General features: G+C 32.6%; 2 protein-coding genes across 3 annotated transcripts; both read right to left on the bottom strand.

The window, feature by feature from the left end:
- Positions 1-22,468: 22,468 nt before the first annotated feature.
- On the bottom strand, positions 22,469-38,113 carry LOC139524242 (uncharacterized). Of its 2 annotated transcripts, XM_071318912.1 has the most exons (7): positions 37,822-38,113; positions 31,205-31,367; positions 30,108-30,328; positions 26,579-26,605; positions 24,847-24,878; positions 23,639-24,576; positions 22,469-22,928 (listed from the first exon to the last, which is right to left on the bottom strand). In XM_071318912.1, the coding sequence occupies exons 1-6, from the start codon at positions 37,889-37,891 to the stop codon at positions 24,139-24,141; spliced, it is 951 nt and encodes a 316-aa protein (XP_071175013.1). In that variant the 5' UTR covers positions 37,892-38,113; the 3' UTR covers positions 22,469-22,928; positions 23,639-24,138. The 2 variants fall into 2 exon arrangements, with proteins under 2 accessions (XP_071175013.1, XP_071175015.1); XM_071318914.1 differs by lacking the exons at positions 22,469-22,928; positions 26,579-26,605 and having other exon boundaries at positions 24,016-24,576; positions 37,822-38,009.
- A 13,228-nt stretch (positions 38,114-51,341) lies between these two features.
- On the bottom strand, positions 51,342-58,148 carry LOC139524243 (uncharacterized). Its single transcript, XM_071318915.1, has 7 exons — positions 58,025-58,148; positions 56,307-56,414; positions 55,164-55,387; positions 54,170-54,295; positions 52,793-52,972; positions 52,040-52,082; positions 51,342-51,774 (listed from the first exon to the last, which is right to left on the bottom strand). Exons 1-7 carry the CDS (start codon positions 58,074-58,076, stop codon positions 51,563-51,565), a joined length of 945 nt encoding a protein of 314 aa, XP_071175016.1. The 5' UTR covers positions 58,077-58,148; the 3' UTR covers positions 51,342-51,562.
- Between the last annotated feature and the right edge of the window lie 1,983 nt (positions 58,149-60,131).

Consider the following 60,131-nt stretch of genomic DNA (forward strand, 5'->3'; position numbering starts at 1 on the left):
TATTCAATTGCACAGTATTGTCCCGTTTTCAAATTGGTCTACATTAAGATCCAAAGGGACAAATATTGAACTTTGTTTCATTTCAACAAAAATTGAATATATGGGGTTCTTCAATATACCGAATCTAACTGTGTATTTAGATTTTTAATATTTGGGCCCGGTTATCAAATTGGTCCACATGGAGGTCTAAAGGGTCTAAAATTAAACATTATTTGATTTCATCAAAAATTGAAATCTTCGGGTTCTATGATATTCTGAATTTAACCATGTATTTAGATTTTGGATATTGGACCAACATAGGTAAATGTCCAATTTAAAATTTTTAAGTTGAAGTTCTTTAATAGACCACATTCAATCTGTGTCAGAAACCTATGTTGTGTCAACTATTTAACCACAATCCAAATTCAGAGCTGTATCCAGCTTGAATGTTGTGTCCATACTAGCCCCAACCGTTCAGGTTTCCACTTCTGCAGTCGTATAAAGCTGTGGAGTATCTGTCCCATTCATTTGTTATTTCTTAATTTGTGTGAATTAACATTGTTACAGAAAATGTTAATAACTACACTTGCATACCACAACAAATACTGTATTGGTACATGTATCACTTATATTTGTATCCATATAACAAAACAAAAAATGAAAAGGAATAATTTTGCAATACCTTTTGAGTACTAAATAGCTTTTTAGGTATTTAGACATATTAAGACTTATTAAGTAGATGTTGATGATATCTGCTTGACATGCTTCAAATTCGATCAGATTACTTTTGGAGCAGTTATGAGTCTTTGAAGCATGCTCACAAAGGTTCTTTTGGTGAAATCATTTTTATATTGGTCAAAATTTGTCTTTGCTTCAACCAGCTTTGGAGGAGATATAAAGAATTGATATAAATCAGCACAGAGGTTTACTTCCTATCTTATTTAGCCCCAATAATCATGTCAGACATAAGCCATTGTCATTACTTAAAACCAATAAATGTATTCTAATCTGAGGAAGAAATTCGACATTTTAACAAAAAAAATTACTAATGATACTGACGATCCACCACAAAGTAATGTAAATAGAACCATACCAATAGTAAGCAAATACATATAAAAAAAGATGAGGTATGATTGCCAATGAGACAATTCTCCACAAGAGACCAAATCGACACAGAAATTAACAATTGCTCTCCCAGCTACAAAATGTATCCAAAACCAAAGATGTAGAACATGTTCTATCATAATCATTTGGTAACTAATGTAATTACTGCCTCCCCATGTCTGTATTGAACATAAAAAAATATCAAATAAATAACACTCCTAATGCTCAGATCGGTTGTCACCGTGCAACACAGTTATTAACACCATAACACCATATAGGAAAAACATAGAGCTTTATTGTCATTAGACACTGTCAAACATCCAAACATACTATCCACACTCATCTGTGTCCACACTTGTGCTATATACAAATATATTCATATTTATTTTACTACTGGTCCAAGACCCCAATTGTCCTACTTATGCAAAACAGTAAAACAAACAAATGATGCATAACTGTAAAGACAATAACAAAATATTATGATAGTTTATAACGTTAAAAGAATTAGGCTAATCACTTTGTCGTATCGTAAATAATTTATAACTATATATGTTTGATCTTGAATTAAGGTTTATTTCGTTTCTTTATTTACGTCAAAATGGTAACAAAAGATTTACTGATATCCACTCTCTCGTGTTTATGTGACTGTCACGTGAACCAATGTCAGTACCTTGTCAATAATTGCATTGAATTATATCTTAGATGTATTTGGTATGTTTATTCACAGTTTTTTCTAATGAACCTGGTCGATATGATATTTTGTAAAGACAATTTAAAAAAAGAAGATGTGGTATGATTGCCAATGAGACAACTATCCACAAAACACCAAAATGACACAGACATTAACAACTATAGGTCACCGTACGGCCTTCAACAATGAGCAAAGCCCATACCGCATAGTCAGCTATATATAATTGTTTACTATCGAAGACTGTTTGTTACACAAAAGAAGTATTTTATTGTTATTTTTGTGTTTTGCAGGTTTGCTGTCTAATTGATATCTGTATATTCCATATAGACTTTCATTCGGATCGATGTTTATATGTTTAATAAGAAGTACTTTAATGTGAAAATGTGAATAGTAAATAAAAATACTCTTAACTTCAAGGTGTAAAAAAAGTTATTCAAAAATTGACTGCCCCTACTCCTAGCTCCCCAGATAAAAAATATCGGACACTTTTTATGTAAAGTGATTGATAAGATAACAGTAACAAATTTAAGCGCTCAAAGAAAAATGAAAGTTAGAAATAGGTTTCAAATTTCAATACCACTGCTTCCTCAACTTAATCTCGATTGTTTAAGCCCTCGCACGGTCGGTGCGACCAATGAAAATTGTGCCGCCATTTATATAGCTAATTGGACAAAAAGTGACGTTAAGCACCAAAAACTTATCAATCAAACTACAGTCTTTTTATTGATGTATGAATACAAGAAGATGTGGACAGTAACACAAGCACAAAAATACAAGACGTGTAGAAAGTTATATACAGTCCTTGACAATATAGAAAAGTGAACCGTCTTGTGATCTCGTGGTAGGATGTTCGCCTCGAATGCTGGAGGTAATGGGTTCGAACTCTAACCCAGTCAAATCAAATAATACTTTAATACTTTTACAAACTTTTTATGTGTTTGATATGGTCTAGATAAACAAAGGTGGCTGATTCATGCGAATTTCATCATTACGTGCATGCTTTTACCATCAATTGCTTTTTTCTTTTCTTTTAGTCTTTAGAAAATAGGGAGATGTAGTGTGGTTGTCAATGAGACAACTACCCACCATAAATCAAATAACGTAGATTTTAGCAACTATAGGTCACCTTATTACTTCAACAATAAGCAAAGCTAATACTGCATTCGAATATCAAGCTTTAATAGGTTCCCGTCATATCAGTAGTTTTTCTCCTCTTTATGAATTTTGATTTATCCTTAACGTCATTAGGACCGAGTTAGGACAAACGAATCTCAAAATGAGACTAGATTTTGTGTATACATACATTTTATATTTGAGAAAAGATATCTATAGTTATTCTGTATATATCCTTGATAATTATGTTTCGGTGTTCCGCATGTTCTTGCCTTTTGAGAATAAATTTCTCTTTTTGTTTTGTTTTCAATTTAATTTAGTTTTTTTCCATTTGGGATTTTGATGTTGATTGCAGATATTGGGTCTGTATTTAATGTATTCACAACTTACATAAAGCGAACCAATTGTCGATTGCCATATAATAGAGATAATTATTTATCTCTGAAGGCCATATACATTAACGTCCAGAAATTATATTGGTGTATTTTGTTCTTATTGTTTTTTCTGACATTTATATATATTCCTTGATCTTGCAAATACAATATATGATCCGATGGCACATATAATACACGGATAAGAAGATATATAGCGGTGGCGTTGGATTGGAATAAAAAGTGTGTAGTGTGGGGAAATCCTTCTGTAAGTGACAAGCAGAACAAAAGCCTTTTCTTTTTTTCAAAAATATTATTTCTTTAACAATTTTTGGCCAAAAAGTGTGTGTATGTGTGTGTGTGTGATGGAATAAATTGCAGCATCGGCTCCTACGCCCCAGTTTGAAATATCTTTGTAAAATTATATTGGGTGCTTTAGCGACTTCTTATTTGCTGACTACCATATATATATGAGTAACCCTTCAAGTGAACATTTTGTACGTATATTATTGTTTATTCAAAATTATATTTCTCGGGCAATTTGTCAAATGACATGGCTTGACTTTTCTTCGTTTGATAAATTTACAACTTGGTCTTGTCTTGACATAATTTTTTATATTGTTTTGACCTCGAAATGTCGTTTTTTTTTGTTGCTTTTCTGTTGATGATAATGACTGACTTTTCAATTAATGTATAATACTTGTTTTTGTGGTCTCGTTGTAGCGTTCTCGGCTCAAGAACTGGATGTTGTTGGTTCGAGTTCCAGTATGGTTAAAGAAAGGACTTTAGAATTAATATTTTTTGTTTCCAACTACTAGTAATCACACGTTACATAACGTCGCTGGGCTTCCAAAATGTTGTAAATTACAAATTTTTCAAGAAAAAAAATATCTCACAAACAGGCTTTGAAAATTTTTACAAAATACATGCTTCCAAAATGTTGTATGTGAACTTGAACATTTTTGTAAATAGCAGTGAAATAAAAACTTTGACATTTCTTGATTATATAAGAACTTTAATTATTTTCACAGAAATAAGGAAATGTATGATTACTTTATTCCCAAAGCCATTATACAACGATTTTCAAGTTTTCATACAACATTTTGGAAGTAAACTTTACAAATAACTGACATTGGCAATTTTATAATATGTCTTATTTCAAACGTTTTGATTGGTCTAACTGTATGCTATTTTGTAATACCAAAGATTTCCTCCCGCCCAGACCATTGGTGTCAAAAAGTATGTTTAGCCAATAAAGTCATATATATGTTCCAGACCGTATGAGTATTTGGACCGTACGCGTACGGTCTGGACCGTATGCGTACTTTTTCGAAATACTCATACGGTCGGACCGTACGCGTACGGTCTGACTAATATCAAGGAGTTGGTCAATTGTACTAGATACAAATACATATAACAGATCAACATAACTTAACACTATTCTCAAATAAATAGAAAAAAAATCAATTGTAATTGAAATAAAAACTTTACATTTACTCATACTGGACCATACGCGTATACTCATACGGTCCGACCGTACGCGTATGGTCGGACCGTACGAGTATACGTATACGGTCTGGACCGTACGCGTACGGTCCAAATACTCATACGGTCTGGAACATATATACGACATTTTGAGAGCCCAGCGACGATAAAGTAACAAGACGGTTTGTATGGCGTACTGCCGGAATGATATCGGGGCGACAGGTCGTCTCTTATGGGGTTTGGACACCACTTACACTAATTTGTACTCGAGTTAAACCTTATTTTTTTAAATATGAAAGTTTATGTACAATAACGTTGATTTGAAGACAGTTGAAGAAAAATATATAGCCTTCTAAGTGGGTTCATATGAACATATATATTGTTATAATCACGTTTTATAAGCCATTTTCTGCATGTTTGACAGTCCGTAGTTTCATTTCTGTACCGCCCATAGGTCCAGAAAATATTGTAGTGTTTTTCAACGAAGATTTGACCCTCGATCGTTTCAACTCAATTTAACGGGAAAACGAACAGAAATGAATATGACTGTTTTACCTCCTGATAGATACATGTCTATGGTGTCAGGATATTATCACTCCAATGAATTGAAATCTCCGTTGGATCATTTTTTTTTTTTTTAGACTTTCGTGACATTTTCACCCCCTTTTTTGCAATATTTTGTATCAGATACTTACAGATTGTTGCCATGGTTACACTAAAAAAGAGATTACATTTTACCATTATGAATATTGGAAATCAAATCTATGGAAGATGGGTTTTTTTTATAAATATACACATGCATTACACAAATATTAAGCCTTATTTGTTAGGAGGGAAGGGAAAGATAGTGCATGGTGTCAATTTTAAGTTTTTTCCTAAATGTATATTGCTATGTATGTTAGATCCCAGCCATGGCAGTCCATCATTTCCGCCTTTCAACAATAGCTAAAAGTTAAAGCAATTTGGATTAGAAATAATTTGCAAGGTGGTACATTGTACGCTTACGACAGACTTTTACATTGACTGTCGGTCTAGTGGAAAAGCAAACTATACGCAGATGAAAATTAAGGATGCTACCATTTAAAATATAAATTTAATATTTGAAACAGACACTTGCTAATGCATGGATTCTAAAAACTCATTAGTTAACCAAAATGTAAAGTATGCGCCTCGGCGTATATACCGACAGCGGAGAAAAAATTTAAAGTTGAGTGAAAGATCACGAGTAAAGCGTAGATTTACAGTTACATACTGACCTGTAAAAAGATAGTATAGCTAGCGTAAGTACGATGTGGTATGATTGCAACTATCCATCAAAGTTGTTTGACGAATATATAACCAATAATAAGTTACCGTATGAGAATGAGAAAACCCCATTAAGGAATACGGTAGTTACTGAAAGCTATTTTATTAAATAAACTATGTTTTCTGGAATAAAATATTAATCGGTACACATCCAACGGATTTAGTGTGAAGGCGTCAAAAACTATCTGATAAAAAACCGACCCTGTACAATGCCAACATATAAGTAAACATCAGTTCATTTAAAACAGATAGATACTAGTAAATAAACAGTTAAAAAGATCCAGAAAGCTAATTTTAACATTTGTCACCATTTTTCATGTTGACCTATAGTCTTCGAACAAACTTTTACAAGGAGCCTATTGCACGTATAGCTACCATATGTATGTTATTGTCAACTGGAATCGTCCATACTAATACTAGAAAGCTGCATGTGTGTATGGTGTTGGCTTTATTTTAAATGAACCTCTATTTTTTTTCAGAGGTGATATTATGTATCCTTAAAATGACAGGCAGGTTGGGTCTCCTTTACTATACATATTGTTTTCTCATTTCTTTTTGCATTTTAGTTTTACTTATTTTTTCTTAGATTTTCCTTTATATTTAAGCTTAATATATCCCTTATTTTATATGTTCTTGTTCTTATCCATACATGTACGATTTAAAAATAACAGTTATTTATACATATGATGTCCCTCTATTTTTTTAATTTAACAGAAGAAAGAAAGACAGAAATTTTAAAAATCAACATGTAAATTTTCCAATCGCATGTGCTCAAAATACCCCATTGATTTATATTAATTCTTAAATTTTGTGTAGCATGCCCCCTATTGTAGTTTATATAAAACATTTGTGTATCGATATTATTTAATATTAATATGCTGATTTTTTTATATGTTTCTATGAACTGAAAGCTGACGTATAAATTACTTTAAGCCTTCAAACGGTATTGCTTTTGGGGAAAACCCGTATTATTTATAGTAACAGCTTGGTATCTGGCGATGGATTTAGACGATGCGGTACAAATAAAAGTTAGGAGACGAACATCATGTGTTGTGATCTTTCAAGTTTAATGTATGGACTTATAGATCAATATTGTAACAGATGACAGGAGACTAAATGTTCATGTACATACAATGTGTTGCATCGCTATTGATTCGCTTTATACTATGATTTTACAGATTGTAATTTTTGTCTTTGTCCGAATATTGCCTTTTTTTAAATTTTGAAAAATATTTTGTTGAGCTGTCACCAAATTATAGTTACTTTCTGTCGTTGTGTTTATTACTTGTTAAACGATTTTTAGCTCTTAACTGTATTTTTTTTTCTTTGTTAGAATTTTTTTTTAAATTTGAAAAATATTTTGTTGAGCTGTCACCAAATTATAGTTACTTTCTGTCGTTGTGTTTATTACTTTTTAAACGATGTTTAGTTCTTAACTGTATTTTTTCTTTGTTAGAACTTTTTTTTAAATTTGAAAAATATTTTGTTGAGCTGTCACCAAATTATAGTTGCGTTCTGTCTTTGTGTTTATTGCTTTTTAAACGATGTTTAGATATTAACGAAGAAAATATTCAAAATTAAGAGCAAGTTCGAACAAAATTTGAAATGGTCATTTGAAAATAGATCAAAGATGACACACTATAAAGAAAAAAATTGCTTTGTGTGTTGATTTCTTTGTTTAACTGTTATCTTTAAAAACATAAAAGTTCTAAATATTTAAATTGCTATGAGTAAAAGTAATAGAATTTTTAAAGAAATTTCTGTATTGTAATGTAGTACTTTAAATAAACAGGTTTTTTTTTTAAATTAATTAACACTGTTTGTCAATAAATACATATTTCATGCTTGATACTTTGTCATGAAAAGCGGTTGAACGTATAAAATGCACTTTTCTATTTAAAAGAAGTTGAAATTTCTTAATTCTTTTAAGTTCATAAAAGCTAAGGCATCAAGAGAAGCAACCCTATGTTTTAATCATTATCATTCTTATTCTAGAAATTTAGAGTATGCTCCCTTTTCCTTATTTTTCTTTTTCTTTTAAGGATGAAATTTAAGACTCGATTTTTGATCTTCTCAGTTTCCAAATGTGGCTGAACCTGATGCGTTTGAAGGCGTATGGCAATTTGATGTCAGAAGAAGGCTCACAAGGAGCATAATATAATATCATTATAATATTATTCTTTTACAAATATAATAAACAATACAGTATAGTTACAAACACATATAAGAAACAACAGTTTTCATGTATTATAATATATACTGGAGTATAGATAAAACCTTCGTCTCAGGCACACCTCTAGAAAGTAACAAAAAAGAATACTGTGAGTAGGCTAAATATATCTAGCTGAACTGCAGGAGGCACAAAGGGACGGTGCTATATGGCATGATGGCTGCTTATTAAAATGTGTATCGGGACATTAATGATATGGTAAGATATTATAAGAAGTTGCACATAACTGGTATGTCATCCTCGTGCCTGGTGCAGAGGAGTCAGTACTATTTAAAGTGACACAACTACAAGAGGCACCAAGGGACAATGCTAATTGACATGCCAAAGTGCACATATTACGAAAAAGATCAAATATTACCAGTTTAATAAAAAATATCACAAACAGAAAGGTAATAGAACTTATGCGATGTGTCCTGTACACCACCATGCCAACCTCGTGCCTAGTGCAGAACGCCTGATATTATTAGTTACATAGTGTGTTAGTGACCTAATACGGTATATATGGGGTCAGTAAATTCCATATGGGGTGAGAGCGAGGTAAGATAAAAATAGTTATCTTTCAAGTTATATTTTGTCTTCATCAACTAACTCACAGACAGATATCAAGATATCAAGATTCTCTACATTAAGAAGTTATATCAGTTTTTTGCTAGGAATCAAATGCGTAAAGTTTGGGCATAGTGAGTTAATAGCGTAATTTAAACAATTTCTCTTATCTTGAGATGATGTACACGAGAATAAAAAAAATGTTTTTCATCATCAACTTCATTTGAGGTGCACCTGAGACATATTCTGTCTTGTCGGAGAGTACCCTGATAGCGACCTTGTTCAATTCTTAGTCTGTGAGAAGAAATACGCAATCGAGTGAAATTTCTCCTCTGCTTAGGTGATTGTAATAATATGATATCTTTCAAGAACAAAATGAGTATTAAAAGTGCTATAGCTACAAAGCTTCCCATCAGCACAATTGTGCATTCGGTTTCTCCACTGTATTTTATAGTGCTGATACAAAAACCTTTTAATCAAAATTTTGAATCTAAAGTTGCTTGCAAAGGCTAGACTGCCAACCCTATTAATTTTTGTTTTGCAAATAGTTTAAAGATCCATACCAAGAGGGAATTTTTTATTCAAATGCTTTGACTCTAAATATGCATCTTTGAGTGTCTGGGAAATGATTAACCCAAATTTTCAAGCCGGTGCCAGTATCTGATCATAGATTTGGTGATATAAAAAAAAAGTTCTGAAAGAGTGGCAAGGTTTGTTGCTCTTTTCCCCACACCTAGTAATAATTTACAAATTTCATATGTAAACTTTCTGAAGGAAGTTTAGGATAGGCTTGATCAACTGTAGAAGTCTGAGAATTTAATTTGTTTTTTGAAGGGATTAAAAAAGCCCCAAATTTCCGAACTACACAAAAGAATGAGTTGAATTGTATGATCAAATACGTGGAGGCTGTTTTTAATATTTGGATTTAGCCTGACAAGAAGTCCTTTCGTAGCTTGTGGTATGCTTTCAATGCCTTATTGTACAATTCCTTCTAACCAAAGGAAAAAGATCCTGATGCACTAAATGTTTATATACCTAAATATTTACAATGTTGAACACAATCTATCAACATGTCATTAAAATAAAAAATTATGTTTTATATGCCTGCCTGCTTTGTTGAATACCATCACCTTAGTTTTTTTAGATTTATTTTCATACACTAATCTTTACAATAATTATTTAATTGATCAAGTTTACACTGAAGCCCTTTTTCCGAGGAAGAAAAAATGACAATATCGTCAGCATATAATAAACAATGAACTGGCTTTTGAGTTAACCAAGAATGGATCGGGTGACTTTTCTAGATAATCAGGGAGATCATTTATGAAAATTTTAAACAAATTTGGACTCAACTTATCTCCCTGTTTCACTCCCACCTTAGTTGGAAAAAGGTCTGTAACTCTATTCTTTAATCGAATACACGATTTATTCTGGGCATACATACTCTTAATTATATTATAAAAATGTGTACCCAGCCCAATGTTTAATAACTTGAGTTTTATACCTTGGTGAATGACAGTGTTAAAGGCCTTCTTGGAAATCAACAAAGCAGGCAAACACTCTATCGTCTTTAGTATGACAGTACTTATCAATAATGGTCTTAAGTATGAACATATGGTCAGATGTATGACAGTACTTATCAATAATGGTCTTAAGTATGAACATATGGTCAGATGTATGACAGTACTTATCAATAATGGTCTTAAGTATGAACATATGGTCAGATGGTCATGCTTTTCTTGTGAAACCAATTTGGCTATCTTAAATGATCTGATATTTATCTAAAAATTTGCAAAGACGGGTGTCAAGAATTTTATTAAAAAGCTTCCCTAAATCATCAGTAATAGTTATTCGTCTATAATCATTAGGATCAGATGCATCATTCCCTTTATGAATTGGGAATATGTAATCAGTAGTCCAGGGTTCTGGGTATTTTCCATAAGAGAGGCAATTATCAAAGCTTTTAGTAAACAAGGTAACAAAGAGGTTTGATCATATTTTAGCATACTGTTAGAGATGTTATCCAACCCTGCTGCTTTATTAATTTTTAGGTGTAAAACCACCATTGATTTTCCCCTATTAGTCTTTGTAAAATTTGCACTTTTCAAAATATTGTGCAAAATTTATCTTTGTTTCAAATAAAGAATTACTTGGCATGAGAAAAATTTTAGCCTGTCCAGTTCTATAGAAAAATGTTCACATAACATTTCATTCATATAAGAAAATGACCATCATTGGAAGTTAACCAATCAAATTTCTCCCCTTATTCTATGTGTTCAAGGTTTAGTCACCATGTAACCTCAAGATTACCAAATTTTCTATAGAAATCACAAATAAAAAATAATGGTGTTTTGAAATACCCAAGACATATGTTTATGACACAGAAATAGTTTTACTGCAATAAAATGTAGGATTAATTACCTGCAACGGTCAAATTCAAGGGAATATTTTTTTCGACCTACAACCGGATGTGACGTACCATGATTTGGTGGTATTACACCTGAACCAAAAGATGAGTTTAAAGAACGACTGCAATTTTTAGAGGAAAAGTTAAACATTCTTGAAAAAAGAAAGTGCTTTAATGAACTTGATAGTAGGATCTTTGAAACCGAAATATCTACTGCTTTGTCATCTTTAAAAGGTGTAATACCACCAATTCATGGTACGTCACATCCGTTTTGGCTTTACGCCTTTTAAGAGAAATATTGGCAGCAGTTATGATAATGTCTGTTAATTCTAGAGATGCGCTAGTATAAGTTTCATAACGAGTTAGAATGAACTCCAGTATACAAATTGGCGAGTTTATTATTATTATTGATGTCAGTATCTTGAGCGATTTCTAAATTATCATTGGTTGCTAAAACAATTTCTATTATGGTATAACATGTCTTTGTCCTGGTGAACAAATATCGATTTCACAAGCTTCACTCCAAAAATAAGTCCGCTTTCAGACCCTTTAGAGATTTTTTTTTTTTTTGTATTTTAGAAGGGAATCATATTTGACAAAAAAATGTTGAGACATGTGAATGGCTTTTGTATATTATTAAGATGTCTTAAATCTCCGTTTCCATGGTTTCCAAGGGGGATAAACAGTCCGTTGGGATGTATGAAAGTCGCCATTGTTCCAAAGGAAATGTTGCAATTTCGTCCCATATTGCAAGATACGCCATCCAAATCAACACATTATTAGCTCACCTGGCCTAAAAGGCCATGTGAGCTTTTCTCATCACTTGGCGTCCGTCGTCGTCGTCGTCGTTAACAATTTTTCAAACATCTTCTCCTCTGAAACTACTGAATGGATTTGAATGAAACTTAAAATGATTGTTCCTTAGAATATCCTGCACAAAGTGTGTGCTTCGATTTTTGATCCGTCAAAAAACATGGCGGTCGTTACTTAAAATAGAACATAGGGGTCAAATGCAGTTTTTTCTTATATCTCAAAAACGGAAGCATTTAGAGCAAATCTGACATGGGGTAAAAATGTTCATTAGGTCAAGATCTATCAGCCCAGAAATTTGCAGATGAATCAAACAAACCATTGTTGGGTTGCTGCCACTTAATTGGTAATTTTAAGGAAATTTTGCAGTTTTTGGTCATTATCTTGAATATTATTATAGATGAAGATTAACTGTAAACAGCAAAAATGATCAGCAAAGTAAGATCTACAAATAGATTAATATGACCAAAATTGTCAATTGACCCCGGGGTTATTGTCCTTTAATGACAATTTTTCACAATTTGTTCATCATATTTGCCAACTTTAAAAAATCTTCTCCTCTAAAACTACTCAACCAAATTCAACCAAACTTCATTTGATTGATCAGTAGGGTGTATAACATAAAGTTTGTGTTTTATTTTCTATTTCGTCAAAAAACATGGCCGAAGGCATTGTTTACCAGGTGAGCGATTCAGGCTCTTGAGAGCCTCTTGTTAATATCACCACACTTAAAAAAAGTTTGTTCAATGTGCGACGAGAAATATCTTTTCTTGCGGGAAATATATAACAGAAAACAACCGTAAGAGAACTCCAATTTCACTCGTTTGACCCGTTTACTCCTATATAGGTTTTCATCTTGATTTGGGTTGATAAATTGACTGCTTGTTTGGTTGTTTAACTTCCAGTGGCAAGTATTGCATGCATATTCAAGACGAGAATTTGTATTTAACTAAAGACAAATGGTAGATTTTGTAAACGAGGTGGCCCGAATTATTTAGACTGATACGGTTAATGATGGTATACTTGGATAGGAACAGAATGCTAGCCTTGCAAAAGGTCACCTTCGAAACCCTCAAAGAGTTGTTCCAAGGGTTCTTAACGCGCAAAGAATTTGGTACTCTCTTTACAAAAAGCATCGAATTTACCGACCCAATTTTTACCGGACTTTACTGCAGTTTTGTACACTGCACACAGTCTAACGGACGCCTTACTTTGACGAGTGATTTCCAGTCGGTCGGAGGTGACCATACTTCTATTCACTAGTCACCCTGGGAGGGGGGCGTTGATGGTTGCAGTTTTCTGTTTTTGACAAATTGTATGTCAAGATTAATTTGATAGTCTTAATTTTTTTAATTTTTTTTTTTAGATAATTTAAAAGAAAACAAAAAAATGGAAGCAATTAATTGATTTAATTACTATTTCTTTTAATCCTAGAAAAACCGTAAAAATAATGTTAAAAGGGAACTCCGATTGACATAACTGTACGTGATTTATATCTGTAAAATGAAACGTTATTTAACATTTTGATTTCTTTATTCTCACTTACGGGATTTTGTTAAGACTGTTGAACGTGATGAAATATATAATAAAACATGCTAGATGTAAAATAATTTTTCGTTATTGCAAATCATTAGAAAAAAAACTCAATTGAAACCCATCAAACAGGATATTCATGCCATGTGCATAGAAATATTTCCATGTTTTCAACTATTAGAAGGACGCCTCCGGGTGCGGGAATTTCTCGCTACATTGAAGACCTGTTGGTGACCTTCTGCTGTTGTTTTTTTCTATGGTCGGGTTGTTGTCTCTTTGGCACATTCCCCATTTTCATTCTCAATTTTATTCTTTATTATAATACTGGTGCTAACATGAAAACGTTTGACTTTGAAAAAATAGAATATATTATATGGAAATAAGAAGATGTGGTATGAGTGCCAATGAGACAACAGTTTTTCTATCCAAGTCAAAATGTGTAAAAAGTAAACCATTATAGGTCAAAGCACGGCCTTCAACACGGAGTCTCGGCTGAATCAGCACGGCCTTCAACACGGAGCCTCGGCTTAATCGAACAGCAAGCTATAAAGGGCAATAAAAATGACTAGCGTAAAGCAATTAAAATAGGAAAACTATAAATCTATAAAAACCACAGAAACGAGAAATACTGATGCACCACATCAACAAACGACAATCACTGAACAGATTCCCGAGCAAAATAAAACTTATATGACGTGTCATTTGCAATTATGATAAGCAGACATTTGAAGAACTTTATTTGCATATTTATGTTGAAATATGATACTATCTGCATAACATACGTACATATCAATTTTGGATGGTGATTAAAGCTAGCATGTTAATAGCTTAATTATGAAAATTAAGCGTGAAATACACAATGAGCTAATGATTGTCATTTACTTAAAAAATGAAAGCAATATTTTTAAAAATATTTAGTTGAGTCACCGAATGAATACACTTTCTTTGTACTCTTGACCTAATGAGGATAAATGCCATATGACTGACAAAAAGTTCACAAATTAAATATTTACTTTTGTATTTTTTTTTTGAATATTATAAAGACTCGTTTCAATAAATAAATAGCCGAATGACTAATTCAGTCAATTTTATATTTCAATGAGGATCAATTCAGAAAAAAGAGATCAATCATTTAAAGTGGCATATTTACATATTGCCTACGAATAAGACAAAATGATAGATTATTATTTTCAAAATTGAAAAGGGAAATGGGGAATGTGTCAAGGAGACAATATCCCGACCAAGGAGCAGAACACAGCCAAAGGTCAGAAATGATCTTTCAATAATTTGTTTGTTTCAAATATCTTCAAAAGCGGAATTTGAAATGATATTTCTCTAGAAGCAGTTAGTTCGCGGTTGTATCTCTACGCGAGAGATTGGAGAAAAGACAGTCACAAACCAGATTGGCAAACCACTATCGAGACTATTGAGTCGCATTGCCTTCACAAGGTACTATTGACATTTGAGTCAAATGAACTACACCACACTCTCGAAACTATTGAGTCTAATAAACTACACCACACTCTCTCGAAATATTGAGTCAAATAACTTTCACCAGAGACGCTATCAAAACTGAATCAAAACTTCTAGTATGCGGTCAAATTACCTACAGGAGACATAATCGAGACTATTGACTATAGCGACAAATAACCTTTTCCAGACGCTATTGAAACTATTGCGTCAAATAGCCTTAATTGCCAGACACTAGCAAAACTGTTGAGTTGCATTGCCTTCAACAGATACTATCAATAATTTTGAGTCAAATAAAATACACCACACCCTCTCGAAATTATCGACTCAAATAAACTTCGCCAAACGCTTTCACATCCATACAGGAGACGTTATCAAGACTATTGAGACAAACAACCATCCACAAACACTAGCGAAACTATAGCACAAAATAACTTTTTCCAGACGCTATTGAAACTATGGTGTCAAATAATCTTCGCCATTCACTATCGAAAGTATTGAGTTGCATTGCCTTCACCATATACTTTTGAGACTTTTGAGTAAAAAAACTACACTTGTGAAACTATCTTCACCAGATATTAGTGGGACTATTGTGTCAAATAATTTTCGCCAGACACTAGCGAAACTATTGAGTCGCATTGCCTGCGTCAGATAATAGCGAGACTATCGTGAAACATACACAATTCAAACGAGAAAAAGATGAACGGCATAGTGTATATACAAAAAAAAATTCTGTTTGTTTTCTTCACATGCACATCGTTGTCAATATAAGGGAATTTGATGTCACACAAGTGAGAGGTTAAGCTAGCTATAACACCAGGTTTAATCCATTTTCAGAATAAGAAAATGCCTTTACCAGGTAAGGAATATGACAGTTGTTATCCATTCATTTCATGTGTTTGAGCATTTAATTTTGCCATTTGATTAGGGACTTTCGGTTTTGAATTTTTACTCGGAGTTCAGTATTTTTGTGATTTTACTTTTTTTCATTAACATTTAGAAAAGTGCCAATATACATGTATATGTGTGTGTCTTTTTTTACTGAAAATGTTTCCAGATTTTTATAAGATTTCGTCGCTTGGATATTTACTGCATAGGAATTCTTGTATAAGTTGTTTTCAAATTGAGAAAACAAACTGAACATTTTGAACAAAACAAAAGTAACCAAACCATTTCAAAATTGCAAATTGTAAAACAAATATATTAGGATGTATAAAACACAGCAAACTAGTCAACGTAACTATATTGATCTTAAAAGATATGTTCCTATATAAAGTATGTTTAGATCAAGGAGACTTGTTATACATCAAAATCAGACTCATTGTTCTTTGAAATGGGACCAATTGTTCTTCAAACTTAAAAACAGAAATATATACTGTAAAAAGAGAGACAACTCGATTTGCCTTAGAATATATACAAATTATATATCCTTATATCTGCGATTAATTTCTTAATATGTAGAATTTAAAGGCTTTTGTCGAGTTTAAAGAAATACAAAATATTCATGTGATTAATAGAGCTTGTAAATATAAAACATGAAAAAACTATCAAAGTTCAAAGTATATTAAGAAAAGAAAAGTTGTCTTATGACCTCGATTGTGACCAGCTTCAATCTGTATTATTAAGAGAACTTTGCGACAAAAAAACATAATTTCATGTATGTCAGTCACCCAGCACTGGACGGCGTGCACAAAGTTGACGGCAACTGTAAAATGCGCTTTTTAAATAGTTTTATACAACCGTGATTAAAATACTTTTGAATAAGAATAAGAATAAGAATTTTTTAATGATAAAATGATGAATGCATGACATTAAAATCCACATTACTAGTAAGGTGAATTAAAATTTAATCTATAAAGCATGAAACGGACATATAGAAAACGGCAAAAATACGGTGTAACTTGTTACATTTAATAAGCATAAATTAGAGTTTTTGACCTAAAACTTATACAAATTCAACATATATTCAGTACTGCATTTTCGTATCATAGAATTGTTCGAATTGACATCACACGAAATTCATCGCAAAAAAAAATCAAAAACGATCATGGTAGATAAGTTTGGAATGATCTTTGTTATGTGTAAGAAGTAGTAATTTGGAAGGACTCATAATCGAAATGGAAGAATTGGCAAGAACAAATATGCAATTGCAATCTTCTTATTCAAAATAACTTGGTATTCCAAATGTGCATAACCAGAGGTTTAAAATAATCTGCAAAATATGAATGATTCGATAGTTCAGACTGAACACATGAATTTTTTTAATGTCCAGCTATTGTGTTACAATCTAAAGAAATGACGTTTTAATGCTATTTTCTGAAAAGGGTCCACGACATAGTTGCTAATCATTTTCATTTCACTGCTCTTAGCATATATTTATTTATATTTCCAGCATGTGCATTTGCTGAACTTTTTTGTTCGAAAGAAAAAAGAAATATGTTGAACATTTAAAGTTATGTGATAAACTAAGTGTCCAGTGTTTTTGTTACGCGCTTGTCTTCTGCATGGGGGAAAACGTAATACAGTATTGCGAACACAAGCTTATTTTTGAAGTGCAAAGCTGCACGACAATTATACCGCCGTTGCTCAGTTTATTTAACATGTAAAGAATGAATAATAAACATACACGTCTAGATCTATACATTAAGAAAAGACAGGAGACAATAACTTCACATTAATTCACTACATTTAAAGTGTGAAACTATAAATAAACACACTCTTCTATCTTGAACTGGTCTCTATGACTACGGGTATAAAAAATAGTCCTGTTTTCAGTCTGAGTGGTTCCAAGTTTTGCTATAGGTCCGCTCTTTTGGGTGTGTGGGGATGTATTTACAAATGGACACGTCTGACCAGGATGAGAAATCAAAATCCAATGCCTTGTGTAGGGAAAATTTCGCGCTCTATTCCCGCTTAAGAACTCTACAACAAGACTTGGGGTTTGTAGATTCATGTTCTGTTGCAAGGGGAAAAAAATACTAAGTGTATTACCATCAGTCCTAACTTTCCATTGACCGGACAAATTTCCTGCTCTTCATTTGTTTGCAGAGCCTACCTATTTTGGCTAATGTGTTATCGTCTTGAATAGGCATTAATTATTTTTTTACTAGACTTTAAACAAACAAAAATTAATGTGACAAAATAGGAATAAAACAGAGATTTCGCTATTGTACTATTGGTTCATTGTGATTAATTATTTTCCATTTCCTGTAGAGACTTAAAACTTCAATATTTTTTTAATTAATATTTAAGTAGGAAGTATATGTCCTTTCTCCATTCATGATCTGAATCTTAAATCCATTTTTTTAATTACTTTTTTATAATGTAGGTTCAAAAAGTGTTATTTATTGATATTACAAAAACATGTAGATTAATATAATATCGAATACTTTTAATTGCTTTCAATGTAAAATAAAATCTTGGATTTAATCATTTAATCTGAACCTTAAAAATCAATAATGAATTAATAAATAGTAACTTGGTTTTTTTTTTTAAATAAGGCAGCTTCACTTTATATCACACGATAAACATTGGGTTAACTAGAGACATAGAGACTCTTTTATTACCCCTCAGATAATTTATAAATATATTTAAGGAATGACTGTAATATTTTTTTCTGTCTATGAAGAAATAACATAAAAAAAATGTGGTGCACACGTCTGAATAACCCGTGTAGCGGGTTATTTAAAGTGTGCATCACATTTTTTGTTATTTCGAATAGGCAGAAAAAATATTACAGTCATTTCTTAAAATTTAATTCTTAATTCCATTTTAATCCTTAGTAAATCATGAAAAAACGTTGATGACGTCACGGTCACATGTCAACATTATCTCTATGAGTAGTCCAAATATTTATGACGTCTGGCAAGGCTATTTTTTTTTCTGGGACGCCTTCCTGCGACACTGGGATAAAAAAAATCTAAATCTAATAATACCCACAGCAGACGGCATGATTATCTGGACTAGTCTATGAGCTGACAAACAAAACGACGTCAGCCAATCAGAAGACATGTTACATCCAAAATTAAATTATAGAGGTAAATCAACGTTCTCATGTTCTTTTCCTTCGTTTTGAGGTAACATAAGACTGAGTTTATACTGTTGTGTTAAGCTTTTTATTGTTGCCACTGCTTTTATACTTATTTGACTTCAAAATTGTAACCATTATGATTTTCTTGTAGAATCATTTGGTCACAAATGACCAAGGACACATGCCACGTGTCAAAAGTCACAATGTTTTATCGCCACCCCCTTTTATTCTCGTATACGACATCACCGAGTGAGACTTATTACCATAGTGGTTTTTGCTATGATCAGCGTGATGTGCCCCCAAGGCCGTAACTACATCGAGGCAAATGCCTCATGCTAGAAATTTATATAAAAAAACTGAAACAAAAGATTGTCTTCATATACAATTGTTTTCACGGAAAGTGTCTTTCAAGAAGCAAGTTCTCTTCACTCTCTGGTGTCGCCCCTGCAGGTTTTTCGTGATCCATGTTTCTATTTTACTTTTAGTTTTCAGAGTTGATGGTCTATTGTTTGTACTTCTGTGTCCGGGTTTGTCTTTTGTTCATTTATTGTCCTACTTTATGACTATAGTCTGAGTGTTGATTTTCATTTGTAAACGTGTGGTTTTGCAATGTTGCATGTCCCCCGATGTACAGACATTTTGCGAGAAAATATTTTAAGAATATACGATGGTACTGGACACAGAAAAAATGGTCGTTTCTGCATGGAGAATTGAACTTGATATCAAAGAATACAAAACTCGCATTTTTGTAGAAAAAAACTAGATAGCTGACATGGTTTAAATTAAAGTGAGGTCACCAATTTCCCGGTATCAAATAATTTGAAGAAAAAAACAATGTATAATCGCCAAATGACCTTTTACATTGAAGGGTTAAACTTGCATTAACTGATTAAGTCGTGTTCAGACCCTTTAACAGAAAATAAAGGAATATGGAGTAAACTTGCACGGGACCTAATCGCACACAAAGTCAATGCATAGAAAAAAATACAAATGATCAATGGTCAAAGTTTTTATTCCTGTTCTTTACTTGATAGTTGCTGGAGGGTCTTCAACAATAAAAGAATCATTTATACTGTAAAACAAGGCCTAGGTCAAGATGGTCCCTAGTGTCGACTTAAGAAGTTCTAGTACTTAAAGTATAACACTGCACTATCACTATATTAAATTCTAGTCATAAAAAAATTACCATAGTCTAAGCACAATGCAAGACAAGAACAGACAGAGAGATCCGGTATTAATGATTATGAGAATTACAATTTTTGCTTTATCCTACATATTGATCTTTTAATGTTGTCTCTGAAACTTAAATGTCTATAGTTACAAACAATCTATGTTTTTGCTTTGAGACCAGAATATTGTTAAAAAAAATAGCTAAAAATTAATTGCTTTCAATGTAAGAAAGAGTCCGGGAAACGCTCAGAATGCACGATTTTGCGTTATTTTTCTCAGAGCTTCTGGGGGCCTTGAACGGCCTCCAGACCCCTCTCAAAGATGTTTTGCCTCACTTTTAAAAGAGGCTAGTTACGGCCCTGGCCCCTATAGTGGACAAGAAATTGTTTACCAGTTGCTCCCCCTCCCTCGAGTTATTTGTAGAGCTCATGTTGCTGAGTATTTAGTTTTCCAATATATATTGTGTTGTTAAATATTCCTCTGCGCACTTTTTTGGTTTCTTTTAACAATTGTATGTCTTTGGTTATGATTCCGACCTTGATATTTTCTCCCTTTTTGTTTAACTTTTCTTGGAATATTTATAACTTACTTTTAAATGCAGTAGAAGATGAGGCCGAAATCTATTTATGATCTAACCTTTGCTAAGAACACCTCATAAACTTGGTTTTATTAAACACAGACACAGATCACTTAGTGCCATATATAAACGTCAACAACACTAAATGAATGTATGAAATGTTCGATTAGAACAATACTGATCCATTTATTTTATGTTTATTTTGTTCCACCAAACCACTAAAACACAATTAAAGTAAAATATTTTAAATGCGATTTAATTGAAAATAAAGATTTACATGATTGTCCTTGCAAAATAAAATCCGGAATTAAAAGTAACATAATGGAAAAACGTGTCCGAATAAAGATAAATATGTTTATGAATAGGAATAATAAATCACATGTTCTCTTTATTAACATAGAAAATAACGGAGAGTAACACAAGATATGGACAATTTATGTAGTTGTTGAAGTTGTACTAAACCCCACTTGCATCGACCTTGGCTATATCATGACGGTCATATACTATTAGTGGAGGTAGCTGGAGTGTCAGGAGAGAGTTGTCAACCTACATGTATTTTTGTCAATTCAATTCGAAGTCGATCATATCTCGAGCAAGGTTCGAACTCATATCCTCTAAGTTCGTATAGCAGTGATAACTTCAGAAGATGTGGTACGATTGCCAATGATACAATTCAACTCCTCACAAAAGACCAAATGAGACATTAATTTAATTTATAAGACCAAACAAAAAGTATGTGTGTTTACTGTCACATGCCTAAAAAAACAGGGTAGGTAGGTAGGGATTTTTTTTTACATTGAGTCTATGGAGCAACATTGTGAGTTTAACAGTGCTTAATCAAAAATGGCCAAAAAAACTTTAGGGTAAGTAGGGGTACAGCAAACACACATACTTTTTTATGGTATAACTCAATATAAGACAATACCACATAGTCAGCGTTAAATAAATCGGTCACTAGTGCACCAAATGATAGTCAAATGATGGATAAAAAAGGGAGAGGAGTGTGGTATTAAAAGCTCATTTGACCCTACGACAAACGCATGTGCCTGTCCCAAGTAAGGAAAGTGATCGGTGGTCATAATTATGATGTTTATATTTCTTTATTGAAAAGCACGTTACGTCCATATGGGCCAAGGGTTTAAAACATTATACATGATACATATAAACAATGAAAATAAACAATGCAGACAGAGGATCTTCATATTAATATGTTTTGATATAATTCTCAATGTTTTTGTTTTGCTATTTTGATAATTTTGGCTTCTGTTTAACCATGGGTACATATTTTGTATTCTTAACTTTTCTTCTTTTATCAGTGTTCTGTTGTATTGTGTCTTACAAGTGGATCTAATCGTGACATTAGCATATGCAATGCAAACCATAAAAAAACCTCCTATTACATGAAAGGTAAGACAATTGCCCATGACTATATTTTTTACAACAGATACAAAATAAAGATTTAAGCATCTAGGATGTCTGAATTATTACATGATTGTTGAGAGAATGTTGGTTGTTGAGCGTCCAGTAATCAATATCTCAAAAATATTCTTAAAATAGTTAATAAATAAATCATATTTGTAACCGTTATGCACTAGTCATTTTAATGTTGCTGACAAAAGCGTTTTCAAGAAAAGTGACAAGCTGATAAATACAGACTTTTTTATTACAAAAATGGATTATATTCGACAATTTACAATATTTTTCAAAAGACAAATGCATGACATCCTTTGGATCGCAATTAATTGTTTTCTGACCCTCCATTAGAAATCAAATTTAAAATTACAAATTTTAAAGCTAAATGTTTTGGAGTCTAGTGTGACGTCCATTTCCATTGAATTAGTACACGTTTGTAAGGGCCAGCGGAAGTCCGTATCCAGGTGCGGGATTATTTTTTTTTAGCTGTGTTGAAGTCCCATTGGTCTGATTTCTGCCCTTTTGTCGGGTTGATGTCTCTTTGGCACATTCGCTATTTCCATTCTCAATTTAAATACAAAATGTATATAGTAGCATTATCTGCTACTAGTTTCATTTACGGATCAAAATATACAATATGGGCGATCATCTATATTGACTAAAAATGCCATAGGTAAGCGAATTAAATTTCATTCTACAAATTTGGCACAGGCACTTGTTTCTGTCAATGTGGGGTGTACTATCCATACCAGTACAAAAAAAACACAAGGTAGCCATATCCAACTATCTCCGTCATCACGTGACTTTTACACTTAAGTTGTATATCATTAATGGCCGATTGATTATCAACGAAAGTGAACGGGGGTACATAGATAAAACGGTCATAACTTTTTTGTTATAATGTATATTTTCCCTCCCAACCCCGCGTTTTACAGTTAATAAATAACGGAAATTTTGAATGTGTAAGGACTTAACTTCCGGTAAACTTAGGAAGTTAATAAAACTGTGCAATCCCATTGGTTTAATTCATCTGGTTACCTGTTTATTTATACTAGTTACAAGTAACCAGAAAAATGTGACCAATGGGATTACACAGTTATATTAACTTCCTAAGTTAACCGGAAGTTAAGTCCTTACAAATTCAATGGTCTGGAAAAAGGTCAATAATTCTCATCTCAAGTGTGTTATTCTGTTTGAGGGGTATTCTCAAGGTACGTGAAAGTTGTTTCATTGTAAAGATAAATCAATTACCGACAGACTGGTGTACTTTTATTTGTGAAAAAATCAAGGGAAATTAAAAAAAATATTGGTTGAAGCGAACACATTGAAAATTTCCGTTAGCTACCTTGTGGTTTTTTTTGTACTGGTATGGATAGTACACCCCACATTGACAGAAACAAGTGCCTGTGAAATTTGGTGTGACATTTAAATTTAGCTTAAACAAATTATAAAAACAAAATCCTATAATGCATGAACTCAAATGTAACATGAGTTCGAAGAAATGAACTCCATGCGTCATGCTATTAATAGGAACAGAGCCGATGTTTCCGGTTGAAACAAACTGACGTTGCCGACTATACCACAGTAATGAACAATTAGTATGCATAGCCTTGCGTGGTAATTTTGAAAATATGCTTTTGAGTTGAAAAGAGCATTAATACTATTTTAAAAACGGTTTACCTTATTTGTAACGTGACATGCTTAGTCAAATTCATTAGCAACTGTTCAATAAAACTATGCATAAAGTGAGCGGGTTCAGTAAAATATTAATATTCTTAGACTAGATTCGAAAATGTTCACAAGAACCCTGGCTCACGAAAATGTAATGTACATCATTCCTAGTAGTTTAATAAGATAAGTGTTCAAATCAGGCTTCCTAGTACTTAGTTTTGTCCAGAATTGTTTTACATAAAATGCATATAATCGGTAGATTTATTTGACGGTGAGGACGAATCATTCAAACTCATGCTATCATCACGGTCATATTGTGACATGTCACTGTAGGGTGCAATATCAATAACATTTGACGGGTGATCGTCGACATCGAACACGTTATCATGGTTCTGATTTCTGCTGTATGAAACCGAGGCTGCTGCACTAGATTTTGCGCGGGAATAATCAACGCCTTCCATCTGACTCATGCAAATTTCAAACTGCTTTTGTGCTTGTAATCTGGTTGGTATGATTTGTTTGCTTGACTTGGAATTTTCAGCATACTTTTTCTCCTGTTGGAAATTACAGCAACATCGACAAAGTATGCAAATAATTATTCCAATACCTAAAAATATTCCGAATCCAACTGACATCCCGACAATCATGTCCGAGTTGATACCAGATGAGCTCTAAAATAAGGAAATGTGGAACACTGTTATTATCATTCATGCTTTAATATCAGTTCATTTAAGGGTAAAACATACTAGCCAGTTAACTTAATTTGCGATCATCAAATCACCAATTGATGCTGCCGGTGCTTAAAATACAATACAGTTATCTCCTAATTGATTGAAAAAACGCGAATATCATGCGGTAAAGATTTAAAAACCAATCAAGGTCCAAAACTGCGAACAAAACCCTACTCGAAAATAGTGCGATATACGGTATTTAGAACTCACCGTGTATACTGCTGGTGTGGATGTAACAAGATCTGAAAATAAAAAAACAATATAAACTATATATTTAATACTTGAAATCTCAATGAAAAACAGCGAATTAAAATATGAAATATCCAGAGAAGAGCAATATGAGGGGCCTTATGAGTCATTTTCGTTCTTCGTGATCGGCGCATTTTCGCTATCGTGATCCGTTTTTCTACAGATTTTTTTTTAATATATTTTCGTGATCCGTGATCATGGACATTTATTTTCTTTGAATCGTGATTGACAAAAAAATCAACAAATCGTGATGAGACCCCCCCCCCAAAAAAAAAAAACCCAGGCCCCTCCAATATTGTAATACAGCAAATCTATAACCTAACCTAACGTTATAAATAGTTAAATTTAATTATTCAATTATAAGAAAACAAATTTAAGTTAGCACAAGTGTAGTAAACTTCAGAGGTGTAATGTAAATTATATAAGTTTACGTTTTATTAAAGGCCTTTCGCTATTTGTCTAAGTCTGTGATCAATTTACGCTAGTCCACAAGGTGTGAAATAGGCTTTCTCCTTCTCAGCACACTCCCTCCCGCCTTTGCTAATAGTGATATAATCTTGATTTTTTTTTCATTTGTATATAAGAAAAATATAATTTTTGTCTAAGGTGTTTCAATATATCGGATTTATCTTTATAAGTAACATAACCATTAACATATTTATTAAATATCAAATAATTAAAGTTTTATTCCTTCAAGTTTTGAATAATAATATAGAAAAAAGAAACGTAAACAATTGATAAATAAACAAACAAGCAAACACACATTCATACATACATACAAACAAAATTGAACCGACTACCATGTATTAAAATTACATGTAAGCAATGGTAAGGTAACAATTTATTTGTCTAGACTACGCATGCTCTTTTCATGATGGTAAAAGCTGTATATTTCAGCCATATACAAAACATATTAAGTCTAATACTGATCGTAGTAAGAAAAATGTGCGCTTGTATGGATCTTTAAACAATTTGCAATTTTTTCCACTGATGTTGTCAGAATCTTTGAACTGAGAATTGCCTTTTTCTACAAGTCCATTAAATGCCATGTACATATAAATATGACTGATTGGCGAAGATTTAATCTTGTGCGCATCACTTTAAAACTGGTGCGCACGACTTTTAAACTGGTGCGCACGACTTTCAAACACGTGAACAGACATTATGTAACTGCGCACGACGTACAAAAACTGGAGTGCACGATTTTAAAAATGGTACGCATGACTTTAAAAATGATGCGCACGACTTTAAAATTCGACTTTAAAATTCGTGCGCTAGTCTTTTTGACAAAATTTAGACAAAAGTCTTTAAGAACATGCGCATGAGTTTCAAAGTCGTACGCAAGAGTATTTGAAAGTAGTGCGCAACAGTTAAAAAGTCGTTCACAGCAGTTTAAAAGTCGTGTGCACCATTTTCAAAGTCAGGTGCATCAGTTTTAAAGTCGTGCACACTAGTTTGAAAGTCCAGCGTACGATTTTTCAAACTAGTGCGCACCAGATGAACGAAAATCTTATATGAACATGGCACTTAAAGAAGCTCCATACATTTTCTTAAAAAAAATATCCAAATACTTTATGGTGTAGTATGCGATCAGGATTATACTTGGGATTATACTGTTACTAAACTATTGGTTGGAATAAGGATTCAGGTTATGGATTCTATTTAATTATATATTTAGTAAAACTGTTGATACCTTGCACTACAGGATCTGGTATATATACTGTACACATAGAAACAAATATTTATAATATCTGTTAAATCACATATTTTTAATACCAGTTCTATAATACGTTTATAAGCTTACTAAACATCTTATTAACTCTTGTAAAATTAAAGAACCTATATGGTTTTTGTTCATTGCTGAAGGCCGTACGGTGACCTATATGGTAATACCATGTAAGTATCCAGAAAAAATCAAAAACGAAACGCTCGATTTTCGGAATGTTTGGTTCTCAATGGTTTTTTTTTATTTGAGCATCACTTGTTAGTTTTTTGTAGGCAAAACGCGTAATATCTTTTGTACAAAATTGAAAGCCTGGTGTCTTTTGCGAGTCTTTTCTTATAGTCAATAGTACCGGTGAGCTCAGCAAGTAATGCAATATTGTCAGTGAGGCCGAGTTCAAAAATGTGAAGCACACTTCTTGATTTCATATAAGGAACATTCGAATCAAGAACGTTGGAAAACTTATGGACGATTACATGGAAAATTGGTTACACGTCATCAGTGGTGGATCCAAAATGGGGTTGCTGGTGTTGGACCCCCCTTTTTTAGGACGAAAAATGTATTTGAATGGGGACATGAGGTTGGAACCCCCTTTTTATCCTGAGTTGGGAACCCCCTTTTTAAAATGGCTTGATCCGCCCTTTCGTCCTTATTCTGACAGCCCATTATTCGGACAGCTAATTAGTACGACGGCTAATTGTTGGATTCACGGTGTTTTATCGGAAAATTGATTGAGAAAAAAAATTCAAAACGTTTACACAGCATTAAAACCTTAAAACCTTATGGAACTTATGGGCAGACAATAAAAAATATCAAAGAAAAATACAATCAGATTTTTTCTATAAACTCATCATATATACCACGATTATAATTCTGTATGCCAGACGCACGTTTCATCTAAGGATTCATCACTGCCGCTCGAATAAAAACGTTAAATTAGCTAAATATATTGGTAAAATGACGACGAACGTTGATTTTTTCCAATAGGAATTGCAACAGAGCGGTCAATTTTGTATTGTTTATTTGAAGGGTTTTTAAAGCAGGAAAAATCTTGATCATTGTCAAAAAGTTGATGTATAGCGTGCATAAAGTTTTACAGAAGAAAACCCTGCTATGATCATGATTATGTTGCATTTTGGGACAATTGATGCAATAGACTTACGAGTTCTGTCCCCTGGCTTGATACCTTGTACGACAAGATTTGAGACATATTCATCAGTCTATTGATGCAAGAACCAGACTATGGTATGCCCATTATACCTCACTATATTTGCATAAGAGTTTCAGGACTTTTGTCTGACTAAAGTTAGGCTTCTGCCAGTAATTATAATGTTTTATGATGTTTATATTACAGATATTGTACACATTACCGCTCTATGACATGGTAGTATATCAATTATTGCATATCGATTAAAATATAATTCAATCCACTCCCATATAACTTGATATACAACGAACTTCAAGAAATTGTCTTCAATCGATGGTATCTTTTGTAGTGTGACATTTTTTGTTCTTTTTAAATGTGACTTTTTTTATAATCAATATGTTTTGAACTAAAATAGCGAAGTATTTGCGTCCAAATTAATCTATGAGACAGAAAATTGACAAACATTAAATTGAATTCTCTAATCTAACAGAGATGGGTCATTAGTTGTATAAGCCGTGTAACAATTATAACAATGATTATTTACCTTGCTAAAAACATTGCAATATAGTTAGATATTAGATTAAAAACTGGAAATTTTATGAAAAATGCCATAAATTCTAAATTTGTCGATTGACATGTTGGGGTTTAAAATATTATTACTATATTATTACTCTTAAATTTGATCCGATACTAGAGATGAAGATTTTGTGTTTATTAAAGTTCCATTTCCCGTTGAGAGAAAAATCTTGCACTGATTTTATTGTCAGAATCAATAAGTGTTCCTGATACGGTTTGGTGTATCCAAGCACAGTACTACAGCAATATGTCAACCGGAGGCCTGTTACGTCAATTATATTACATTACAATGGAATTTATTGGATAAAATTATGTTCTTTTTCCGGAGCAATAGGTGGTGTAATGTCATAAAAGAAAATGACAACTTAAGTTGGAAAGTGAAACTACTAACATTGTAGCAAACGGCATGACAAAAATGTGGTTTTATGAGTATAAGCAAAATGAATTATTTTCTTTGTAGTTCAGTTTAAAGAATTATTTTTTAGTTCAAGTATAGTTGTTATTATTCATATTCAGGCCTTATTACACCATAGCTCCTACTTGATTGTTATATACATGAAAACATTAGAATGGTAAGGTGTACTTGATCAATCAACAGGGGTTTCAGAAAACATTAGAATGGTAAGGTGTACTTGATCAATCAACAGGGGTTACAGAAAACATTAGAACGGTAAGGTGTACTTGATCAATCAACAGGGGTTACAGAAAACATTAGAATGGTAAGGTGTACTTGATCAATCAACAGGGGTTACAGAAAACATTAGAATGGTAAGGTGTACTTGATCAATCAACAGGGGTTACAGAAAACATTAGAATGGTAAGGTGTACTTGATCAATCAACAGGGGTTACAGAAAACATTAGAATGGTAAGGTGTACTTGATCAATCAACAGGGGTTACAGAAAACATTAGAATGGTAAGGTGTACTTGATCAATCAACAGGGGTTTCGCTGATTGGTTGTTTTTTCGAATCTTACTACTTTGCCATTGTTTGCTATATCTAAACATATTAAAAAAAAAGTTGAAGACCGTTCTTTTACCTATACTAAGTTATTATTTACTTTTTTTTTTCACTTTTTTTTTTTTTTTACAGCTGATGACCTTGAGAGGTCAATCTGGTGTCAAAGCCGAGAAAGGAATCAGACATTTTGCATGAGGGAGATATATATATAAATTATATTCCAATAAAATAACTGTGTGGAAAACGAATTTCATTTCCTTATAAACTGTAACTTTTATAACAATCTGCGACTGCAACATTTCTCACAAATAGACAATTTATGTATACTATCAAATGAAGAACAGTTTAAATATTTACTATGTCAACATCCGAGAAAAACTGCTAAATATCTATTGCAAGCTTTCAGTAAAAGAAAAAACTTTTTATATGAAAATTTTCGATAACATTTTATTTATTTTTGTTCGTCGTACCATTGAAATTTATGTTTAAAGTGACTTATAGACCCAAAGGGTCGGGTGTTCTAATTATTGTTTTTATATCTCACTGTATTATATAATATTTTGTGAAAAACACATGTCACTATAATAAATAATTTACTTACTTACTTACTTATATTCCTAAATCTTAAATGATTTTCAAAATTTTGTAACATAAAATTTCAATAATGCAAATTGAATACCCGTGTTTGCAAGCCAGTAGGCCGATAAAATATGCATACGTTGCATTGTCGACAAGCATAACGATTTTATATTACCATGTAATTCCAAGCCCTACTCGATAATTTAACACATGACCATAATTAGACATAGTACGTACCTTCATAAGAACAAGCAAAATGATGCTTGTATGAACAGTCACATGTTCTAAAGGAATAATCTGTATAAACATCTAACCTAACGCAATGCCTTGTATCAGTAAAGTATGGTTCGTTGTCATACCATTTTGTCCATGAAGCTTGAACTCCATTGCTCCATGTAAAGTTGTTTATGCTTTCGGTAAATTGTAAACCAATGTATACATCGGCAGGTGCGGTGTATCTATAATATGATATCTGATAAAAGTCTTAGAATACGTAATGGTTTTTTTATTATAATTGTTTTGTTTGTAGTGGAGTGAGTGGTTTTTTTTTTGTTTTTTTTTGTTTTCGTTTTTGTTTACTTTTGTTTGATTTTTGTTTTCCTTTTTTCATTGTTTCTTTCGAATAAATGTTATGTTGTAATAAAGATCGATTGCCTTGTAATTCTTCGCTTGCTTACTTTTTGCTACCTTCAACACAGAGTGTAGTATAGTACAAGACCGTTTCTAGCAGAGGTATTTAGTTTTCAATTATTTCATCTTACTTTCAAGCCATTTAGAATGAAATTCAAAACAGTGTGGCTGTGGCCATTGATTGACACATTAAAGTCATCCATTGACTGGGACAATTTAGGTGAACGTTTGTATGTAACGACCACTGATCACTATGTACTTTTTAAAGACACTTAAACTATGGGGTCACCAAAGGTTTCGCAAATAAAATATTCATTCAAAGGTTCTCAACACCTTAATAAAGTAATTCGAAAAACTAATCAGAAATAACACGATGTTTTGATTTATATCAATTATATAAATCAAAACATAAAGGTTATTCCTGATTAATTTTTTTAATTATTTTATAATTAAACGCGTTACGAAACATTTGGTGACCCCACAGTTTAAATGTCTATCGTAGGTACGTCGTGAACAGTGGTCGTTACATACAAAGGTTCACCTAAATTGTCCCAGTCAATGGATGAATTTAATGTGTCAATCAATGGCCACAGCAACACTGTTTTGAATTTCATTCTATTGACAATTCCGGTTTTTACGTTTGCAGTCAGGTTTTTCTTTCTTTAGGCAAACATACTATACACTTTTATATATTAATATTTTACCTGTTTCCACCTGTTATAACATATTTAAGCTTTTCCCATTTTTCCTGTGAATCAACAACAGCTAACACTTTCCCGTTTTCTTTACATATTGTATCTGCTTCCTCCCAAGTGTACCCATTGGAGTTGTCCTTATGGTGGGTCACCTCCCAACTGATAACACAGTCTGGCATATTAAAAACATAAAATTATGTCAATACTATCAAAATAACACACAAAAAAAAAATTAAAAAAATGTACTTTTTGACAGCCAAGGTTCCTAAAGATGATGTTCAACAAACCTATGGGGAGGCCGAGCTAAGTTTGCTGTTAATTTAAAACTCAAGTTGAGCAAAATGTCATTTATTCAAAATTTATAATTAATTGAATTGAGAATGACATGTTAACAATATCAATAGTAGCAAATAAATGACAATGACATTAAAAAGCAAAGGTGGGGTTAAGAAAATGCCCCTGGCAACTAGTATATCATACAATACAGTAACAAATAGTAAAATACTACACTATAAACACAATAAAAACAATCTCGTGAAGCATCACACATCCCGTATCTTAAGATGATAAAATAATAACTGTAAAAAATAATGATTAAAACTGTCATTAAGATTGGGTGGAATATGGGTGGGTTTTTGCAAAAAGTTACAAAATATTTTCCAAGTTTCAAATAAATGATGTTTCTTCTTTCAGAGAAATTAGCTGCATGACTGCATGTCCAAGTTCATGCAATAATCTGATCTTAATTGTCCCTCCCAAAAACTGGCTAATCCATTTCCTTATTTGACCATAGCACACCTTGGCCTAAGGCGGGAGATAAAGTTTCTACACTCATGATGTGGGAGAGATCCATTTGCGCCAAAAATGCGTCCTTTTGCGCCACAACTTTTTTTCCCCAATGCTAGGTTTGCGCCACCTGTTTTAAAATTACATGGTATTATTTGCGCCAAAAATACTGCCCTAGACCCCAGATGGCTAATCCCCAGATAAAATTACTACACAGTAGATATTACTTAATCCTGAATGATTATCAGAACTTGCAGACAAAAATGTTTTTATTTTCAATAAATTTATTTATTATGACAGTGGTGGTTTATCGATCAGAGCCATTATTTGGACAGTCATATTGCCAAAATAGTAAATAGTATTTCTATGCAATCTATTGCAGGATAATGTATAATCAAGTTTATACTTTGAATTTCTTTAATTAAAAATGCAGAAATTGGGTTCAAAAATTATTTAATTCATTATAGATCATTATAAAACAAAATTATCTCTAAACTGGATTTGTCACAGTGACTTTGTGTCAATGGCCTGTTTGTCGCATTGACTTTGTGTCGATTGACGTTTTTGACGTTTTTGTCACAGTGACATTGTGTCAATTGACAATTTTGTCTCTGTCACTTTGTTTTAATTTTTCTTGTCCTATGAAATTATGTACTACATTTGACATTTTAACCAGGTGAAATCTATTTAGCAATGGTGCATTCTGAACATTTAGATTTTAAACGACTTGACTTTGTGGAACCAAATAATACGGAATTTTAATGGTTCGCAAGAAAAATAGTAAGAGCTTTGGAAATTCTTTCTTATATTCGGGAGTTTGTATAACCAAATACTACGTTTTTTTTTATATAATGTATTCTCCTTTAGCATGCATTGCACCTTTCAGTCTCTTGGTCTTCGTTTTCACATGTCGAGCTAATGTTTACAATTTCGAAACAAGTAATGCCGATTTCAACTCTATTTATTTTGTCATGAAATAGAAGCTACTTAATAACATTAGTTTCAAATTAAATAGATTGTTCTGTAATGTTGTTATTTTTGAAATATTGCAGTATTTGTTCCTTGTGGGCTGAAGAGTAAAGAATGTATGGGTTTCCATAGGAACAGGTCATATGGCCTTGTTAAACAAAAGGTCAGACGACCTTCTTTAAGGCGGTATTAATATATGTTGACAATTTGACAGCAGGGTCTTGTGGACCAATGATTTTGTAATCAACAAGTTTCAACTTTTCGATTCATGATTCACATAGAAGATGGTTAGGATTCACGTCATAGTTGGTCACGATTCACGTTACAGATGATCAGTATTCACGTTATAGTTGATTAAGCTTCTGTATTTGTCTAAACATTTGTTATACAACTGACATGTTTTGACATTTCAAAAAAATTCGCAAAGTACATTTACAAATCAAATGCAATCTAAACGAATTATGCAAATGCAGGTGAACATATATGATAGCATGCTCTTCAAAAGAAATTTATCGAGATGAAGAGAGGATTTGAAAATTGATTTTCCGTATTGTTTGTAATATGAATTAGATAGCAATTCACTAAATTCTCATTAAAATTGGAATTCAAACAAAATTAATTCAAAAGGATGAATTAAATGAGTGTTCTAAGCATCCTATTTTAGCATATATTTGATTAGTCCATCCTGTATTCAATCATTCGCTTCGATTTGCAGGTTTGCTGTAAGCTACTAATTTTAATGGAAAAGTGTGTCCGTTCAAAGTCATGAATATGTAATTTGTTTTGGGATATATTCGATTTTATTGATGAGTTCAGTGTTCCCCGCTGTTTAAAAAAAACCATGTATTTCGTATTCAGTTCTGGGTAACCTTTTGGTGGTGAATGGAGTACAGGTTGCAAGTTATTTTTATCTTTCATCTTTCACAATCTACTTGAAATAAACTAAGTTAATCGTTGATTTTACTATCGCAAAATAAGTTTTCGGTTCAAATTTTTTTTTCTTCAGACAATTAGATCTATGATTATGAAGTTTCCATTGAATCAATTCTAATGTTATTGTAACTTGTGTCAAATCACTTTTGCTACTTTTGTACACAAGATATGTTTAAACTAGACTCAGTTTCCATACACACATATCTGTGGTTTTATTTGATTACTAGTATATAATATGGCAATGTTGCTGTTTTGTGTGAATAAAATGAATAGTAACTGTTACTAATTCTAATGTGGCGTTCTTTGTCTGGTTTAAGGCAACATAATTCATCTCCTCAAATCAGACCAGAAATTTTAAAAATAGTGAACAGTGTGGTATACACCTGGAATACTTTTTCATCGGTTAGTGTATACCATGACCATGTGCATTACAGATTACATTTGTTAGCATAGTACCTGGCATATTCGATTGGACTGGGTAATGTATTATCTTAATTAAATAGGCTATCCTAGAGACTGGCATACTTTTTTTTATATCAGTTAGTGTAGACCATTTGCATTACTGATTACAATAACTATATAGCATAGAACCTTGCATATTTAATTGTACCGGCTCGTGTAATGCCTGGATTACTTAGGTTACTTACACCAGTTAGTGATAACCTAGAATACTCGATTACATCGGTTAGTGTAGAGCCGTGTATACTCGATAACATCGGTTAGTGTAGAGCCGTGTATACTCGATTACATCGGTTAGTGTAAAGCCTTGCAAAATTGATAACATCGGTTAGTGAAGAGTCTGGCATAATCTATTACATTGGTTAGTGTAAAGGTCTGGCATACTCGATAACATCGGCTAGTGTAATGCCTAAAGTACTCGATTTCATTTGTTACCTTAATGCACCGAACAAAATGAATTCAAAGGTTAAATTCATATCTGTAAATAGATTAATAATGTTTTGAAAACCTTCGATAACATGGTACTAAAATGGATTTTATCATGGTACATATATTTCTGCATGATGAAAATATTTTTTGTATGACATAACAAATTGATAACATTTTCTTTTTAAAGTAAAATAATGTGTATGAGTTCCTTGTTTTATGGTCTGTATAATAATAATTTAGAATGTTTAACGTTTTTTATTTTTATTATTTTCAAAATTTATGCAATTATTGAATTTATTTTCTCTTCATCTTTTCATATGTCAGTGCAGCAACACAAGAAGATAATAAAACTTGTACTTGATGTGTTAGGTATGAGATAGATTTCAACAGAAATGTCAATAGTTACTAGAAATCTAATTAAAATACTTATATTAGTCCCAGCTTTAACCACAAAAAAACTGATAGCTGACAACATACAACTTTACATGAGGTAATACCGTATACTATTATTTGATTTAAATTATTAAAAGATTCAATGTATCATTTTGATTAATTATTTAGAAGCAATCGAACATCTAGTTTTGAAATGTACCATTGGTTGTTCTGTAGTGCACTTTTCAAGTTAGAATGTCAAATACAATATTCTGTTTATATAACAGATGAAAAGGTCTGTCAATAGTTCTTGTATATAGCTGAATTCAAAATTTCGTAATGGAATTAGTCGTAATAAAAGAATTTACTCGGGTATGAAATCAAATATAAAGTTATATTTGTTTTTGAATTAAACATTTAATTAAGCTTTCACCACTGCATCAAGTGTGTTGCGATATTCCTCAACTCAAGACAGTTTAATTTTAAAATTCAAAACTCGAGGCTTGCCGAACATTTTGAATTAAACTGTTGAGATTGGAAAAATATTGTAACACTGAATCTGTTTCTCTAGAAAACGACATCATTATTGAATTTCGACCAATCATTTGTCGAGAACAAAATTTTCTCTAGAGATGAGAAATATTTTTCTCACACCGATCAAGAAATATGAAAATACCATGAAAATTAGAGGGAAAAGTATACATACATAATAAGCATCACAGGAGAGAAAAGAGAAAATCAAAATGATGCTAAATGTTAACGTTATATGATTACAATTAATTGTCGGTGAAACGTCCAGTGTAAAAAAAATATTACATGTATATAAAGGTGGGAACATGTTGCGATATGAAAATGTACTCGACTTTATATCCGACCGATAAGCTTGGTCGGGTAGTTAATTTTCTAGTTAACAAGGTAAAACTCCACAGGAAGCCTACTTCGAATGTCACATGCTTATGGCGGAGAAGCAGCGATGCTATTTTCAATTCTTTGATTTGATAAATTCTTGGATCAAATACACGACCATACGTGAGGCGTCCACGCTACCATAAAACCATGAATGCAATGCATTAACGGAAGAGAACACTAATGAATGCTCAGGCGCAAAGTTATTTATAGTAACTATTATAACCAAAGATCGATCCTGAAACTTCAGTTCTCCTGTTGTTGCTTACATTCTTTGCATTAATAATTTAACTATATTTCTCTCAACACTTTAACAATCCTTTTAACTTTAAAATTGTTTATCGAATTAATATTTTGTTAACATCTTTGATCCTTGATCAATAATACCACATTTCCTTTTTTTTTTTTTTTTTTTTTTAAATATTTATGTTTTTATCGCTTATATTACTATCGGAGATATTCGGAGGTCAACTCGATAGTTATTTAGGGTCGACTTCGATTCTATTTACTCGGTTTACTCGTGTAAGTAGAGTTTAAATCGAACAGGTAGGGTTTCTATAAAACGTCATCAGTTTAAAATTTTGACCCGAGTCGAGTTCTACCTACATCGAGGGCAGGTTCAGTCGAATAGAGGTAAACAAAAAAACAAGAAAAACTGAAGTAAGAAAAAAACTGAAAACAAATATCTTCAAATGTAAGTTACTAGCACTTACACAGGGTAACAAATGGCAAACATAAAAGCTTCAAACCAAAATATGAAAAAAACAGCTCAGTTATTAAATTATAATTCTGGTACCTTTGATAACTATGGATTCAATACAAAATGAACATGTTTTCATCGATTTGGTCCGATTTGATAAACAGTGGCTATTTTGCCGTTGCCGGCAAACTAGAAAATATGTTATTTTGCTGGCTGTGATCAAAATACCTTTTGACAAAAAAGCACACTTATAAAGCAATGTCTACTTTGCTTGTGCCGGCATTATCATGCGTGGATTTGATTTTTTTAAGATGGAGTTTTAATATTTAAAATAAAAAACCGGCGACGGCAAAATAGAAAAATAAGCTTTATTGCCAGCTCGGATTAGAATATCATACCGGTAATTAAAAAAAGACATAGTTCTATAGCAATGTTCATTTTTCCGGTGCTAGAAATATCGTGAATTTAATTTACTATTTTTCCGATTTTTTGTAAAGAGATAGTTGCAATATCTACTTTGAAAAGAACTAAAAAAAAAACCACACGAACTGAAGCTATATTTGCACATATTATCGAGCCAATGCCCTGTAAATTGTTTATTTTAGTCTTTACATAATTTGGATAAATGTTATGCATGGTTATAAATCAAATATGAGAATTTGAGTCAAATCGGTGAACATGAATTTGACAGCTAGTGCCCCTTTAAAAATAGAATTAAAAAAGAATATTTGAAAAATTTGGAGAGAAAATATGTGATTGCAGTTCTTTCTGAGGAATTCGCAATTGTACAGAAAACCGGCCTACGTTTAATTTTCCCAGGAATAGTAGAATTACATTTGTAATTGTATTTTTTTCTTTATTATTACTCTTTATCTTGTTGAATTCTATATTGAGTTGTGAAGACAAGTTAAAAGTCAGATTTCATAATAATAAACAACAGCTATGGATAAAAAATAAAGAATAATACTTACTTCATCAGTATTTAGGATATTCAGTTACGATCAAATATAACTATGCATTTCATTTTTTTTCTCAATTTAAATAATATTCAGTTTGAGATTTAAATACATACCTCCTATTTTCCAAAGTATTCCAGAGAATAGAAATAATATTAAATTGAACATGTTTTCTTTATTTCTCATTTTTCCATTGATAAATCCATCCTATCACCAAAACCGTATATAATCCTTATCTCACAAGCACCGTCAGTTGACATAAGGAAAATGGACCAGATTTCAATATTTGTTGTCACATACGGCGCATGAGTTCTATAGCCTTAAGTGGCATCGATTTTAATATCTGCAGCTTTTAACACTTGAATTTAAAATCAACACATACATTTTCCTGTTGGACCCGACCGTACTACCGGTATAACAATTAGAAACATTAAATCATACATTGATCTGTCGCCATCTGATATTACAAATAAAATTTTAATTGTTCGCCTGAACCAAAATAATTGTATCAATATATTTTAGTTTTCAGTATAAAAGCCAATTTAATAGGGAATAAATATCATTAAAAGGGTGTTTTTCATAAATGACAATTAGTTTGAAATCTGTGTACAGAGCTAAATACTTTAACATTTGATCCTGTATCAAACAGAAACGCATTGTTCCTGATTTTTGTGTTGCAAATTCGATATCGTTGCTGGGTGTCAACTCGTTGAATTCTTCTTATTTCCGAGCAAACGAAAGGAAAATCAATGGGTAGGGGGGGGGGGGGGGGGTTTGAGGATATAAGTAGTATGACGGTGTCAAATATTGAGATAATTTTTCATACTGTTCCAAAATCAATATCAAAAACATTAAAAGTTTTCCTAATATAATTTTGCTAAATAAACAAGAATTAATTTTTTCACATTAAATATCAATTTTATAAAAGTATAAAATATTAATTTTTTAAAAGTATAAAATATTAATTTTTTAAAAGTATAAAATATTTATTTTAAAACAGTATAAAATATTAATTTTATTTTAAGAATTGAATGCTTCTTTTTGTAAATTTATTGGGGTGTAAAAGTATGGAACGCCATAGCTGTCTTCCGTTGTTCATATTTAGGATATGCTGTGATCATTTAATTATTTTCAGCGGTTTTTTCTCGATTATGAGTGCCCTTTTCATTATGTTCAGTAGTATAACAATTATGTTGAGCAATAACATCATAATGATCAGTAGAATAATCATTATATTGTGCAGATCTGGTATTATATTCAGCACTTTAAACAATATATTTAGCAGTTTTGGCTTTATGTTCAGTAGGTAACTTATTCTATTGAGTAGATTTGTCTTTATATTCAGTACTTTTGAAAATATCAGTGGACCGTGAAATTGGGGTCAAAACATTAATTTGGAATTAAAATTAGAAAGATCATATCATAGGGAACAAGTGTACTAAGTTTCAAGTTGATTAGACTTCAACTTCTTAAAAAACTACCTTGACCAAAAACTTTAACCTGAAGCGAACGGACGGACGGACGAACGGAGGCACAGACCAAAAAACATAATGCCCCTCTACTATGGTAGGTGGGGCATAAAAATGCAAGGATGAACTTAAGGATGTTTCATTATTCCTTGTATGTGCCCATCGAAATTGATAAAGAAGCATGCCAGCATTTTTTATCCTTGCATGTTCCTATGTCCCTAGAAACACACTATCCATTCTTTCTGATTTGAAAATGTGCAATATAAATTGATCCTTTTTCTATTATAATCGTTCGTTCTAAGACACCAGGTCCCATGTACTGAATAGAGAAAATCCAAACTAGTCACCAAACTGCCTCAAATAATAGATAAAAGGGGAGGGAGAGGGTTTCAGAAACATTAAACCTGTTAAGAAAGTTTTGAATAAGCATTCAATGACATATTTGTCGCTGGACGTCAGATAAACAATGAATCAATACACAAAAAATGCGCCAATTTGGGTTACGCATGTTTCAACCAATCTCATTATTATAATTAAATCATACTATTGGTAGAGAAATTGACAATTTGTTATTTCTAATTGATAATTTGTTATATCAAATTGATAATCTGTGATATCAAATTGATAATTGGTTCTACCAAATTGATAATCTGTTATATCAAATTGATAATTTGTTATATCAAATTCATAATTTGTTATATCAAATTCATAATTTGTTATATCAAATTCATAATTTGTTATATCAAATTCATAATTTGTTATATCAAATTCATAATCTGTTATATAAAATTCATAATTCGTTATATCAAATTGGAAAAAGTTAATTAGCATGGCACGTAAAGGCTTCCGCAATTTTCTACGTTAGGCACTACATGTCAAGTTTTACAGAACGTAACGTCAAAACAAGTAAAAAAGCATGGTGTGACATTATGACTAGACAAAAGTAGTTGCTGACTGTGTCGTTAATACTTCCGACATGTGATCGAAAATGGGTTCAAAAAAATCCCTGAACAGTAGATTTTAATGTTATATAGTATTTTTTCTGCTATTATAATTTCAAATTTTCCCCCCTCCAAAACTGTATAATATAACTTATCATACTTGTAACAAAAATGTAAAAAAACGGCGTTTTGTGACATTTTGACTAGACAAAAACAAAAAGATCGCGTTTATTTTTTTTTTTCAATATTTTCTCTTAAAACTTCGACACAAAACCGCTGAAAATAATCAATGGATACAAACAGAAATGCATATAAAAAAAGATACAGAGTGAACGTGGTCGACTAATTATACATCCCCACAACAAAGACACTAAGTACAAATCTGAGATTATTCACAAAATTACTGACAGCTAGTTCAGAGCCAATAATAACTACATGTATTTAAAAAAAATATGCATCTAAGACTAAAATATGTTAATATTATCTTTTGTTCGTTTTATTTTTGAATATTTTATAATTTACACTGATTAGTAACCTGTAATATATGCTACTCATCACTATCAAAACAATTCCCAATTGTCCCACATTTGAACTTCCCAATTGCCCCACAAACATGTTCCCGATTGTCCCACAAAATTTCATTACTTTTTACCTGTAATTTCAAAAAGTGGGACAATCGGGAAGACACCATTAAAATGTACAAAATTGTCATAAATATATATTCTGATGATAAGTCAAAGAAAAGTATCTTTACGCGACAAGAAGGACAACTAAACGATAAATGATTTTTGAATGACGTATGATAACTCTAGTAAAATGCTTGCAGACAAAGCGGAAATGATGACGGCAGGAAAATTTTTGCTAATTTACCCAAAATTATTTCGTAACATGCTCCGCTTCGCAGAACCATATCTCCCACATTAAATCCTGGATCCGACCGAATTTCTGGTGTTTCCGTGCTCAGAACCACCCCCATATATGTCATGAGTGGGCTGAAAATTTTATGTATTAATATATAAATGGGGTGGGTCGCATTTATGAATGGGGATGGGTAATATTCCAGCCGCATTTTGAAAATTGAAGTAATCCCCAATCCTTTTCACATGTTGAATTGGTGCTTTTCCCGGAAGGAAAAGCTCTTCACGTATAAAAATAAAGTAATATAGAGCGTCAAAGGAATATACATCACTTTAGTGTTTCAGTATAGGTCAATATTTTCCGATTAACCCCCAAATATCCCCCTCCCCAAGGTCCTGAAATGAACACATAATAAACTTCGCTGGTCATTACCCCTTTGTGATATAAAACAATACTAGAACACACTCGCGAAATCGCGGGCATATACAGCTTGTGAACTGTTGTAGGATGATTTTTTGTAAAAGATATTATGTATGGAGAATTTCATAAAAGGTATCAAAAGCCCTCTCCCTTTTTCCAAAGTCCGATATTTGTTTCCTTTCTGTTAAATTCAATTATTTTCGTGTTTCTGGCCTCAGACCACAATTATTCTTCTCCTTTGCTACAATGCCTCTTTTGGTAAAAGTCAAATCAAATTAAAAATGTGCGCCGTTTCAAACATGAAATAAATGTAACTGCTTATCAATAGACCATTATTAGTCTAATGAAATTTGCTTCTAGGACAATCAATCAGTGCCTTTTCTTTTGGGAGCCTTATTAACATACCAATGGTAGGATATGAATCATGTATAAATGTCTAAGACCGACTTAGGTTAATTTGAGGGGTGGTCGGAGGGGTCCTGATCCCGAAATCCCAGGCTTAAAATCATGAAATCCCGAGATGCAGAATTTAAAGAAATTCATATCCCGAAATCCCGAAATCGAAAAATATATTCCCGGATTCCGTAAGGATCAATCCCCAAAACCCGAGCTTAAAACACCCCATCCCGACGCCCCGAAAAAAGCCCTGCCTCCCTCTAATCTCTACCTTACTTTCATTTTTGCCAAATCACTATTTTCCCTTTCAACCATAAATTTTGATGTCCCATTTATGGGCATTATGTTTTCTAGTCTGTGCATCCGTTCGTTCGGTCGTCCGTCCGTCCGTCCCTCCGTCCGTCCGTCTGTTCCGCTTCAGGTTAAAGTTTTTAGTCAAGGTAGTTTTAGATGAAGTTGAGCATATTTTATTTATTAATATATATGCAAGTCGTATGACCCCTTAAATAGTAAACATTTCAGAGAAAACAGTAGACAGAATCAGGGACTTTCTTTACTAACATAGAAAGTCCCTGACAGAATACAGAGAGTCTCTAGTTTAAACATATTTATTTATAGTGGATTGGGAAACAAGTTTTGCAACTTATATTAATCCCTTTCCACTTTGAGTCTCTATATATTAAAGTAGTATAATCGTAGTTTACATGTAGATAAACGCCGAAAATAGTTCTCCTCTCTAAGGAGGTATAATAAGTGTGGTTCTTGCGATCTAAACACCATGATATGAAACGCGAAAAATAATTGTCCTCTCTAAGGAGGTATAATAGTTGTGATTCTTGCGATCTAAACACCATGATATGGAGAACGCTCTGAATGGCTTATTTATTTTTCATTTTTGTTATCTATCATACGATTGGTTGTACTTGTGTCACATGTTTTACTTATTTTAATATATATGCAACTGGTATGACCCCTTAGATAGTAAACACTTCAAAGAAAACAGTAGACAGAATACAGAGAGTCTCTATATATATTAAAGTAGTATAATCGTAGTTTACATGTAGATAAACGCGAAAAATAATTGTCCTCTATAAGGATGTATAATAGTTGTGGTTCTTGCGATCTAACACCATGATATTGAGAACGCTCTGATTGGCTTATTTATTTTTCATTTTTGTTATCTATCATACGATTGGTTGTATTTGTGCATGTTTCAAACCGGAAGTCCTATCTATGACTAAAATTTAGTCTGATGACGGACTCATATCCGGACTAATTTTTTGTCGTTTTTCTCCCAAAATAATTCAATCTGAATAATCATAAGTATGGATGACAAATGCGACTATGCATGTTACCTATAGGACACAGAGGCATGATGATTGATTTATTGTGGAAGGAAGAGAAGCGACACACAAAATGAGGTCTTCTCGTTTAATAGTATAGATTTGTGGATTTTATGTGAAAGAAGAAAACGCGATACCCAATTTCAACTCTATTCATTTAGTAGTATAGATTTATATTAAGTTTAACTCCGCTTACCTATGATGTTTGCAGTTATCTATCTTAATTACAATGCTTGAGCATATAAAGCACGTCAACCAAAGTCTTATTATACATGCATTAAGTAAATTAACTTGACACAACGTCATTAACTCTTTTTCCGATTTCCACAAATTGGACACTCTCGTTTTAATATTCTCAAAGTTCTCTAGATTTAACATGACAAATCAGACAATATTCAAAAGTAAAGTTTTTTCCATTAATAATTTAATATTTTTCTTGTCACAAAAATATACGGATAAGAATACATGTACTTTACAGTATATATATATCTTTATTCTCATCACCAAATACATAGGTACAGAGAAGACAGTCATGAGGGTTAACATAACAGCCTCATTAAATAGTAATGGGTACTTATCATCAACTTGTTTCACTCACAGATTAAACAGGAATAATAATTTGTAAATATTCAACAAGTGTATATATTATAATAATTACATTTTTTGTTGTATTTGTATATAATCAAAATAACACGAGCAGGTACTCATAGCTGCGAACGTTAATTGATAATGTATAGACTAAGATTGGTTATCTTGTACCAATGTTTCGTCGTTTGAACTATTGATATAATAGTTAATCTAAACTCTTGATATAATTCATTATGTGTAATTGTTTTATTACATTGATCGAATTTGAGTTCAGTTCTTTAAAAATCATCTTAACCTCGCCACGTGTTATTGTGACAATGGTATACTATGAACCTCATTTTAATGTGACTCTGACACACTATGAACCTTATCTTAATGTGACAATGCCTATGGCATACTATGAACCTCATCTTAATGTGACAATGACACACTATGAACATCATCTTAATGTGACTATCACACACTATGAACCTCCTCTTAATGTGCTTATCACACAGTATGAACCGCATCTTAATGTGACTATCACACATTATGAACCCCATCTTAATGTGACTGTGGCACACTATGAACCTCATATTAATTTGACTGTGGCACACTATGAAACTCATATTAAGGTTATAATGACACACAATGAACCTCACCTAAATGTGACCATGACCAAAAGAACCTAATCTTAATGTGACAATGACACACTCTGAACCTCATCTTAATTGGACTATGACCATATGAACCTCATCCTAATTGGACTATATATATGACCATATGAACCTCATCTTAATGTGACAATGACACACAATGAATCTCATCCTAATTGGACTATGACCATATGAACCTCATCTTAATGTGACAATGACACACAATGAACCCCATCTTAATGTGACAATGACACACAATGAACCCCATCTTAATGTGACAATGACACACTCTGAACCTCATCTTAATTTGACTATGACCATATAACCTCGTCTTAATGTGACAATGACACATTATGAACTTCATCTTAATGTGATTATGGCACACTATGGTATACGCATCTTAGTGTGACTATGGACATTATTAACCTCATCTTAATGTGAAAATAGTACACTACTAACCTCATATTAATGTGATTATGGCTCACTATGATGCACGCATTTTAATGTGACTATGGACACTATTAATCTCATCCTAATGTGATTATGACACTTTGAGTTTCATCTTAATGTGACTATGACACACTATGAACATTATCGTAATGTGATTATGACACTATGAACCAATAGTTTTGTGATAATTGAATAATATGAACCTCATTTTGATGTTACTATGAAACTATGAAACTTATTTTAATGTGACTATGACACTATGAAACTCACCTGAATGTGACCATGACCCGTTATGAACCTCATCTTAATGTGACTATGACACACTATGAACCTCATCTTAATGTGATAATGACACAGCCTGAACCTCATCTGAATATGACCATGACCTTATGAACCTCATCTTGATGTGACTATGACACTATGAAACTCACCTGAATGTGACCATGACCCGTTATGAACCTCATCTAAATGTGACTATGACACACTATGAACCTCATCTTAATGTGATAATGACACAGCCTGGACCTCATCTGAATATGACCATGACCTTATGAACCTCATCTTAATGTGACAATGACACACTATGAACCTAATCTAAATGTGATAATGACACAACTTGAACCTCATCTGAATATGTCCATGACCTTATGAACCTCATGTAAATGTGACTATGACACACTATGAACCTCATCTTAATGTGATAATGACACAGCCTGAACCTCATCTGAATATGACCATGACCATATCAATATAAAAAGTCGAATATATATTTACATATGCACGTATACACAAAGTTCAAATGTAAATCAGTCGTACACTTTGTTAAAAATTGTGGTTTCTTTTCTGTTTTTTAATGAAAAATTAGATTTGATTAATTCATAATGATGTTAAATTCTTAAACACGAAGTTATAGAAAAATGCTAATAAAAAGATCCGACGATTTTGTTCAAGCTTGTTAAAAGTATAAACCTATGTATTATTTTTTGTATAATCTGATTTTACGTTTATTTAAAGAATATTTTCAAAACAAAGTATTATTGACAAAAACTGCTATAGTGTCTCAGTACAAAAGATAGCATTACTGTTTCTGATTATGATTTCATAAGCAAATTTACGTTATATTAAACAAATGTTCTTTATTGATTTGTTATAGTATCTTATCCATCAAATTCATACCAAGTATTGTTAGAACATGGAAGTATTATACTTCCATGGTTAGAACAACTGCTTTATAGAGAAATCAATGTTATGAACATTCGACACAAAAGGGGTGAATTCAAAGAGCGAATGGAACAACAATACGGTATGTTAGTGTTTTATTTACCTATCGAAAAATGGAATCAAAACCAGAGGTAGTCAATATCAACCAATCAGAGTATACACCCACGCAATTGATTTCCTATTCGTAATTGTTTCAGTTTTGGAAGTTTTTTTTAAAGAATTTATCAGAAAGCTCTGACATTTTTGATGACATTTATACAAGTACTTTTTTGGAAGATAAACTATGCAAAAACTAACTTTAAAAGTTTTATATAGTGAATAACTGAAATCCATTTGTATGATCATGTGACTATAAAAGCCCCGCCCACAAGCAGAAACTAGAAAGTGCTTTAATGATACACCATGTATATCACTATGCATAGATCAACGCGTGCAACCATGCATATGTGCACAGCCAAAGACAATGTTCACGAATTCGAACTGAAGATCTAGAGTGTACGTCCTATTTTAGATGTAATGGGTTTATATATCTATGTTCATATACAATGTATACAGTCCGCCAAAAGTTAAGCACCACCGAAATATAACTGACAATATTTTTTAACTATTGCAAAAAAATATTTAATGTTTGGTGTTATGAATTACCTTTAACATACACTAAGAAAATTCATTACGACCAAAAAGATTGAACTCCGATAAATCAGTCAAGCAACCTTTTATCAAAGGTCATCTGCGCGTTTACAAATACACTGTTTCTCCAGGTGGTCATGTTAATGTTCGTACATTGGTCCGTCGACTTCATAGAGGCAAACGAAGAGCAAGTCGTGGTGTATAGGGACACTATACCGTCAGGTTTAAATTGGATAAATGACCATCTATGCTTGAACATAAGAACCTGACGAAACACTCATTGGTCAGATGGGAGTCAGTTTCCTTTACTGCCAGAAGACGCCATAATACGAATTTCGCGGGGGGAAAATGACCAAAACCAATGTTCGCACAAGGACTGCATTCAGTGCTGGTGGTGTTCTAGTACGGGGTTGCTTCTAATACCGTTATAAGCTGGGTATGCATATTCTGCAGGGTAACATAAACGGACAGACATACAGAGATTTGGTGCCTTAAAACATTGTAGTCCCTCATTTTAATAATACCCCACTTGCGTCAACATTGCCAAGACCCTTGTACCTGAATGACAACGCTATATCACACAGGGCAAGAATTTTAACCGAGTCCAAAGAGCAACCAGCCATTTACACTAATTTTTGGCCTTCCTTGACACCATACATAAACCCTATCAAACATGTCTGAGATGCCAGTGTCGGAAATCTCTATCGCAGAGATCCACCTTTACAAAAATTTGTCGATTTAAAAGAGGCATTTGTTGTTTAATGCAACTCAAGTTTTGAAGGCTTGTACCGAGAATGATACGTCGTGTTATGAAACTGTACCGGAAGAGAGGTTTTTACACATTGACTCAAATATTGACATTAAATTTGCCGAACATACCAAAGATTATGTGTAGAAAATTTGAATGATATTGGGTGATTAATTGTTGTAAAAAAATAAAATCACAGTGAAACTTAAATTCCGTTTATGAATTGTGTAATTTACACTATTTCTATGAACGAAAAACCTACATGCATAGAACCTTCATAAGTGACCAAAATTATATTTGTGGTTTGTTTATGGTATACATTAGCAAAATTGCTATATGATTGTTTTCTATTTTTCGAGGAATAATTGATTTTTTAAATTTGAAAAAAAATCAATGCAATAAAAGTAGGTGGTGCTTAACTTTTGGCGGACTGTATATATGAATAAAGCAAATATCAGTTGTTATTTAGCATTTAGATACATGTATAACAGCAATTTACATTTTCAACTAAATTTTACTATTTACAAAACTTTGAATTTTTCGAAATACTATCAGTTTTCTTCGCAATGAATAGATTTAAAGTCTTTAGCCGTATTTATTGATAAAGACACATATGGTACAGGCGTCAAAGTTTAATGTGATTTTAATAGCAACAGAATTAATATTACAATACGTATAAAATATTAGCAAGTAAACATTGTGGAAATTGATTTATGCAACATAAAAACGAAATAAAACTACTTCTTATTATATAATAATATTATACTTTATGTATTTCTAAGTTTATGCCTGTGTTGTATAAAGTTTCGATTTTTAGTTATTATTTTAATATACGTAAATATGAAACCAGTATATTTTTCACTTTTGGTTATTTTGGCAGGTAAGTGGAACCTAAATGTTTCAGTTTGATTCGATTGTAGTTTTTATTTCAGTAAATGTATACACAAAATTAAGACGATGGTTTGTTACTTTAGTATTTCAGCCTGTTGAATGCATGACCAGTCACAGACCAGCTACTTGTGAGACTTCTGATGATTTAGCAAGATGTAGTGATCTATGTGATGGAATTGGCTGTGAATTTGGAGATTGCGACGTATCATGTAGATGTAGATGTAGGGTTCAAAACGGTCATGGACTGTTCACGGCTGCAGGTATGTGGTTATCCCAGAGGCAAATTTAGGCGGGGAAGGGTGCCCACCCCCTTTTGTATAAAAACATTTGGTTGATTATTTAACGAATCACTGTAGCATGACTAAGCGGGGCCCCACTAATGACAAGAAGTGCCCGCTCCCCACCCCTTTTATAAAAACTTCTGAACCTGCCATTGCATGGAAGTTATAGAAAATAATACGAAGTGATTACTGTTGATTGCGAATTCCTTTCATAATTTATTCAAAATCAATATTCATAGAGCATGCTTAGTGTCTTTTTGTTGTTGGGATACACAAATACCGAGCCACGTCCATCATGTGTTCTTATGTTGCACTGTTACACTATTGTCTGCATATTGTGTGTTTTAATGTTGTGTTTATGTTGTTTTATATTCGATAAAAAGCGCCTAAGAGCTTATGTTTGTATTGTAAAATGTGAACCGAATCAAAATAAAACTTTCGTATCCTGTTTAGGGGAAGGGTTGGGATCCCACTGAAATGTTCAACCCCGCCATCAGTATGTATGTGCCTGTCCCAAGTCATGGGGAGCCTGTAATTCAGTGGTTGTCGTTTATTTATGTGTTACATATTTGTTTTTCGTTCAATTTGTTTTACATAAATTAGGCCGTTGGTTTTCTCGTTTGAATTGTTTCACATTTGTCATTTCGGGGCCTTTTATAGCTAATTATGCGATATGGGCTTTGCTCATTGTTGTTGATTTCTATGTCATTTGGTCTCTTGTGGAGAGTTGTCTCGTTGGCAACCATACCACATCTTCTTTTTTATATATATTAATTTAGATTTGCACAACATCCTTTCGAAAGACCTGAGAGACTACAATGGCTCTTGATTCAGCACAAAAGTAAAGGTATTAAGCGTATTACACCAATCAATCGTAGAAAAAAGTAAAACGAGTTATACGGATTAAGTTGTTCATAAATCGTTCAGAGTTTTGAACACTAAGCACAACACACTCTAGTATCTAAACAACATCAGGGACCATTACCAGGAGAGACTGTGAAACTGGTTAAGAACGAGTATGTTCTAAACAACAAAATAAACCAAAAAGATCAACGATAAATGGAAGAGTTGCATCTGTATTTAATAACCAAATCATAAAATCATTGCTGAAATTATAGTTACATATTTAATTTTTTTAAATATCTTTATTATATTTTGAATTTGAATGGGTTAATTCTAACGCTGTACATGTCGGAATATACGGACTTGATCCCGCTGTAATTGTTTGCACCTGTCCTAAGTCCTGAATGGTTTTACACTAGTAATTTTGGGGGCCCTTTTTAGCTTGTTGTTCGGTGTGAGCCTGGTTCCGTTTCGAAGACCACCTTGACCTTTTTGGGTTTTTTTTGTTTGTTTTTTTACCTATAATTGTTTACTTTTAATTGTGGCGTGGATGGAGAGTTGTCTCATTGGCACTCATACCACATTCGATTGGATATTTCTGTTGAGTATAGTATACATAGGTTAACAAATGACGCTGTGAATAAAAAATAGACTTTTTATTTATGTTTTCAGACACAACCACCCATGTTTTCATCGTGAAGTAGACGAAGCCATATAAAAGAAGAGACAAACATCCACGTCTATTGACGAATTGATTAAATAAACATATGAAGTTGAATTGAGTTATAAATTGCATAATTCTGTTCGCTATAAGATTGTTGCTGAGAAAAACTTAATGGATCAACAACTCATTTTTAATACTTTGAAATTTTTAAATCTGAAATCGATAAAACAATAACAAAAAAAATGTTTCTGTATTTATTTACAATGTACAGTTCACAAATAATAAAGTGATGTTATATGATTGACAATGAGCTATTACAGACCCAATAATCTTTTTGGACTGTTTTAGTCCTTTTTTTTATTTGGCCAAAGTAGTGTTTTGAATTATTCGACTCATAGTTTTTTTTATTCCCAATTGGTATGATCGTCGTGCTGTCAAAAACAAGCAAAACCATTTACAATAAGATATCATTTAAAAGATCGTGGGTAACTTTAATTTTAAAATTTAAAAGAATAAAACGAACTTTCTTTTAAAACGATGACACTATGATGAAGACATTGATATTTTTTGTTCAGAAAACAAGCACTAAGATGGTGACACAGATATACTGTGTTCACAGAATGAACACAAAGACGAAACTGGTATGATACAGGGCTGATATGCATAAAACTGCTTAAGTTTTGTTTCGAACGGACGGATTTTATTCCCCATTTTTTTGCCCCATTTATTATCCCCCATTTATGTTTTCTGGTGTGTGCGTCCATTCGTCCGTATGTTCCGCTTCAGTTTAAAGTTTTTGGTAGATTTAGTTTTTGATGAAGTGGAAGTCCAATCAACTTGAAACTTAGTAAACATGTTCCCTATGATATGATCTTTCTAATTTTAACGCCAAATTAGATATTTTACCTCAATTTCACGGTCCACTGAACATATTTAGTGCGGATGGGGCATTCGTGAACTTGGGACACATTCTTGTTCTATATGTCATACGATAAATTAGTAATATGAGTAGATATCTTAATATTTTTGGTTTTATGCATTTCAGCTCACATCTTTACACTTTCAATATTTGAGACCTTAGATAACTGCAAGCTAACATAATTTTGTTCCCAATATATGAAGAGCATACTGGAACCGTAATAGTGGCAAAATTCCAGTACCCGCAAGGTTGAAAAAAATAACTATGATTGCAACATAGATTTTTACATTTATCGGTTAATATATTATGTATGTATTACACTAAAACAAAATATAACAGTACTATCCACAGATATTTTATTCAGATTGATATTCCTATAAGCATGATACATAAAAGACAGATTATATTATTCAGTTAAATATTCATGTAATTATAATACATAAATTACAGATTCGCCTCTTCAACATATCAAAATTTTATTATCCTAACGTAAATGCTGATGAAAAGTTTCATTGAATCTGAACATTAAATATTTTTCACAATACAGTAAACTATTTGAACTAGTTTAAGCTTTTGGTACAGTTGAGATCAGTTTTTAGTTCCAACAAATTCAATGGAATCAATAGTTTCTGTGTAATGTACTTTAAAGCATCCGTCCTGTTCTGTAGTGTGTTGACCAGGAAACTACTGACTGCTCCCTGAACGAATTCGTGATACTCTGGGAGTTTGGTTGTATTCGTTGTTATCTTGCAATGGTGGACGTCACGACATGCTGTAAATAAAGGGTAGTATATAAGGGTTGGAAACAAGACTTGGAAAACATCAGTTATGTCCAATTTGGTGAATAGAAGGTTGTATAAGTCGTATAATTCGTATATAGTTTGCATGTAAGAACTTCTAAGCGGTCAAAGATATATATGTAATTAGTAGTTATTATTTGCAATGAATGATTTTTTTGAAAGTTAAAGCTTTCATTATTATCGGAAAAACCATTATGTTTTTTGTTGTTGACTTAAATGACAAAAGGTGGCACCTACCAGCCCAAGGCTCAGGGTCCAATATATCACAGTGACCAAAGTCCTATAATACAAAAACATTGTACATCATATTTAAAGTCAAAATGGTAATTTCTTAAAAAATATGTGTGTGGCAGTGCTTTCAGTTAAAAAGAAATCAATTTGAAAAAGGTTAAGATATTATATAACGACGTTAAATTCACCAAGTGGAAAACCTGAGAGAAGTAAAATTTAGGTTCTCAATATAACGTAAGCTTTTATTTTTCTCCTCAATTTTTCAACGCAATGCCTAAAAAGGAAAACTACAAACAGGCAAACAACAGTACACAAAACACAACATAGAAAACTAAACACTTAGCAACGCGAAAAAAGTCCTAAGCTGGTACCATCACCATGGAAGTTATACTAGTACTATCAATAGCAAAAGGTCAAACCTCTTTATGTCACCATTTCTTTGGAATAACCAGTATTGCATATTTCTTAAATTTGAAGTCTGCATTCTTATAAACCTTGATTACACATATGATTACCAAAATACATCAAAACTATCTGATTATTAATAATACTAGGGTAATCAATTAGTTAACGTTTGAATTAATATGATTTGCAAATAATCACCAATCGCCTGTTGAAATTTTTTATTTTATAAATTGGCGATATTAATAACACATACATGTATCACATTTACTTACTGCAATATTCATTACTATTTTAGGGCAGCTCCAGAGGTCATAAAATGTATTGTAGTCGTAACCAGGAATAACATTTACTTACTGCAACATTCATTACTATTTTAGGACAGCTCCAGAGGTCATAAAATGTATTGTAGTCATAACCAGGAATTGCACATTTATTTCCCTCCTCTGACAGTTGTGTTCCATACATAAATGCTGGCATCTTAATGTCGATTTTGTCTTTGACGTCCTGACTATAAGGTTCTAGGAATACAGTGGACTGAAACATATAATAGCTTAAATGTATTCTTCTTTAATTGTTTGTCCAAGTAATTGCTTTTGTTTCATATAAAATCAAGGAAACACAATAACTTTTTTAAGACTGATTTTTTTTCATTTGTTTTAAAAGTTTGCATGCCACGTTCATTATAATAAATATATACTGACGGACTTTAAAAAGGCAACAAGAATGTTCTTTTACATGTAATTCCAATTTCAAACATGCAATTTTTGAAAAACAAATGTAAAGCAATAAATTTCATAATTTCATTCATTTCTTCATTGCCTAAAAAGATGAATTGATTACATCATTTTCAATGTTTAAACCTTGCAGTCCACACGGAAACGCTTGTTTTACCCTTCAGTGGGTGTATTACCGTCGAAGGCAATGGCTTTCTGTGACTATTGCCACAATGATTGCCAGAAAGGTTTATCAATTCTATTGGGCATGTTTTAAGTTCTGTTTTGTTCTGGTTAAGGACGGCCATCAACAAATCCAATCTGGTTGTACCGTTGCTGTAAGTACAGCAAGACGGAGTTTCTGACGTGAAATTGTCTGGCAACAGCACGTTAACGTATTCCTGTCTGTAATATTCCTGTGGTTTGATTCATATTTTTATTGCTCTATCTCGTCATTATCAAGAAGCAATAATTTTTACTGATTTTAATGCGGGTATGGATTATAAAGAGATGTTTCACTTAGAAAATAAAAACTTAAAAAAAACTATTTTTGGTTTTCAAATTTCGCTCGAAGAAATTCGTGCGACTTCAATAGTTCGGTATTTTCAATAACATCAGGTAAGTCAGATATTGTTTTTTCTAACTAGAAATAAGTATGGTAAGTATGAATAGAAGTTATCTAAAGACCAATCATGATTTTTTTTTAAATCACCCAGTATGTGTATTGCGTTTTCAAAGTCTATAAGTATAATATTTTGGGAACGTTAAACATCGTTTAACCAGATTTAGAGGTATCCTTTCAGGAAGTTATATCTTTGAATTCGACTTAAACTATTTCATAGATTCTTTATTGACGGAGTAAACCGAAAAAGCCAGAAGAACTTAAGACTTTTGGCAGAAATTTATATATTAAACGATAATAAAACTGTGTGCATTTCTTCCCAATATATTGTAATGACAATGACATAAGCAATACACAATCATAACATGATTCATATCGTATAGACATACTTTATACCTTGAATAACTTTGGCTTTTCTTTGATCATCTTCAGAGTAACATCACAACCAGAAGAATGACAAACTAAACCAGTCGTATTCCATGCTATAGTAGCCACTGTTTTGTTAGACATATAATTCTGAAGCTAAACATAAAATATTGGTTTATATATTTGTTCATATTTATGAATAATTATATAGAAACTACATAAAAGCTGGGGTGAACACTGACAACAAACACTTCATTCAGCTGCATAATCGCCATTAGTAAAGTATACAACGATTCTCTATTCCAAATCACGTTGAGCTGTTGCTCATAGTAACGAAGAGGCCATATAAGTGTTTCCACTTAATCATGAAGGCAAAGGTCAAATGACTCGAGTCGTGTTACACATACTGGCGTTGCCCTTATTAATATCTTATAGACTAAAGAAAGTTGACAATTACTCCAAGTAAACATGGTTCAAAGTTGACTTTACATGCCTAAGTAAATCATTGAACCCAAGGGGGAAATGGTAAAGGTCATATGGAAATTTCAAACAATTATTATCATAAGTTGAACCATCTATGCATACTGGTATATGCATTTTCAAGTTATGATTATATCTTCTGGCATATTAAGCTGTGCACAATTAGTAATCTCAATTGTTCTCTCGTTGACGGGTTGGCATCCTGGTTTCACGCATTCCAGGACTTTTGGCGCAGGCGGTATGGGGTTATTCCTACTACAGGCTTTTGTTTCTATCCATGGGAAGATCGACTATCCATGTAAGTCGACCTTCCCATGGATAGAAACAATTGTCTATATATATATGTGGATAGTCAACCTTCCAATGGATAGAAACAATTGTCTTTTTATATGGATATTCGACCTTCCAATGCATGGAAAGAAACACGTGCCGGTGGTTATTCCCTTCCAACCGTTTCGTCATCTGTCGCATGGCTACCTTTAATGTGAAAATTACAAAAAATGTGTGTACATGATCAAAACTGTGGTTTTTTTTTTTAACTTACCCATGTATATTGGTCAAAAAATTTTGAAATGTCTTGTTGTAAGTTATTCTCTTTCTCAAATTGAACGTTGTCTGCAGGAAACCGATAGTCAATTCCAAAAACAATAAAACCATGCGAAGCAATTCTGTATAGTACAGTTTCGTACAATTCTACCAAAATGTATCCATTAAGGCCGCCAATGAATACAACTACTGGATATGTACCAGCTTCTTGAGGAAAGTAAACTGCAATATGCATTCATGTAAACAAAATGTTAAAAATCTCACAAACACAATAGAACTGTACTAACATGACATTTCAAAAAACGAAAAGCTAAAATATATGCCATCAATTATTATAAGCAAAACATATACGTGCAGAAAGTTTATTGAACAGTTTAAGTAATCTGGACGATTGGCCGTACTGCTTTTTATGGAACAATGTATATTGATACACTTGAAAAGAACTTGGTACGCCATCAGGTTGTTTTTTTTTTTTTTTATTAAATTCATGCAATCGTGAGTTTAGTTCGTAATCTCATATCATATTACAGGCTACCGGTACCACAGATACCAAATGATATGTGATATGTGTTCCAGATTGCTTTGGCTACCAATTGTTTTGGCTATCATGTACAGCAAATGTGTGTGTGTTTCAATATGCCGTTCACGTAACATATCAGAAAACGGGAGCAATGAGGGATCTGTTTTTGATCGATTGCTTTCCCGATAGATAATACCGGTAATAGGATGAGGATCAAACTAGTTGTGTCGCGTATGATTCACTGCGTCTATAGTAAGAGATTTTGACTGAAATATTACTAGAATAAGCTTGAACTATTTGTTGCTTTTGTTTTGAGAGTTTTTTTGTCTATTTTTTGTTGCCTTGGTCACACATATTTTCTCTCCATTACTATTGATGTCGCACTCTTTCATCATTTGCTTGAAAACAGTTTTGTTTTTTATCAGAGTGGTTGTGGAAAAACAACATAACTTGTTTTTCCATCAATGGCTATTTACTTTGATGGATGCTTGCTTTTAGTCCATGGCCAGATGCAACTATTTCATGCATAACCATGACGATTAAGTGTCTTGTTAATAACAATTAACTTTAAATCATCCTCGTGCTTATGTAAATTACTAATAAAAATGAAGTTAAGATTACCTTTTGTATGTAGCGGACTCTTCTGTGCTGTTTTGGTAATTGTCAGTTCACCGACCTTCAACGGTTGGTCAGTATAAGGGTTTCCTTTATCTACATACATTGCACCACCTGTGATAAAAATAGATTCACGTCATCGTGTTGCTGACAAGGTGGGTACTGAACCAGTGATTCTTATTACTAACGATAACTAACGTGCAAGTCTTTTATGGTTACCGTCAAGACTTGGAAGAATGGTACATAATTATAAATATATCATGTACTGTGTTTTTTGGTTGTTTTTTTTTCTTGGCTACCAATTTTTGAGGTTTGAGGAAAACGTGCACTTTCAGAGATACATGATTTCGTGTTATTTTTCCAAAAATCTTCATACATTAATTCTTATAGAACATTTGTAATTGAATTCCTTGTATCCAGATAACCCCGAAACCCTACAAAATTGGAATCCAACGAATAATAATGAATTTACAGTTTGGTATTTATTGTGGCCGCTATTCGTTCTATTATTTTTTTTATCGTTTACGTTTATAAGCCGATTCTGCGTATATGCATGCCAATGGGATAGAAAATCAATGACAAACATAACCAGAAGCCAGCTAGAGGTCAATATGTATATGATTTGAAAATTAATATAACTTACTATCTAATTTTAACAATGATGCAATGCAGATAGCCATTTGAAATACAGATAATAGACAAAGATCTACATTACAAACCCTCCTTGTTCACATATTTGACAAAGTTTAAGTTTTCTGAATTTCCGTAGCATCCGACTTCTCTTCGGAATTTTGGAGCATATTTTTTTAATCATCCAACTTTTAAAGAGTTTTCCAACTTCATTTTTAAATCTTCCAACATTTTTTATATTATATCCAACGTCAACGTTTCTTAATGTCCTTGAAATTTTCTAGTGCAAACCGCAGCTGAAGCAATATTAAATAAGTAATTGCTTTAAACACGTACAAAATTAAAGCTTAACATAGTAAAATATGTGTACATACAGTATATTTAGTTTATCCCATGCATATATCAAAATGCTTTAAATTTCAAAAATAATATTAATGAAACTGAACGCAAGATTTTGATAGTATTCTCACTTTTAGTTGGTTATAGGGTTGTTTTTGCCAACAACATGATTTAGAATTAAAAATGGACAAATTAAAAAGAAATTTTCATATAAGTCATGTCAATACCTGTACTGACTACTGGGCTGACGATACCCTCCGGGACTTACGCAGCAACGGTATCGATCCCTGAGTTTCTCTGTTATCAATGTTTTGTCCGTATGTGTGTGTGTGTGTTGTATTTCTGCAACGTAGATATTTTTAACATTGTCATAAAGCGGGAGGTTTGGCTAGCCATTAAACCAGGTCTAACCAAGTCATAAATAAGGCAGTTGTTAGCAAATAGTTCGTTTCTATGTGTTTTGTTTTTGTTGCACTTAGGTGTTCCTGTTGTCCTTTTCTTTTCCTGTTATAGTTAATGTGGTTCCAACGGTTTTGTTTTTTAACCCGGATAGTTTTCTTTTTATCGATTTATGACTTTTGAACACCGGTAAACTACTGTTGGCTTCATTGGTGATACCCTCGGGTACTGAAAGTCCTCCAACAACGGTTTCTACCAAGTGTAAAAATCCAAAACAATAGACCCTTTTGCCCTGCAATAGTTAATTTGTTTTCTGGGTAATGGCTTTTTCTCCTAGACAAAGTGTAAGTACTTACCATTCATTCGAAAATGTTGACCAAATAGGAGACAAAATAAAAGGATCTTCATTGTTGATATATGATATCAAAACTGACCAGGTGACAGCGCTTACAGTTTATCATAGTATACACACGTGTATCTACAATGATAAACTTATGGTTACGAAACAATAGATAACGACCGGACGAAATAGTCTACTATATATGTGTAAGCCTGTAGTTCAAACTTTTTAAATTAATTTTCTTCTGCTTATAATCTCATGCATGCTCTGTTTTGTGAAATTTTCTAATAATGGCTAACAATGTGTGAATCGACTTCGCATCCGGTAAAGGTGTTGAAAAGAAAATAACATTTCATTCTTCTCTTAACTCTTTGAGAATAAATCGGTGACGAAACGAAGCATAAGAATATCCTATAAACCGAACAAAACTCTTCTTCAAAACACCATAAATGTATCAATTCATAGTACCAACTGTTGTTTGTCTTTGAATAAAAGAGGGACGAAAGATACCAAAGGGACAGTCAAACTCATAAATCTAAAACAAACTGACAACGCCATGGCTAAAAATGAAAAAGACAAACAGAAAAACAATAGTACACACGACACAACATAGAAAACTAAAGAATAAACAACACGAACCCCACCAAAACCTAGGGGTGATCTCAGGTGCTCCGGAAGGGTAAGCAGATCCTGCTCCATATATGGCACCCGTCGTGTTGCTTATGTGATTACAAATCCGGTAAATAGTCTAATTCGGTAGGTCATATTCATGAAAGGGAAGGGGATTGTAGTTACGACGTAAGGAACATATCCGATATCATTTGTAAAACGGTTATTCCATAACGGTCAACCAACTCGTGATGGCGTCCGTAAAATTTACGAAGGGATGATTTCAACTTCACCATTTGGAACTCTTGGTTTAATAGCTTCCTTGTGAGCAGCAAACCTCTATCAAGAAAATCATGATAGGAAATGCAAGCACGGGAATATCGTATCAATTGGGAGATATATACCCCGTATGCAGGTGCTGCTGGAATGTTGCTACTTAGAAATGGAAAGTTCACAATTGGAAAGCTGAAATCATCCCTGTTGTCGTAAAGTTTTGTTTTCAACCGACCCTCATTGTCAATTTCTAGATGTAAGTCAAGATATGAAGCCGACTTAACTGTATCTGTAGTATCCTTTATCTCTAGTTCGATTGGATAGATGCGTTCCACATAGTCACCAAATTTTGAATTGTTTAGTGAAAGAACATCATCTATATAGCGGAAAGTAGAGTTAAAGGATATTGCTAACTTCTTATCTTTCTTCCTAAGAAGTTCCTGCATGAAGTCAGCCTCATAATAATAAAGAAACAAGTCAGCGAGTAGAGGGGCACAGTTTGTTCCCATTGGAATGCCGACAGTCTGTTGAAAAACACGTCCTCCGAACGTAACAAATATGTTGTCAATCAAGAAATCAAGCATCTTGATAATATCAGTTTCAGAGAATTTTTTGTATGAATAAGAGTGATTCTTTACAAAGTAGGATTTATCCCTCCCTAAGACAAGATACTTGTATCTACGTTGGCCATTCTTTTTTATGAAGCAAAGTAATACCAACTCTTTCAATTTGTCTTTTAGTTTGGAATGTGGAATACTTGTGTACAGAGTAGAAAAGTCAAATGTTTTAATACTGTTACAAGAGAGTTAGATTGTATGTACTCTAAAAGATCTTTTGAATTTTTAAGTATCCACATCTGATTCACGCCACCTCTAGAATAGGCAGTTTCACAATAACTTCGAAGCCCGTCTTTGATTGCTGATAAAATAGATGTTAATAATTTAGAAAGAGGTTTCGTGGAGCACTTGGAAGACCCAGCAATATACAGTTGTTTGTAAGGACACTTATGTAGTTTAGGTATCCAATACAGTGATGGAAGATCCAGTTCTTCATCTTTGGTTGAAATTCCAAAGGAACATAGAACAGACCTATGATTATCCAGGATTTCCTCTTTGGTAAGTGTCGTGAGGGTATATGTTGAGTTTCCAAGTGAATTGTCAGTACCTAATTCGTTTATCAAGCAGTTGATGTAGTGACTTTTACACACAAAAACGATGTTATTTGGGGCTTTATCTGCGGGG

This window comes from Mytilus edulis, chromosome 5 (genome assembly GCF_963676685.1).
Source record: "Mytilus edulis chromosome 5, xbMytEdul2.2, whole genome shotgun sequence".
NCBI classification, from domain to species: domain Eukaryota; kingdom Metazoa; phylum Mollusca; class Bivalvia; order Mytilida; family Mytilidae; genus Mytilus; species Mytilus edulis.

Excerpts from the sequence above, each read along its gene's own strand:
- LOC139524242 (XM_071318912.1), bottom strand. The coding sequence starts at position 37,891 with ATGAGAAATAAAGAAAACATGTTCAATTTAATATTATTTCTATTCTCT. Across the intron at positions 31,368-37,821 it reads AATACTTTGGAAAATAGGAG|ACTGTGTTATCAGTTGGGAG; the intron begins GTATGTATTTAA and ends TTAATATGCCAG. Across the intron at positions 24,879-26,578 it reads ACCAGATCCTGTAGTGCAAG|ATCTTGTTACATCCACACCA; the intron begins GTATCAACAGTT and ends TTTTATTTTCAG.
- LOC139524243 (XM_071318915.1), bottom strand. The coding sequence starts at position 58,076 with ATGAAGATCCTTTTATTTTGTCTCCTATTTGGTCAACATTTTCGAATG. Across the intron at positions 56,415-58,024 it reads TCAACATTTTCGAATGAATG|GTGGTGCAATGTATGTAGAT; the intron begins GTAAGTACTTAC and ends TTTTTATCACAG. Across the intron at positions 52,973-54,169 it reads AAAAGCCAAAGTTATTCAAG|TCCACTGTATTCCTAGAACC; the intron begins GTATAAAGTATG and ends TATATGTTTCAG.